Source organism: Delphinapterus leucas, chromosome 8 (assembly GCF_059928025.1).
Source record: "Delphinapterus leucas isolate spDelLeu-1000000601 "Yukka" chromosome 8, BTC_Dleu_Yukka2, whole genome shotgun sequence".
NCBI classification, from domain to species: Eukaryota; Metazoa; Chordata; class Mammalia; order Artiodactyla; family Monodontidae; genus Delphinapterus; species Delphinapterus leucas.
The window spans coordinates 21556837-21615196 of NC_143136.1; the positions used below are offsets into that span (position 1 = coordinate 21556837).

General features: G+C 42.0%; 2 protein-coding genes across 2 annotated transcripts; one reads left to right on the forward strand and one right to left on the reverse strand.

Annotated features, from left to right (window-relative positions):
- Positions 1-490: 490 nt before the first annotated feature.
- TMEM169 (transmembrane protein 169) lies at positions 491-10622 on the reverse strand. The gene is made up of 2 exons (XM_022567628.2): positions 7296-10622; positions 491-3947 (listed from the first exon to the last, which is right to left on the reverse strand). The coding sequence occupies exons 1-2, from the start codon at positions 7561-7563 to the stop codon at positions 3325-3327; spliced, it is 891 nt and encodes a 296-aa protein (XP_022423336.1). The 5' UTR covers positions 7564-10622; the 3' UTR covers positions 491-3324.
- A 3984-nt stretch (positions 10623-14606) lies between these two features.
- PECR (peroxisomal trans-2-enoyl-CoA reductase) lies at positions 14607-58132 on the forward strand. Its single transcript, XM_089915907.1, has 9 exons — positions 14607-14661; positions 18095-18193; positions 25535-25668; positions 27552-27758; positions 30671-30786; positions 34939-35035; positions 37286-37396; positions 44045-44156; positions 46886-58132. The coding sequence occupies exons 1-9, from the start codon at positions 14607-14609 to the stop codon at positions 46969-46971; spliced, it is 1017 nt and encodes a 338-aa protein (XP_089772033.1). The 3' UTR covers positions 46972-58132.
- Positions 58133-58360: the final 228 nt, after the last annotated feature.

Genomic DNA, 58360 nt, shown 5'->3' on the forward strand with positions numbered 1-58360 from the left:
CTCGTTGGTATCCATGTTTGTTCTCTATGTCTGTCTCTATTTCTGCTTTGCAAATATCATCTACACCATTCTTCTAGATTACACATATATGCGTTAATATATTTGTTTTTCTCTTACTTCACTCTGTATGACAGTCTCTAGGTCCATCCACATCTCTGCAAATGACCCAATTTCATTCCTTTTATGGCTGAGTAAGATGCCATTGTATATATGTACCACATCTTCTTTATCCATTCCTCTACTGATGGACATTTAGGTTGCTTCCATGTCCTGGCTATTGTAAATAGTGCTGCAATGAACATTGGGGTGCATGTGTCTTTTTGAATTATGGTTTTCTCTGGATATATGCCCAGTAGTGGGATTGCTGGGTCATATGGTAGTTCTATTTTTCGTTTTTTTATTTTATTTTATTTTATTTTTATTTTTCATTTTTTGAGGAACCTCCATATTGTTCTCCATAGTGGCTGCACCAATCTACATTCAAGGAGGGTAAAATTTCTGATGTTGGCCACTAATCATTTACAACACTGTAAAACTTAAGCCCTAGGTGGCCTGGTATCAATGACACAATGAAACTTTCAAGTCATCTAAAATTAGTTCTTCTTAAGATTTAGAACCTTGTTTTATTAGAAATCCTGGATAACAGGGGTTTTGGTCCCCTTGGACTTGAAATGAAGGGCGCTACCTAATGTCGATGGACAAGATGGCTTGGGAACATTGGCATCATCATACTGGATCAGACATGGTTTACCAAGCTCAGAATATTATGGCTGCAGAGCAATTGGAAAGCATAGTCCTCCTTCCTGATATTCACCATGAAGAGTAGGTAACTATGAGCTAACAGAATGTTCAAGTATGGCATTTCACTCTCTAATTTCTCCTCTAAAATTCTCTAGGTATTTGCTGACAGCAAGGATGAGATTGCTTTAGGTCTGTTTGGTTAAGTTTTCCTTCCTCAGGTCTAGGCTTTTACATACCTCTCTGAGCCCTTTTGAAATGATTTTATTTTATGAGCCTATTTCTTCCACTAGGTGGTGAGCCCAATTAGGGTGAGGGTTACATCAACTTCACCTAGGTATCCCATGCTCCTTACCCTGACCCCACCCTCCTTCGTTCTGCCAGGGACATCTTACCCTTGTCCTTATCATGACTTTTTCGCCTTGGCCATTTGTTTCCTTAACCCCCCCAAAAAATGTGACAAATGTGGCTGCAACTTCCTAATGTAAGCTTAGGTAAATCTGTGATCTGTGGAAAAAATCCAGCTAAACAGAATCCTCATAAATTGGTGGTCTATGGGAAGAGTCAAGACATAAGGACCCATATTGAGATCATTATACATATATAAAATAGTCACCACGCTCAACCTTTTCTGAAAACTGTAGCGTTCAAAGCAATTTTGGAGAAACTCAAAGACAAAGTGAGCAAACGTTAATCTGATTTTATTTTTATTTTCTTTGTCTTCATTTCAATTGTTTATATCTCTGTAAAAGCACCAGAGAGCACCAACATTATCTTCAAACGTGTTGGACACAGTTGTTTTTTATTTCTCAAACTAATAATAGTTATTTTTAAAAAGGAGGGGTTTCCTCTGAAGGTGGAGTACAGCACCATGCATCAGGCAAATGTCCTGGCCTTCTGTGGGACAGCATTGCTTGACCCATCTGGTTTGATTCACAGCAGTTCTTTCAACAGCTTCTTCCTGAGACATGAACCATGAATAGGGCACCAGCTATTCTTATAAGGACTCAAACCTCCAAAATCTGCTTGACCTCTTAGGATTTGATTTTTTTGAAATTGGAAAGAGACCCTCAGGAATATTTTTTTAAAGTTCAGAATCTATTAATCTGGATCCATCTGGTTTACACCCTCAGTGTCCACGAAGACCCAAGCTTTTTAGCACAGCAAAGACTGTGTTTGCTGTGAGAAGAAAGTTCTGAGTGAGTGAGGCTCTGAGTGAGTTTTGACAAACCACACAAAGCTAACTGTCTTCTTGTGCTTAGGGCTGCTGACCCTGCTGGGGGAAAGTCTGACAGATGCAATGCCTCCCTTTGCAGTCTTTCATCTGTACATTAAACTAAACATCACCACCCAGGCCCACCTTCACTACCAGGAAGAAAGCTATGCTACTATGATATAATTGTATTCAACTATTCACTCTTCCTTTCTAAAAAACCTGAAACCACATGGCATTATAGACATTTAAGTGCAACATACATGAGTTGCTAATATCTATGTGTGGTTTATGCATAGTATATGTAGCTAGTATCTATGTATAAATTCTCTGTGTAATATTTAGGCTTAAATAAATAAATACATACATACATAAATAAAACTGTACTCGCAGTTTTGGATCTGAATGTATTTAAATAATTACTGTGAGCCAGAGGTTCTTACTTGCCTACCAAAATAGCCATTATTTCCTTGTCTCTTAAATTAGCAGAACCCAAACATTTAGAATATAGCTGCCCGGCCAAAAGACTACATTTCCCAGGCTTTCTTGCTTGTGAGGTCATGTGACTATGGTCTGGCCAATGAGATACAAGAAGTGTTGAGGGGGCCTTCTGAGAAGCCGCCTTAGCCTAGGAGGGTGTATGTGCTCTTCGTTGCCCTTTCCTCTGTTCTATCCGAAACAGAGATGTGATGACTGGAGATGTAGTCAGCACTGGGTGCTGAGGATAAAGGCAATGAGGGTTGGTGAATAAAAAAAGCCTGGGATTCTGACGACTTCATCAATTTCCCTGATGGTCTGCCTCCAGACTTCTTCTATACAGGAAAGAAACAGACTTCTATCTTGTTTAAACTACTGATATTTGGATTTTAATTATATTTAATATATAAATCAAAATCTAAGTGATACACACATATCTTTACATTCTGCTACACTGTTACAGCCTGCTTCTGAAATATTTCACTCCATCCCTATCTATTATCTTATTGGTGGACTTGGGTCTCCCGTGAGCCTCCTTATTCTCCCTGTCACATTTAGTCACATCTCCCCTGGGTTCCAGGCACCAGGAACACCTCCAAGCTCCTGAAGTGACACACACCTGACCTCCCTTGTCTCAGAAAAATGGTCATCTTAGGGCAAGGAATGAAGAAGAGTTTATCCACTGGATGGACTATCTGGGCACAAATTGCTTTTCTGTTTTCTGCCCTCCTGGAAACCAACAAGATGGTAGGACAGATCAGTGTGGGCTAAAATTTTCTAGAAGAACTGTGTACGGGGGAAGGCGGGGGAGGAATAATTTAAAGAAGGAATATTCTGAAATTGGAAGATGATACACAGGCTACTGAGACCAGAGAATCAAGTAAGTTGTTGGGAGTTTAGACAGTGGATGTTTCTACCTCCTGGGTGGCATCCTTGTTGGACAGATTGCCTGAGATATTGTCAGATTCAAGCAGCTCCACAATGCTGTAGGGAGAACAGTCTTCCAGACCCAGCTTGCTGCACAGCCAGCCACAGAAGCCTTTCTCCATGTCCCGGGCAGCTTGCCACCATGCTCCCCAGGACCATGAGAGCTGGACCACGGCAGCATAGAGGCCCAGGGAAGAGGCCATGGCCATGATGAGCACTGGATAGAAGAGAATGAGGCAGGGGCAACATGAGATCTTGTGCCAGAAGGTCCTCTCCTCGTTGTACACAAGAAAGATATTGTACCAGGTGATGGTGCCGTAGTAGAAAGAGACCACGAAGGAGAGGATGAAAACCACAGGCAGGCAGACCAGTGTCCAGAGGACCACGTGGGGCCCACGGTCTGCTCCCAGCTGGCAGGCCTTTCTGCCTTCAGGTGCCATTTCCCTTGAAGACACTTTAGGCTTGGTGAGTTCCTGCAGCTCCTTCTCTGTCAACGTGACATGGATGTCCACCATCTGCCCCTTTTTCTTCCCTCGGGTGATGGTCCCAGTTAATGTGACATAGCGGCTGTCCACAGGCATGTTCCACATACCTGCAGGGCATAAAGAGGGGAAAGTCAAGATCAGAAGAGTAGACATTTCATCAGAGTGTCATCCTCTGAGACTGGAGCTGAGTACAAGGATGTCCATTATTATAGCCCCTGACACGGTACGCCCTGACATGGTATGAAATCAGTGTTTCCACGATGGACTGAATGGGTTTCCCGCAGGGGAGGGATTAGTACTCCCATGGTAAACTCTCACATCAGGGCCCTGAAGCAGGTTAAATTTGTTTCTCATTCTCTCTCTACTTTTCTGGGCCTCTATCATGTCTGTGATATGGAGGGGAGTGAGGAACTCTACCACAGACACCACTTCATAGTGACCTTATTTCTAGTTTACAAGTGCTGTGAAAATACTGTTTCTGAGTATCAGCTACTGTGTGTAAAGGTGGTGCTGTGTGTGTGTTACACTGATGAGCAGCCCACCCCTCTTCTCTCCTCATTCCTAACCCCATGCTTCTCTGAGAGGGTCCTCCTCATATGCTGGTGTACATCCCAGCCTTCATATCCAAATTCTGTACACATGCAGGCACCACACATACACACGCACAACATACACACATTCCCCAACAAAAATATACCAGCATCATCACTAGCATCACCACATCATCACCACCACCAGCATCACCATCATCACCACCACCAGCATCACCACCACCATCATCACCACCACCAGCATCACCACCACCACCACCACCAGCATCACCACCATCACCACCACCAGCATCACCATCATCACCACTACCATCATCACCAACACCAGCGTCACCACCACCACCACCACCACCAGCATCACCATCAACAGCATCCACCACCACCACCACCACCATCAACAGCATCACCACCAGCATCACCATCATCACCACCACCAGCATCACCATCATCACCACCACCAGCATCACCACCACCAGCGTCACCACCACCACCACCACCACCAGCATCACCATCAACAGCATCACCACCACCACCATCACCACCAGCATCACCATCAACAGCATCACCACCACCACCACCACCAGCATCACCACCACCACCACCACCAGCATCACCACCACCACCACCATCACCACCATCACCACCACCAGCATCACCATCATCACCACCACCAGCATCACCACCACCAGCGTCACCACCACCACCACCACCACCAGCATCACCACCACCAGCATCACCATCATCACCACCACCAGCATCACCACCACCAGCGTCACCACCACCACCACCACCACCAGCATCACCATCAACAGCATCACCACCACCACCACCACCACCAGCATCACCATCAACAGCATCACCACCAGCATCACCATCATCACCACCACCAGCATCACCATCATCACCACCACCAGCATCACCACCACCAGCATCACCACCACCACCACCACCACCAGCATCACCATCAACAGCATCACCACCACCACCACCACCACCAGCATCACCATCAACAGCATCACCACCAGCATCACCATCATCACCACCACCAGCATCACCATCATCACCACCACCAGCATCACCACCACCAGCGTCACCACCACCACCACCACCACCAGCATCACCACCACCAGCATCACCATCAACAGCATCACCACCACCACCACCACCAGCATCACCATCATCACCACCACCAGCATCACCACCACCAGCATCACCATCAACAGCATCACCACCACCACCACCACCAGTCACCATCATCACCACCACCAGCATCACCACCACCATCACCATCAACAGCATCACCACCACCACCACCACCAGCATCACCACCACCAGCATCACCATCATCACCACCACCAGCATCACCACCACCACCACCACCAGCATCACCACCATCACCACCACCAGCATCACCATCATCACCACCACCAGCATCACCACCACCAGCGTCACCACCACCACCACCACCACCAGCATCACCATCATCACCACCACCAGCATCACCACCACCACCACCAGCATCACCACCACCACCACCAGCATCACCATCACCACCACCAGCATCACCATCATCACCACCACCAGCATCACCACCACCAGCATCACCATCAACAGCATCACCACCACCAGCATCACCACCACCACCACCACCACCAGCATCACCACCGCCAGCATCACCACCATCATCACCACCACCAGCATCACCACCACCAGCATCACCACCACCAGCATCACCATCATCACCACCACCATCACCACCACCACCACTACCATCACCACCACCCTCACCAAACAGCCACTCTTTGGCCATCCCAGCAGTGAGATTGCAGGTAGTGAAACAGCAAAGTCCACAGTCCTTAGTATGTGAAGTGTAGTCTAGAAATGGAGGATGGGAGGAGGGTATAGGCTTTCGGTTGGCATGTCCCCCAGGCCCTGTGGACTCCTAGCCCCCTGGCTGGTAGACGGACAGAATGGGGCTGCCTCAAGAGCAAACGTCCCTTCCTCCGAGAGGCATCCCCAACCACACAATCTTTCCCTCCACCCGCCTCCCTCACTTGCTCATCTTCCCATCACTGAGGTTTACTGTCTTTGGAACCTGTACCACTACCTGTAATTGTCTCTTATCTGCTGACTTTTTGCTGTCTGTCTTCCCCTGACTGGAAGGTAAACTGCATGAGGGCAGAGGCATTGCTCGTCTTGTTCACCGTGGGCGTATGTCTTAGGGGTGACCATCGACACAGAGATCTACCTCATCCATCTATTGCTGTGTAGTGACACTTAATATGGACACTCCACAGTTTCCTTAACAGAAACAAACATTCTTATACATGCTTCCTTACGCACATGGGCATGAGGTAGATACTGACAATTTCTTGGACATAGGCTATACATATTTTGAATTTTAAATTTAATAGATATTGACAAATTTCCCTGAAGTGGATTCCTCTTCCACATGAGGTATACGAGAATATATCCATTTCCACACATTGATGTTATCATGTTTTACCCAATTTTTGGCCATCCTACATGTGAAGGATTACTATAATTCGTTGTTATAATTCGCATTTTCCTGATTATTATGAAAGTCAAATATTAGTTTCTTTATCTTACATGTATTAAATAGTTAGCATGGTTGTCTTGTATTACTATTTTTTGTGTATAAATCGGTCTCTTCCATTACACAAGGAGTTCCAAAAGGGCAGAGATCTCTTCTGTATCACCTAGAAGAGAACATAATAAATGCTCAACAAATACTATCGATTTGTTGAATGAAGACTGCAACACTGCGAGAAGAAATGTATCAATAAGAAGTACGTCAGTGAGCAAATGCCTGTCTGTCTTCTGGAGGATCCTCATTTGGTTTCCTTCCTGTGGCTTTAAGTAGGTGGCCCCAGAGAGACTTACCATCATACACAGGATAGTCTAGGAAATCATCTCCCTCCTCCTCTTTAGGCTGATCTCCACCTTCTAATTCCCCAGGCTCCTCATCCAGTTTCTCACTCTCTGACCGGTAGATGATAATAGATTCTGGGCGGGACTCTTTCTTCTTTTTCCTGCGACCCAGTGTGGATTCCCCATCAAGGGCCAGGGCAGCTGCCATGGCTTTCCTCAGAGAGCCCTGGTGGGGGCTTGGGAGCTGGCCCTGGCCTTCCACTGGTGCTGGCTCTTCCATCCTAGTCTTCAAATCTAGCTATTCCTTGTAAAGAGTCCAATTTGCTTGAGCAAACTCACAATCCACACATCACAGAGCTTCTTCCAGGATGGGGCTATGCAAAGACGTTCCAACGATGAGTTGCACTTGAAAGATAAGAAAGCAAAATCATCAACAGGGAATGAATAGGGTGAGATGGAGAGGGGTTTAGGAAGTGGTCCTCAACTTGGCAGAAGCCTTTGCCCCCCTTTATTTCTCATAAAAGTTTATTTTGGGAGTGCTATGGAAATACTTTTACAGGAATGAATCATTGTTAATAAAATATTATTTGTGTTGCCATATTTTGTGTTGCATATATTATGCAAAACTCATCAATCTAGCTGGGGGATGCCAAGTATAAGGAAGTTGGGTGAGGAAGCCTTACAGACAGATTAAGGACCATTCTTCCTCTCACCATAGATGGAGATTGCTATGGCTGGCACCAGCACTCCAGGCTTCTGGCTATTGGGTCAGCCATTACAACTATACTCAAATGGTTGAATGCAACTTTGAACAAGCCATCCAACAATGGCACAACTTCACTAACCATGCCTTCTCTGATATTCTATAAAGACACTTGTCTCCTGGCTTCTTGTTGGCCCAAGATCCCAGAATGGCTGGGATCTGTACTATCACCTTCTGGGAGACCAGTGGAAAGAATGCACACTTTTCACGCAACACTTTTCTCCTCTTTTGCTCTCCAGGTAAAAAGAGGTGGGAGAGAAGAGAGTCTATACAATATCTTTTAAGGAAGAAACTGATCGGTCTGTGTTTTTGGTATATGGAGCCATTAAGAGGAACGGAATGTTTTGAGTGCTATTGCTAAAGAGGTGCCACTTAGCAAATACCCAGCCAGTGGCATTTAAACAGGTAGCTGCGGGACTTCCCTGGTGGTGTAGTGGTTAAGAATCTGCCTGCCAGTGCAGGGGACGTGGGTTTGATTCCTGGTCTGGGAAGATCCCACACGCCACAGAGCAACTAAGCCCGTGCACCACAACTACTGAAGCCTGTGAGCCTAGATCCCTCGAGCCATAACTACTGAGTCTGCTGCCACAACTACTGAAGCCTGTGCACCTAGAGCCTGTGCTCCACAACATGAGAAGCCACCGCAATGAGAAGCCTACGCACTGCAGCAAAGAGTAGCCCCCACTCGCCGCAACTAGTGAAAGCCCACGCATAGCAACGAAGATCCAACACAGCCAAAAAAACAGGTAGCTGCTTGTCTGCTTCTTTTATAAAAATGTTATTATATTATGGAACGTTTCAAACATGTAAAATGAGAACATTTTTATTAGGGAAAGTGGCAAACATTTATAAAAGCAAAGAGAATAATTTGAATGAATCGTTACTGTACCTCTCACCCAATTTCAACAATAATCAAAATATTAGTAGCCAATTTTGTTTTATCTCCTCATATTATTTAAAAGCAAATGTCAGATATCATTTCATTTCATCTGTATCTCTTTCAGCATGTACCTCTTACATATAAGAACTCTCTTTTTAAAAAAAGATTATCACCATACCATTATCGCACCTAATTATTTAAACGATTCTTTAATAACATTAAATATCTGGTCAGTTCAAATTTCCCTGTTTAAAACTTTAAATTCTATTTTCTTGAATTAGGATTCAAATAAGATCTATGCAATGGAAACAGATTGCACACCTCTGTCTATAGCAGCGCTGTCCAATAGAACTTTCTGCCATTGCACCTGAAATGAGTCTAGTGCAACTGAGGAAATGATTTTTATTTTTATTATTATTATTTTTTTGGACACGCTGAGCAGCTTGTGGGATCTCAGTTCCCCGACCAGGGATTGAACCTGGGCCCTCGGCAGTGAAAGTGTGGAGTCCTAACCACTGGACCTCCAGGGAATTCCCCAGGAAATGCATCTTAAATTTTATTGAATTCTAACCAATTTAAATTTAAATAGCCACATGTGGCTACTGGCTACTATATTGGACGGAACAGGTCCATATGTTCCCCAACCAATTTTTTTTTTTCCTTTTCCTTTCTATTTATTTGTTAAAGAAAGGTCATTTACCTTGCAGATTCTCATAGCCTAGATCTTGAGGATTGCAACCCCCATAGTATGTTCCTCCACATATTTCCTATAAATTGATAGCTACATAAAGAGGCTTACTCAGATTTGGGTTAGAATTATTTTGGTTGGTTGGTTGTTTTGGCAAGATGTTATAGATGGTGTTTTGTATTTCCATCAGAAGGTAGCTAATATCTGCTTGACTCCGTGAAACTAGTAGCCATTGACGACTATCAGCCAGACCCATTCGTTCATTAGGTGTTACAAAAATGATGACATTCTATTTCTCTCATTCCTTCTTTATTTATTAGCCAGAATACTCTCATGGGCCTTTTTAAAAAAAAAAATTATTTATTTATGGCTGTGTTGGGTCTTCGTTGACACCCACGGTCTTTCTCTAGTTGCAGAGAGCGGGGGCTACTCTTCACTGCAGTGCGTGGGCTTCTCATTGCAGTGGCTTCTCTTGTTGCGGAGCACGGGCTCTAGGCGCGCACGTTCAGTAGTTGTGGCGCACGGGATTAGTTGCTTCGCGGCATGTGGGATCTTCCCGGACCAGGGATCGAACCCATGTCCCCTGCATTGGCAAGCAGATTCACCACTGCGCTACCAGGGAAGTCCCTCATGTGCTTTTAACAAACCCAGTTTTAAACTTAGTGGAGGAGGCAAGTGGCGCCATTGTTATATAATAGTATTGTCAATTATACTGTTAAATACCTTTCTTTAATGAGAACAGTGGCAGCTTCTATTGATATGAAAAGCTTCTGAATTATTTACCAAACAAATGTCCTAATTTCCAAATAACTGTATTTATAATTGAGAATTGTAGTAGACTGTAAGTAGACTCCACTCACAGTTCTGTTGCCCCAGGCACCCGGAGACTGTTTACTCTCAGTAACTCCAGGGTGCCAGCTTTTTGTTACTTTTGTTCCCAATTCTCAAATCTTCATTTTGTTTCAGTGTGCTCTGAGTACTTCCTTTCTTTCAAGGCCACATGCACACTCTTTCGTGTCTCTTTATCCCAAACAATACAACTTCTCCTCTTATTTGTATTAAATGGCCCCAACGTTTAGTGGACTGGCCCAGTCAGGGCAGGGTGGGGAATGGGGAGGATTATGAAACAGACAAAAATCTAACTAGGCGCTAAATGCCACTCAATTTGAAGCAAATTCCATGTCTTAATATGATGCATCTTCTGTATTACCAGGTACCAAGACTGACTCTATCACATTTCTTTAAAGGCCAAAACTCCCCAAAGTCTGAGCAAACTTCTCAGCAGGTAGCTCTCCTCCATTGTCCAAGTATCACCTAAATACTTCTCCTTTGTCCTTTAATTGTTAATTTTCTTTCTTGTTTCCCCACTGGATGGAAGGTGGGTACTGGGTCTTATCACCTTTGTATCTTGGGCACATAGCTCAGTGACTAAAACAAATGAGGTGCTCAGCGACAGAATTGAAAACGCCCACAGGTGGAATTAAGGTTTCACTAAATCTTCACAGCCTGACTTTGCCTGTTTGAACAAAATAAGTACCATTACCTTCACATTCTTATGCATGGAGCTTGTTGGACTATGAAATTCGTTTGGTGACGTCTCTAAGAGCACATGATGTTCTAAAAATGGGAAGATCCAGAGTACAGGAGCTTTCTGTGATAAAGTAGGTTCTAATATCCTCACTTGACATTATTAAGCTCTTCCATGTTAAATAAAGAAGTGAGAGAACTGGCTTTAAGCCTAACTTGCACAATTCCTAACAGAACAAGCACTATTTTGCAATGAGGACATCTGGACTTAATAATAGTAATAACTAAAACTTACTGGATGTTGACTGTGTGCCAGGTGCTGTTCTAAGTGCTTTTCAATAATCACTATTGTGTAATCCTCACAGCAAACCAAGGAAGGAGGTACTATTATTATCCCCATGCAGAGGAGTAATTTGCTCAAGGTTACATAGTAATGGTGCTGTGACTCACACTCAGCTTTGCTAATTTCAGAGCCCATGTTTTATTTACCATGCTTTGCTGCCTGCCAACATTTACCCCAGATTTTATACTTAAACCTCTAGGGCTGTCTTTGATGAATCCATCTCCTATATTAAGGATCTCTTCCGATGTCCCTATTACTAATCAGTCTCTAAGTCCTGCCACTCATTCCTATGGAATCTCTTTGGTAACGTGTTCATTTCAATTTCTACTACCACCATATGCTCGAATACAGCCCCTGCACTACTTCCTCCACGTAAGTTCCTCTGCCTTCCCTTTCAGAATTCTTCCTCTACCGTTTTTTTTTTTTTCCTCTACCGTTTTAAACGGTGATTAATGACACAAGATATTTTTATTTTGTCCAGTAATCATCACTATCTTGCCATTTCTGACTAAAATATATCTCAAGGGTCTGCCTGGTGTTTGAGGCTCTCCATATTCATGCTCCATCCTAGGGTTCCATAGCAGTTCTTCCCATTCCCCATAACGTGACTAGTTGACACATTTACTTATGTCGGTTCCTTCACCTTTTTCACTCTTCTCCACCTCTTTCAAGCCTGGCTCAAGAGACTCACTCACTCATGTTCCCTTCTGTGACCACCCCAGCCTACATGTCTCTCCCCGACCCCAATCCTGTTGTTGTAGGAGGGAGGTGAGAATGACATGAGTGTTCGAGTGTCCAATGCCTAGTATGAGTTGGTGCTTCATAGATGTTAGTTTCCAATCCCTTTCTTCTGCCTTTTCCTACTCTGTATTCCAGTAGTATTTGTCATTTGTACCATACTCTCTTAGTGCTTAATTATGCAGCATTTCATATCATCTTGAACTGATTATGAATGGCTTCATGATTTTTCATTCATCTCCCCACCGAAGATTATAAAATTTTAGAAGTCAGGAACTGTCTTACACTTCTTTACCTCTAATGGGAAGACCCCAGGGCTGGACATGTAGCAGATACTCAGTACGTACTTGTTGACCCGGTAAGGCAAAGGGCAAGGGAAAATGCCTATTTGTAAATATGATGTGAACAAGGGTTAAGAGAGGAAGGCTTAATTATTTTCCACATTTCTGTACACTTTATTATGTTGTTAGCATTTGAACTGAGAAGCAGGTTTTGAACATTTCTCCTTTCTTTTACATATCATAAGAGAGAGGGTAGGAAGAAAATTTCTCTAGTTTCCAAGGTTTTAGTCAATAGAATTAAGAGAAGACACAGGACTCTGCTCTTTTTCCTGGAAGGTAGGCTTCGCCCATCCTCCACCTCCACCCCCAGTCCAAAGATTATTAACGAATGTGATACTGCAGACTGTTAACCTCAATCCACCATTAGCTCTGACTCCTCAGTCATTCTGGGGGGGAAAAATAGGTTTTAAAGTATATACTCAGACTCTGGAACTTACGCATAAAATAACTGGTTTTAAGCCACCCTTGAAGAAAATTCTCCAGATAATTCTTAAATGCATCCACCACTTTTCCCCATCTTCATTGCTACCACTCTGGTCTAAGAGGCCATCATCTCTTACTAAGGTTCTAAAAATGCTCCATATCTTCTGGCTTCTACTCTTGCTGTCTTCAAATCAATTCTCCACTTAGCAGTTCGAAAGATCTTTTGAAAACATACATAAAATCAGGCCGTTTTCTGCTTAAAATCCTCCAGTGACTTCCCATTGATATAAAATGAAATCCAAACTTTTCATGTGGCCTAAGGACTTGTGATCTGGCCTCTCCCTGTCCTGCCATCCTAGGCTGTACCATCTCCCTCATGTATAACTCCAATGCTTCAATCACAGTAGCTGCCTATGTACTCCTCTAGAGTTTTATTAAAAGAAAACCAACAGCTCTTAAGCAGTCAGTGAACACCCCAAATCTCCACAACACCACAAAATGAACTTACCTACCCAGGTGTAGTGCCTTGGTAGAGCCGAGTCATCAGCAGGAAGTCTGGTCATTACTCCCATCCTGTCACTTGGTCACTAACTCCCACTCCCACCTCCACAGCGGCGGCTCACTGCTGCTTCATGGACCTCTCATCATCAGGCATGATTTCCCTGGAGTCTGTTCATGATTCTCTGTTCCTAGGTGGTCACTGAAGCACACCTGATCCGGGGCCTTCTCCAAACCCACCCAGATACTAAGCAGAACTTGTGGGCTTGGGAGGTGGCGAAGCCAGGGAGTTTTGAAGCCTCTGCTCTTAGATTAATTGCAGGGAAGCAAGTAACATATATGGATGAAGTGTGGCTGGAAAAAGCTAATAAATGGCAATGACACCAAGCCTTAGCAACTGGACACAGGGAATGGTGGGGGCTGTGGTAAACATAAAGCTCACTCAGGTCTCATCTGAAATAGCAAGTTACTGTTCTCCTCTCTTTCCCACCAAGCCCACTGTTCAGCCAACTGCTTTCATAGAGGAATTCAGGTCCATTTGGTATGGGTTGCCTGAAATTTCATGAGAAAGTTCCTGATTTTAATTACTGCAATTAGTCCAAATTTAAATAAATTACCATGTGGACAAACAACCAAAACAAATCACAGATAGGCTGCCATTCTGCTGTCTCTGGCTTATAATGCTTCCAAATTAGGGTGCCCTGCTCCACCGGTTTAACTAAGTACAATTAGGAATTGACTTTTTGCACCTTCACTGCTATTAACACATCTTCCTCTTCCAAGGCAACTGAACTGGGGCTAAGTGGGTAAAGTATCATCATTTTCAAGTTCATTTACGACTACTACAGTGAGCTGTGCCTTGCTCCAGCCCTGCTGTCCTTCCAGTTCTTTTCTGACTTGTGTATCTGTCACTCAGAGGGCTACATATCACCTGTCTGGGGTGGCCAAACTCCCCCATTAGCATCTTGGTTTGCCACCATTAGAGGTGCTAGGCCAACCAGGAGATAAAATATTTGCCATTTTACCACTGAAAATTACTATTAGCCGCTCCCAGAGAGACCATCTCACCAATGTAAAGATGAAAGGAAATTTGGTTCAGACCAGTATCAAGTGATTGGCACGATGATGGAACAGCAGCTTAGAAGTCGCAGCTTCCAGCCCGTTGCTGTGGTTGACTGTGAGCACAGTCAGGCTGCAGCCTTTTTCTCTGTGGTCCTGTGAGCAGCATTTCTCTTGTCTCCTGGTCCTGAAAGGCTCCCACACTGAGGCTGGTTCATCATCTGGGGAGCATCTGACTGTCTACAGAGGAAATACTTCCCAATAGTGAAGGTAGCTGGGTATAAGGAGCTTGAGCAGCTTTAGTGTAAGGGCGGTTAGAGCTGATCTTTATTGTCTGATCTTTTGTTTATTTATTGTCCTACCTCTCATGGCACACATACTCCTTCCACCCCTAACTACCAACATGTATACATCCTAGAACATAAACTCTACCAAGGCAGGGACACCTAACCGTCTTGTCCACTGTACCGTAACCCCCATGTCTAGAATAGACACGTGCTCAATAAATATTGGCTGAATATTGTGAAATGGAATCTTACTTATATAAGTTGGCTCAGGGCTGCTTTTACATCAAGGCAGGCGGGGCTAGATATGCCTCACTGATATTCCTTCAGCACCGAGATTCTGTCTCAATGGTGAGAATCCCACAGGCCCCTGTCAGTCTGAGCCAGCAGCTGCTTCGTGAAGGGGAGAAAATGAAGTTACTAGGCAGATGGGCTGGGGGAGGGGTGGAAGATGGGTGAGAAGCAAGAGCATCTCAGAAGATGAACGGAGGGAGTGCTAAGGGGTATGACAGAGTGGGAATGTGGCAAGATCATAGCCATGGTGATGCCTTTTTCCCCAGGACAAAGGGGGCAGGGATGCAGAGTGCCAGGTAGCATTTGATTTGGCCAAAGGGACAGTCATTGCAGCAGGGCACGGATGCCCTGAGAAGAGAGGGCTCAACCAAGAGTCAGAGCTAAAATCTGGAAACAAAGAGCCTTCAAGAGGCAGAACTACTGATGTGCCTCCAGGCCTTTTGGGGTTAGCAGACATTCAAACCCTGACTGAGGTCAGAGGCAGGGGCAGAGAGGACACGCCTTTTTCTTTTTAACAAAAGATCTCTTGAAGAGACTCCACATCTCCCTTAATCACAGGCTCTCTTTGGACTGTGAAAATGAGCTTTCTGACTGCTCATAGCTTCCCTGAGGCTGAGGAATGGCTCCTTGCCATTCTCAGCAAGCAAAACTGGCTTGAAGCCAGTCCAGTCACCTTTTCACTGGAGGACTGCAGAATCCCTCTCTGAGGCCACTCAGCCACCACACAGAGGCTGCAGTACAGCCAGGCCCATGTTGACCCGCCCTGGCAGAGTTCCATAAATCCCCAAGTCCAGACCAGGTCACAAATCACATTTAATTAGATCTTCAATAAAAGTACCTTTGAAAGAAATTTAAATTGTTCCTTCCTCCCAAGAAAGCCTGGAATTTTTCGGAATAAGAAACCTCTTAGAACTGAGTTAGTAGAAGTGATTCCTTGAAAAACTATCCAGCAAATGAGAAGTGGAAGAGATAGCTTCCCTTCTTTAAGCAGTGTTGATAGGAATCTGTCAGCAACAAAGATAGAGGGGGAGGTGTTTCTCAAAGGAGGTCAGAGGAGGGCAGGGGGATGGAGGAACAGGGAGGAAGTGATGTTTAATTCCACTCTCAACCAGATCCATTTCCAATTCACTCTAACTCAGTGGTGGACCCAACAAAAGAATGATGGCATTTGTTTGTTTTTACATTATTTTAATACCTTGCTAGGGAAAATACAGTACTCTTGTTAGGGGAACCACTGACTGAAACCACCCACCCTGGCCAGGCCCAAGAGTAACCACTTGCATGAGTTACCTTAAACAGGAGGTCCTGGTAAGGAACGCGGAACTAACAAGCTGCCACCAACTGGAAGAATTCAGGAAAGGTCAAAACGAGAGAGGAGACATCAGTCCATATGTCCTACCAACCTCCCAGATTCCTTCTCGCTGGAATCCATCTTGGCTGAGTGATGTGGAAGCCACCAGGAAGGACCCTGAGTCAGAATGATTGGCCAGGGACAACCTAGAAACTAACCCCATCACCATAAAACCCTGAGACTGTGAGCCACGTGGCAGAGCTGTCCTCCTGGATTCCCTTACCCTACTGGTCTCTGCCCGGGCACCCCTTCCCGATAAAATCTCTTGCTTTGTCAGCACATGTGTCTCCTCCAACAATTCTTTTCCGAGTGTTAGACAAGAGCCCACTCTTAGGCCCTGGAAAGGGTCCCCCTTCCTGCAACACTCTGAAAACAGACTTAGAAACATGATCCTGCCTGGATTGTTAAGACCACAGCACCTGACATATTCCCTAGATTTGTCAAGTTCTCAGGCAAAGTCTCCCCAGGCTAGTCCAGGTGTAATCCCACTCTGGTGGGTTGACAGCAGGAAGCAAGATGGAGAATTTGAATAATAAATCACTGTTAATGGGCACCAAAACACGGATGAGAAATTTCCCCCATCCTCAGGAGGCTCGCTCCTCTGCATAAGAAATGAACTAGAGGGTAGGATCTCAAACAACACACCTACAGATGCATTCTTGCAGGAAGCATACACCCTTCGAGGAAAGATCTTTCGGACTCATCAATCTATGCAGCCCAGCAGAAATGTATCAAATCTCAAATCTGGTAAAGTTTCCTTCTTCCCTTCATTCCTCAGTGAGGAGAGGGAGATGAGGTGGAGGTGGGCTTGAGTTTTTTCTAAAAATCATTTATTATCTTGGTTCTCTGGATAACTACGATTGTATTTCCCCCCTCCCCCTCTCATTCCCATCCCTTCCGGAGGATGAAGCCGGATTTCTCCGCCCTCAGCTAAGGTTGCCCCTTTCCTTCCCAGCCAGCTGCACACAGCAGCTGGAGCCAGAGCATCGCTGGACTTCCAATGCGGGCGGGCGCAGCAAGGAAGGAGGCAATGCGGGAGGCTCCCGAGCTGCAGCCTCTCTTTACCCAGATGCACTGGAGATTTAATTTTAATTAACCGTGAGAGCTATAGCACTGAGGATTGAATTTTTCAAAATAGAGCACAATCCCGCTTTTTGTCTTCCTCCCTTTCCCAAAAGCATCGAAATAACACACACACACACACACACACAGACACACACACACACAAGGAACAAAGAATCTCACCTACACGTGCCGGGGAGATAGGCAGGCGGACAGTTTGAACGGTAAGGACGCCGCCTTGGGGGAGCGGTTCTGCGCTGGGAGAATAGAGAGCCCCTGAGGCCGGCCGTGCGGGGTGGGGCGGGGCTATGGAGAGGGGCGGGGCGACGCGAGGCAGCGCGAGTGGACTGGACGGGGCGGGGCGGGGAGGGACGGGGCGGGGCGGGGCGGGGCGGGACGGGACGGGGCGGGGCGGGGCGGGACGGGACGGGGCGGGGCGGGGCGGGGCCCGGGCGGTCACGTCGGCGTGAGCCCTATGTCCGGCATATTTATAAGGCGGCGTGGGCCCATTGACTTAACCTGGCCTACGCTTCATCAGTCAAATGTCCCGTGGCCGTGAGTTTGCCTGGCAGCAGGCTTGATGCAGCACCAAGTGGCCATCGTCACCGGCGGGGGTACGGGCATCGGAAAGGCCATCGCGACCGAGCTCCTGCATCTAGGTGCGTGAGCAGGCCCCTGGGCTAGGTTACTCAGAGCGAGAGAGCCTTAGAAGCTGGCGGAACCTGGGGTCGGGAGCCAGGGGGCCAGAGGCGGGCTTAGGAGAGCGTGAAGTTGCAAAGCAAAGGAAGTGTAGCTGTGGGTGAAATTTAAACCGCGAGGGAGAGTGGAGAGAGGAGAGTTCTAAGAAAAGTTGTGGAGAAGCGGTGGATGATGAACCACTATTTGTAAACTAAAGGGAAAATTTAGAGCCAAAGATACTGTGTCCGAGGTGGGGATTACGGAGACGTGTGGAATCATGCTATGGAACTAATTATGGATGTGAATTTTTTTTTTTTTTTTTGGATGTGAATTTAAAATTAATTCTTTCTAGGGAATTCCCTGGCGATCTAGTGGTTAGGACTCAGGGCTTTCCTGCCGGTGGGCCTGGGCTGGATCCCTGGGCGGGGAACTAAGATCCCACAAGCCGTGCTGCTGGGCCAAATAAATAAATAAATTCTATTTATTGCCTAATGAATGATTAGGAAACATGGGAAGACTTCATTTAACTGGAAAAGGTAAAAGTCTCCCATCATATAATCTTCTCGAATCTCTTGTAATATTTACCTTAACTTGGGTGAAGGGAGGACTTTATAAGCAATAAACAAGGAAAGAAACCACAAAAGGGAAAATAGATAAATATGAAGGTGTATATCCTCATTGAATTAAAAAATATATGTGAATAAAGTTTGAAGGAACATGAGGAAAAACATTTACATGTACAACAAATTTATTATATAAAGAGATCTCATAAATAAATAAGGAAAAGATCTAACAACTGATAGAAAGATAGGCTTCTGATATGGGCCAAGCATTTTAAATCAAGAACTAAAAAAAAAGCAGTAAGTATATGAAAAAATAGTCAACTTTTTTGGCAATGAAATGCAAAATATAGCAATAAAAAGGTGCCATTGGTTTTTTAACAGAATTTTAAAACATTGGGGAAAATGAAAGTGTTGATGAGGAAGTGAGAAGGCAGGCAAGAATGTAAATTATTACAAGCTTTCTAGAGGTCAGTTTGGGAAAAAAAATCCGAAAGTATTAACAGTATTTGTGCTGTATGACCTAGTAATTCCTCTCTCAGGAATTTACTCTTCGGAAATAATCAGGGACAAGCACGGATTTGTGTACAAGAATGTAGTGTTGAATAGTGAAACATGATAAGGGAAAAGACTAAATCAGTAACAATGAAATATGCTGCTATTTAAACATCTTGCTATTGAAGATTTTGTTGTCAAATGCATACCATATAATTGAAAAAAATCAGGATTCTAAACAAAATATAGCATTCCAATTTAATTGTTACTGAAAAATATATATGCAGAAGAAGACTGAAAAGAAGTTTGTAATATTGTTATCAGCAACTACTTTTTCTGGAAATGATTTGAATGATGAGTGGTTAAACTGTACTCATTTTTCAAATTTTTTTAATGAACATGTAAGTTGTCTTTGCTTACCATTGTGTTTCTCATGCCCGGCACAGCATATGAACTTAAAAAAAGTATGTTAAGGAAAAAATACATCTTAATAAGAAAAAAAAAGAAAATTAGCATTTCTTAATCTGACCCTGGTGTAGCTTCATCACCATTACTACCCACTTTACTTCCAACACCAAAACTCTAACCCTGTTCAGGAAAATCCATTAGAAAAGTAGAATCGGTTATCATTTTCTGTGAAGGTCAGATACCAGGCTTCACGGCAGATTGGTCAGATCCTGGTTCAACCTTCCAATGTACTTTAAAAAAAAGTAATGTATTGGAAATGCATTTCCTTCAGTGAAAGAGTATACAAATAATGTTTACTCTGACTTGCTCAGCTTTATTTTTTTATTCCAGGATTAATGGCTGTTTCCTGAAAATTGTTATAGAAACCTAAATTGGGCAAGTAAAATAAAATGTTAGCCAATTCAGTTTCCAGTGAGAAGGCTCCTATTTTTTGGTGTGAATTACAAGTTGGATTTTGAGGCATGCTTTTTAAAAATAAATTTATTTATTTATTTTTGGCTGCGTTGGGTCTTCGTTAATGCGTGCAGGCTTTCTCTAGTGGTGGCGAGCGGGGGCTACTCTTTGTGCTCTGCAGTGCGTGGTCTTCTCACTGCCGTGGCTTCTCTTGTTGCGGAGCATGGGCTCTAGGCATGTGGGCTTAAGTAGTTGTGGCGCGCGGGCTCAGTAGTTGTGGCGCGCGGGCTCTAGAGTGCAGGCTCCGTAGCTGTGATGCACAGGCTTAGTTGCTCTGCGGCATGTGGGATCTTCCCAGACCAGGTCTCGAACCCGTGTCCCCTGCCTTGGCAGGCGGATTCTTAACCACTGCGCCACCAGGGAAGTGCGAGGCATGCTTTTTTTTTTTTGCTGTAAGTGGGCCTCTCACTGTTGTGGCCTCTCCCGTTGCGGAGCACAGGCTCCGGACGCGCAGACTCAGTGGCCGTGGCTCATGGGCCCAGCCGCTCCGCGGCATGTTGGATCTTTCCGGACCGGGGCACGAACCTGTGTCCCCTGCATCGGCAGGCGGACTCTCAACCACTGCGCCACCAGGGAAACCCCCGAGGCATGCTTTTTAAAGTGATTATTGTGTTGTCTTTCACATCCAGATGATTTCGACTGTCCCTTTTCTGAGAGGATGCTGAAAGCCCTAGCTCACAAGGGCAGGATGTAGGGAACAGAATTGAAACCCCCTTCCTCTATTTGACAGATGCTCTTAGACCAGAGGAGTCCTGCTTCCATCAAAGAATATTGAACCTAAGACCATTCACATTGAATTCAAGCTAAATCCTTGTCTCCGTCCTCAAGTTAGTCATTCTCTTTCTGTTGACAGTGGGTGAAATGAAAGTAGGAATTGCAAGTGGAAATTGTGAGGCAAGACAGCACTCTTTCTTGCTCTGGTGACTAGGCTCTTATCAACACCAGGGACCTAGAAGGTGCTTACATGTAGCACTCTGAGTTGAAGATTGAAAGGAATCAGTATCCGCCCAAGCAGAAAAGCGATATATTTGGCTACAAATGCCTCTGATGTGGAAATAACTCATTATTTGCTAGTTACTTCTGTACCTTGTTCTAAGTAAGTTTATCAAGCTTTCTGAATTTCTCTAGCAACTCATATAAACAACAAAAAAAGTCCATCTAAATCATTTAGCGTAAGGGTGAGGAGAAGGATATCGTCTAATAATTTTCTAGTTTATTATAAAATAAGAGCATTGCAATAAATTCAGGTAGTATGGAAGTATATAAAAGAAAAAAATGAGCTTTCCCATTCTGCCCATCTCCTAAATCCCTTTCCTGGTGATTTTCTATGAGTCAGCCACATGCACACATATACACTTGTGTGTATTTTGTTATTTACAAAACTGTGACTGTAGTATTCTTACTGTTCTGTAATTTTTTCTTTCCATGCTAGTGCATATAGTAGTACTTCATTCTTCTCAGAGTTATATAGTATTCTATTGTATGGATATGTAACAATTTATTTAACCATTCCTTTAATGGAAATTTAGGTTTCTAGTTCTACCCAGCACTGCAGCATTCCGCCTTGTAATACTTTTGCCCCCTGGCTCAAGTTTATATGCAGTTACAATAAATAGCCTTTTAAAGTTGTGTCCCAGTATAGTTCTGCTAATATTAGATAACTTTCCTGAAGCCTTCAGGGTTCAGATAGTAATTAGTGATAATTTAGTAAGCTTCTAATTAGATAATTCCTGTGAATAATGCTATTTATATTTTCATTATATCTCTTATTTGAGGCCTTGGACAAAGTCAGGCATTAATCACCTTAGTATTCTTGAGGATTTTTTTTTTTTAATGAGGCTTAACTTCTTAATGTGGATTTAGGAAGAGTTGTAGATGTCAGATTTCCATGCCTTGTCAGCCTGTGCTCTGCTCTAGAGCAGTTAATGCCCATCTTTAAGGCAGAAAGATCAAAGAAAAGAAGGTGATGGGCAGAGGCAGTGGCTAATCCAGGGGAACTTGTTTCTCCTTTCCATTATATTAATCAGATTAGCTATTCCTCCTAATTCAGGGAAACCTGGCTGAGGGTTGGACCTGGGCTAGAAATGTGTATTTCAATTCTTTCCCCTCCTGGGAGTAGAAGCTTCCTCCTGGAAACAGAAGAAGAAAGGAATAACGGTTCTCCTAACAGTATAATATATGCTTTGTTGAAAATTATACATCAATTTTTAAAATTTTATTTATTTATTTATTTATGGCTGCGTTGGGTCTTCGTTGCTACGCGCTTCTCTAGTTGCGGCGAGCAGGGGCTACTCTTTGTTGAGGTGCGTGGGCTCCTCATTGCGGTGGCTTCTCTTGTGCGGAGCACGGGCTCTAGGCACGCGGGCCTCAGCAGTTGTGGCACGCCAGTTCAGTAGTTGTGGCTCACGGGCTCTAGAGCTCAGGCTCAGTAGTTGTGACGCATGGGCTTAGTTGCTCCATGGCATGTGGAATCTTCCCAGACCAGGGCTTGAACCTGTGTCCCCTGCGTTGGCAGGCGGAGTCTTAACCACTGCGCCACCAGGAAAGTCCTATACATCAATTTTGATAAGTTGAATTCTATTTTAAAGTTAGTCTTGTCTTGCAAGGAATTCATGGTGAATCTTTTTAATATTTGCTTTATAAAGCTCTCAGATTGCCTATCAGAATTTCCAAAAGTTGTCTGCATTTGTAACTCACTAAATTATAACCTAATCTTGAAAAATAGTTTTTTAAAGTGCCTTATTTTAATATGCAGAAGCTACCTCATCATGTACAACTAGAAAGGTTGTGGTCAAACAGAGAGCCATTTTACTCTTTACCTTTCTAAGTGTCATTTATTCCATACATGAATATTGAATGTGGACTGTTTTTGAGTGTAATAATTACAATGACAGGGTCCCAGTCTTCCAGGAGATAATAGTGAGTGGGGGGAGACTTAATTATCATACAATACTGGTTTAAATGCTGTATTAGAATGAGGTCAGGGATATGGGAGCATGTAGAAGGAGCTGCCAATCTTGGCTCAGTGAGGGAGAGGAAGGAGGGTCGTCAACATAGTTGTGATTTTCAATATAGTTCGCTTTAAATCTGCCATATACATCTGGGCTTCCCAGAGGTGGTGAGGCTCTTCCCTCTCGCAAGGCTGTCTTGGCACGTATTTCTGCTTTTTATATTTGTACATGAAAAGAAGGAAGCATTCTCTTTAGGATAAACTAACATGTGAGGCAACAATGAGCAATAAGGGTCAGGATTACTTAGTGAGATAAATGAATAGTCCAGTGTCTCATAGCTTAATATTTTTACTTAAGGAAAGCACTGGTGGAGTGTCAGCATTCCCATGGGTAGCTCTTCCTTTTATAACTCCATTTACATACAATTCTAATTTCACTTTCAGTGTTACCAATTTTTATTTCTTTGTTGCACTTTCGTCTTTGTTGGCCAGTCTCTCCTTCAGTCATGGTTTTTGTAAAATGTCACATGGGTTTATCATTGGGAGACAAGGAGGCAACACAACTGCATTCTTTGCCATCTGTACACGAATTGAAGAACAGATGCATAGTGGCCAATCACTTACAGACAGTGAAAGAAGTGAAACAATTAGTCACTGACCGTGATGTGCATCTGTTATTCGCATGTTGATCTGTGGATTTGTACTGGCGGTACAGTTTATATTTTATGCAATTACTCAGTTAATCTGCCATGTTAACTGGAATTTGAACAGTGTTGTTGGGGGTCTGGTGTTATCTAAACTAAGGTAACTGAAATTAGCGTGTATTAGAGCCGAGCAAAACAAGGACTGCGGCTACTTCTACTTCACCCTTCCTGGACATTGTGTAACAATTAAATGCTCATACATTTTATTTCTACATATGTTGTAAAGCCTACAATACACTGATATCATTTTTACTTTAAACAATCACTACCTTTTAGAGAGATTGAATAGAAATAAGAAAAGACTACATATTTACTTTATTTACTCACATAATTACCATTTCCAGTTCTCTTTCTTCTTTTGTAGATTTAGATTTTCATCTGGTAGCATTGTCCTTCTGTTGGAAGGCCTTCCTTTAATCTTTTTGTAGTGCAGGTCTACTTTAATGAATTCTTCTGGATATCATATGTGTGAATAAGTCTTTAATTTGCCATTCCTTTTTTTTTTGCGGTACACAGGCCTCTCACTGTTGTGGCCTCTCCCGCTGTGGAGCACAGGCTCCGGACGCGCAGGCTCAACGGCCATGGCTCACGGGCCCAGCTGCTCCGCGGCATGTGGGATCTTCCCGGACTGGGGCACGAACCCGTGTCCCCTGCATCGGCAGGCAGACTCCCAACCACTGCTCCACCAGGGAAGCCCTGCCATTACTTTTGAAAGCTATTTTCACTGGGTAAGAGTTCTAGGTTCCAAAACTCCCACTGCCACCCGCATCCCCAGTACTTTCAAGATATTCCACTATCTTCTGGCTTGCATTGTTTCTGAAAAGAAGTGTTCTGTCTTCCTTGTCTTTTTTGTGTTCTTTTTCTCTGGCTGCTTTTAATATTTTTCTCTTTATCATTGGTTTATGTAATTATGTCATCAGTGCCATTCCTGGGCCTGTTTTTATTAATTTGCTTTTCTCCTCATTCTGGGTTGTATTTCCCTGCTCCTTTGTATGCCTTGTGGCTTTTTGTTGGATGCCAGACATTTGAATTTTACCTTGTTGCAGGCTAGTTATTTTTGTATTCTTATAAATATTGCTGAACTTTGTTCTGTGATGCAATTAAGTTACTTGGAAACAGTTTGAAACTTTGTAGAGCTTGGGAACAATCTTTCCCCAGCCTCAGATTGTTTCCTTACTCGTATGTACTGATCAGTGCTCAGCTGAAGATCTGAGGGAACTCTACAAATCTCTGGAGTTCCCCCCCTGTGTACCTCCTTTCTCTCTGTGCCATGTGTAATCTAGCTGTCTTGGCCTCCCTGGACTCCCAACTTCATCTCTTCTACCCAGGAGACTGCTGGGCTCTCAATGGGTTCTTCCTCCCTATGTTGCATCCTGAAGACTGTCTCTAGGCAGCAATCTGGAATAATAATAGGGCTCACATTGTTTGTGTTCACTCTCTGGGATCACTAGCCTGTGCTACTTGATATCCAGTGCCTGGAAATCATTGTTGCGTATATTTTGTTCAGTTTTTTAGTTGTTTTGGGCTGGAGGGTAAGTTCAGTTCCTATTACTCCATCTTGACCATATGCAGAAGTCCTAATTCATCTGTTTTTACAAGAACATATGAAACATTTTCTAAACATTATTACTTTCAGAACTTGGACAACCAGTGAAAACATATTTAGTTGTTCTTTGGCTGTTGTCTCCTCAGGGTGTAATGTGGTCATTGCATCCCGTGAGTCTGATAGATTAAAATCTGCCGCAGATGAACTGAAGGCCAGTCTGCCTCCTACCAGCCAGGCTCAAGTCACTCCCATAAAATGCAACATCTGTAATGACGAGGAGGTAAAGCAAATCTATCTTTGTTTTTTTAAATTTTATTGTAGTATAGTTGATTTACGATGTTGTGTTTAATTTCTGCTGTCAGCAAAGTGACAGTTATACATATATATATTCTTTTTCATATTCTTTTCCATTATGGTTTATTACAGGATATTGAATATAGTTCCCTGTGCTATACAGTAGGACCTTGTTGTTTATCCATTCTATATGTAATAGCTTGCATCTGCTAATCCCAAACTCCCAATCCTTCCCTCCCCCTTGGCAACTACAAATTTGTTCTCTATATCTGTGAGTCTGTTTTTGTTTCATAGATATATTGATTTGTGTTTTATTTTAGATTCCACATATATGTGATATCATATGGTATTTGTCTTTCTCTTTCTGACTTAGTTCACTTAGTATGATAATCTCTAGATCCATCCATGTTGCTGCAAATGGCATTATTTCATTCTTTTTTATTTTTGCGATATGCAGGCCTCTCACTGTTGTGGCCTCTCCCGTTGTGGAGCACAGGCTCCGGACGTGCAGGCTCAGCGACCATGGCTCACGGGCCCAGCCGCTCTGCGGCATGTGAGATCTTCCTGGACTGGGGCATGAACCCATGTCCCCTGCATTGGCAGGCGGACTCAACCACTGCGCCACCAGGGAAGCCATCATTCTTTTTGATGGCTGAGTATTATTCCATTTTGTGTGTGTGTGTGTGTGTGTGTGTGTGTGTGTGTATGTGTTTCACATCTTTATCCATTCATCTGTTGATGGACATTCAGGTTGTTTCAGTGTCTTGCTATTGTAATACTGTTGCTATGAACATTGGGGTGCATGTATCTTTTCAAATTATAGTTTTGTCTGGGTATATGGTCAGCAGTGCAGGAGTGGGGTTTCTGGATCATATGGCAACTGTAGTTTTAGTTTTTTGAGGAATGCAAATCTATCTTACTTATTCATTCATTTTAATTTATAGTAGTTGTCCCTAAACCTGACTGTGCTTTAAGTTTTCCCATAGTAGCTATCTTAGATGAGGTTCACTAGAAGCAGAGCCTGTGAAGGAGATTCTTGAGCTAATGATCTATTGAGTGAGTGGCCTCTGGAGAAAGAGAGGAAGGGAAGAAATGTAGGGAAGCTAAGCAAGGACAGTTTCATCTAGTGACTACCTTTTGTGCCTTTTGCCCTTTAACTCATTTCATAATGTCTGTTTCATCACTATCCATTATTCTGTGTTGGTAGTTTACAAATTAAAACAATGGAGGGGTGATCCAGGTCCTTGGATAAATCTTGTCATTAAAATTCCAAATTTAGCTTTATGATCTATGGGTATCGGATACTGGTAAATTATTCACTGATATAGGATTTTCAGTTTTATTCATTGTGACTACCTCTCCATTTACTGTGGTTCTCAGAGTTACTATTCACTGTGAGACACTGCAAGCTCTGCTACTCTACTAAAGCAGGTAATAAAGTCCAAGTAGCAAGTTAGGTTATTAACCAGTTCACTTTTAACATTTTATTTATTTATTTATTGAAGTGCAGTTGATGTACAATTTATATGTTACAGGTGTATAATATAGTGATTCACAATTTTTAAAGGTTATACTCCATTTATAGTTATCATAAAATATTTGCCATATTCCCCATGTTGTATAATATATTCTTGTAGCTTATTTTATACCTAATAGTTTGTACTTCTTAATCTCCTACCCTTCACTGCCTCTCCCTGCTTCCCTCTCCATATTGGTAACCACTAGTTTGGGCTCTATGTCTGTGAATCTGCTTAGTTTTTGTTATATTCACTAATTCATTGTATTTTTTAGATTCCACATATAAGTGCTATCATACAGTATTTGTATTTCTCTCTCTGTAACCAGTTCACTTTTAATGTTTTTCTTTAGGCGAATAATTTGGTCAAAGCCACCTTAGACTTTTATGGTCAGATCAGTTTCTTGGTAAACAATGGAGGAGGCCAGTTCTTCTCTCCTTCTGAACACATCAGTTCAAAGGGGTGGAATGCTGTGATTGAAACCAAACTGATGGGTGCCTTCTACATGTGCAAAGCAGGCAAGTGTGATCAATCATCCAAGAAGTCCAAGTGTCTTTATGTAAAGATCATAGAGAATCCTGAAAGAGAAATTGTTATGGGCTCAGAAGCTCCATGTCATCAACACTTACTGCCCTGATTTAACTTACATACAACATAGCAATGCAAATTGCTGCATTTCTGGATGGTAATTTGGCAACATTTATAAAATACAAATATTGTTTGATCTGTTACTTTTATTTCTAGGAAGTTATCATGTAAACATTATTCAGAATTTGTACAAAGATATTGCTACAGAGTGCTTCATAACATAAAGGAAGACTCCACACTTATTTTGTTTTTAAGAAATGAATCTGTTAAATCTATTACAAGGACCTATTAATTAATTCAGTGAAATCTTCAGGGAGAATACCAGAGTCCACATTTTTTATGACTAATAAGTAATTAGCACACATGCATAGTCTTTAGATTAAAGCTTATGTTTCATAGGTGGTAATACTCAACCCTGAAGTTGGGTAACTGAAGAGTTCCCTTACAAACTATCCAAGACATTTTTATGCTGAAAAATGTGGAACGAGTATAATTCTGAACCACAGGGTCTTCACCCCAACATGGGTTAGGCTTTATATTCTTTTATTTATTTTATTTAAAAAATTTTTTTTGTGGTACGCGGGCCTCTCACTGTTGTGGCCTCTCCCGCTGCGGAGCACAGCCTCTGGACGCGCAGGCTCATTGGCCATGGCTCACGGGCCCAGCTGCTCCACGGCATGTGGGATCTTCCCGGACCGGGGCACGAACCTGTGTCCCCTGCATCGGCAGGAGGACTCTGAACCACTGCGCCACCAGGGAAGCCCCCTGGCTTTATATTCTTAGTATCTCTAAATCAAAGGTCTTGCAGACACTTCCAGCCTCATCTTTATCTAACTGGTAGTATACAGTTCCGTATTAATTGTGATACAGGATGAGCTGCTGAAGTGTAGAGATCCATAAAAAAGAGGAGCTTGAATAAGATAGTTGACTTCTCCCTCACATAAAAACTCAAGGTATATAGTCCAGGGATAGTATGGTAGTTCCATAATCATTAGGGAATAAGGATCCTACTTCTTGCTTTACTATCTTTGACATGTGGTTTCCATCCCATGGTCCAAAATGGCTGCTCCAGTTCCTGTCATTGTAACTGCATTCCAGACAGCAGGAATGAGGAAGAATGTAATACTCACTCATTCTTTTTAACAGCACCATCTGGAAGTGGCGCCGTTACATTCACTGACGTTCGTCATCAGCTAGAACTCAGTTAAACGATCATACCTACCTATAAGGGATACTGGGAAATAGAATCTTTAGGTGAGTAGCTATGTGCCTAAGTACAAATTCAATTTCTATGTAAGAAGAGGAGAATGAGCATGAGGAGGTAGCTTGTAGTCTCTAACCCACCCTTCATAGCTCAGCACTTCAACACCTTCCAGCACTCAAGTCAACAGTCTCTTACCAACCTGAGGTTCCTTGCCAACAGCCATTAATTAGAAGTCTGCAGAGTCTAGATTCAGTTATGATTTTTATTAGCCAGAATTGAATTAAAGAATACAGGGCGTCTAGTTTTTGTTTTGTTTTGTTTTTACTTTAAACAATGGGACTTAGCTTTTGGTTTTGAAAACAAGGAATATGAAACATACATTTTTTCTGTACCATAATAATAACAGTGAAAAACTGAAAACCATTTAAATATTCTAGAGTAAAATATTAGTTGAGTGAAGTTTTATACATCTACAGGATAGAGTACTATGCAGCCACTAAAAATGTAGGTATAAAAATATACTTCTCAATATGAAAAGATATTCCCAGACATCGAGTGAAAAGCAGGTTATAAAACATTCTATCCAGCATGATCACATTTCTGCAAAAAACAGTATATATTTATATATGGCTGTATATGAATAGACATAATTCTGAAGGAGTTTATACCAAAATACTGACATATTATCTCTGGGAGGTAAAATTACATATTATTTTCATCTTTTTGCGTATCTGCTTTTTCTAGTTTTTCTAAAATGAACATGTATTTTTAATGTAATTAAAATGATTTAAGTCATGACTACCCTGAAGTTCCAGGTTTTTCAACTTGTACTCTTTGACACAATATGCTATTGTTAAAGACTTGTGGGAACATCCACATATAAATTACTGGTGAATTTAGACTTTCCTATAGCCTTTAATTATTCATTTTACTAATATAGGAATTTCTTTCTCCCAGTTTATTTTTGGAAACCTCTTGAATGTGTGAAAAAGTTAAAGAAATAATACAATGAACTCCTATTAGACATACCTCGTTTTATTATGTTTTGCTTTATTGCACATCGGGCAAGTCTGCCAGCACTGTTTTTCTAACAGCATTTGCTTACTTTGTGTCTCTGGGTCATATTTAGGTAATTATCGCAATATTTCAAATTTTTATTATATTTGTTATGATGATTTGTGGTCAGTGATCTTTGATGTTACTATTGCAAAAAGATTACAACTTGCTGAAGCTCAAATGATGGTTAGCACTTTTTAGCAATAAAATATTTTAAAATTAAGGTTGTACATTATTTTTTTATACATAATGCTATCACACATTTCATAGACTATAGTTTAGTGTAAACATAATTTTTATATGCACTGGGAAACAAAAAAATTTTCTTAATTCACTGTATTGCAATATTGTGGTGGTCTGGAACTGAACCTGCCGAAATCTCCAAGCTGTGTCTGTATACCTTTCATTTAGATTCACCAAGTGCTAACATTTTGCTGCATTTGCATTCTCTCTCTGTGTCTTTCCCCCCTCTCTTCCTCCCTCCCATCTCTGGAGCTCGTTTAGGCGGTGCTCTGAATCCCCTCTCCTCACGCACCCCAAAACAATTGTCTTCTTGCCTCTTCGGCAGGTGCAGATTTTTCCAGACTCCCTCCCGGCCAGCTGTGGCGCACTAGCCCCTTCAGGCTGTGTTCACGCCGCCAACCCGAGTCCTCTCCCTGTGCTCCGACCTCCGAAGCCCGAGCCTCAGCTCCCAGCCCCCGCCCGTCCCGGCGGGTGAGCAGACAAGCCTCTCGGGCTGGTGAGTGCTGGTAGGCACAGGTCCTCTGTGCGGGAATCTCTCTGCTTTTCCCTCCGCACCCCTGTGGCTGCGCTCTCCCCCGCGGCTCCGAAGCTTTCCCCCTCCGCCACCCGCAGTCTCCGCCCGCGAAGAGGCTCCTAGTGTGTGGAAACCTTTCCTTCTTCACAGCTCCCTCCCACTGGTGCGGGTCCTGTCCCTATTCTTTTGTGTCTGTTTTTTCTTTTTTCTTTCGCCCTACCCAGGTACGTGGGGAGTTTCTTGCCTTTTGGGAAGTCTGAGGTCTTCTGCCAGCATTCAGTAGGTGTTCTGTAGTTGTTGTTCCACATGTAGATGTATTTCTGGTGTATTTGTGGGGAGGAAGGTGATCTCCACGTCTTACTTCTCCGCCATCTTGAAGGTCCCCCCCTCCCCGCAGGTCCCGCTTCTATGTTTTTTAGCTGATGCTCTTCCATAAAAAGACTTTTAGTTACACCACATCCATCACTTCTCCCTATATATGTTATTATTATTATTAACTTTTTTAGTATACCACTATGGAATCAAGGATTTCTTTTCAAATTCATTGTTTCAAATGTACACATTGTCTCAACTTTAATAGAAATTTGTGTTTCAATGTTTCGCTATTACAAATAATTCTGTGATGAATAACATTGTAAATATTTGTTTCATATTTGTGGAGGTATATATTTAGGGTATATCCGGGAAGTTGGACTGCTGGGTGAAGAGTAAATGCATCCTGTTAGGCATTTGCAAGTTTCTTTGTTCTTTGGCTGCGCTGTGTGGCATGCGGGATCTTAGTTCCCCAACCAGGGATGGAACCCATGCCCCCTGCACTGGGAGTGTGGATTCTTAACCACTGGACTGCTGGGGAGGTCCCTGCAAGTTTCTTTGCATTTTGCACTCCATCATCAATGAATGAGAATGCCTGTTCCTCACAGCCTCACCAAAAATGTGTCTTGTCAATTTCTGGACAACTCTGATGGGCAAGAAATGATATCCCAGTGCAGCATCTTTTCATTTGTTGAAAGGCTACCTGGATATCTCTTCTGTGTGTGTGTTTGAATTGTATTGCTGTCTTTGCACGTGTTTCTCTGGGGTTCTGATCATTTTCTGACATTGTCAGTGTCGTCTAAGAATAGTCCAATTTCCATTACAATCTGTGCAGAGGAGCTTAGACTGACCTGCTGATCTTTTGGGTCATTGTCAATAATTACAAGGGCAAGAGATGGGCCAAAAAGCAACTCATATCTCCCATGGAGAGAGAATTCATGGCCCAAATGCCTGTCAGTGAGTGAATGAATAAACAGATCATGGTATATATGTATAATGTGCTACTCAGAAATGAAAAGGAGTGAACTATTGATTCATGCAGCAATGTGGATAAATCTGAAAATAATTATTCTGAGTGAAAGAAGCCAGATAGAAAAGAGCATGTATGTATGATTTCATTTATATGTTTAAGTCCTAGAAGCGTTGAAAAAAAATTTTTAATGCTAGATTCACTGAGAGTTAGATATTATTCTGCCTCCTATTCATAAATTACAGGAAGAAAATGAAGCAGTGCGACAGCCTTTGGGGTGGTTTATCGCTCATAATCTCTTCCTTTACACAGTGCAAGACATTTCAAATCATATCTGATACACAAATAAGGCCTTAGTATTTCAGAAGATTTTCTCAGTGAAAGAATGGCTGTGAGACGTTATTCAGATGGCAAAATTAAATCTCATGGAACTCCTAGTCTAGATAAATGCCCTTGCTTCTCTTCTGGGCTTTTGCTTCAGAAAAGTGGCTGGAACAATGCCTCATGCGACATAGTCACCATCCTGCCGCTGAATCGTCCACCATCTGTTCTGTTTCGATGGGGGTCACTTTTTTCTCCTGGAAGGGGAGTTTTTACAAACCTCGTGGTCCATTCAGGCATCGCATCCACCTGGACCTCCCAGTAATGCTAGCCGGAATCAAATCCTTCAGAACCCAGGACTACTGGATAAGCCGTAAATCTCTCTGGATAAACTCTCTGCTTTTTCTTCACAAATGTCCCCAATTTTTTTTTAATCCTCAGAGACAGAGAGATTAGGATGTGCTGTTTCAAGATCCAGAGTCACTTTCAGTTTCTGTGTAATTTTCTGCAGTGCCAAATACTGCAGAGGAAGGCCGTCTCCCTCCTTCCTTATGGAACGATCAGAGAGCTGGGCGCTTCAGGCTTTCACACCTGTCATGGGTGGTCTCGACATCCAGCAGCACTTTCCCTTCTGACATCACACTCTTCTCTGCCAACTTCTTTAGTAGATCTTTGAGTGTTGAGATGTAGTCTGAAAATGCTATTGTGTCTGCATTGAGTTTGTATTAAATGTCCTTCTCGGCTAACCTTGAGAACTATGTAGGGGAGGATAAATAATTTTCCCTCTGCCCTTCAGAGCTCTTAGCTGAGACTCCTGTAATAAAAGACAGATGAACAGGAGAAAAACAAATGGAAGTTTATTCACACGTATACCTCATGTATACATGGGAGGTACCCAGGGAAAAATGAGCAACTGCCTGTCGTGGCTTCCAATTCAGGATTAAGTACCATCTTAGTAGGAAAAGGGGAGAGGGGATATAGGCCTCTTGGGGTGGGGAGTATATGATTTTTAGGAAAGATGAATGGGTCCTTTGAAGAATGGATGGGAGGTATGAGAGTTGGTGACAAAGTTTGTCCGCATGTGGTGTCGACATCTAGTCTCCCGTCATGTGACAACAGTCAGCCTTCCCTGGTTGATGAGACTCCCAGGGAGGGGATTTATGTCACTGCGTTCCTTTTAGCCGATGAGGGGGGTTCAGAGAAAGGCTCTCTCTGCATTTTCTGTGTTTCAAGTGCCCGCAGCTGAAAATAATCAATATACCATCGCAGCAGCACATTCGGGTGGCATCCCACTCCCTTCAACGGCCTCTCGCTCACATGCAACAAACTGGTCCAGGTGCTCAAATTCAGAGAGTAATTTCTGTCTCTGATTTTCCAACTCCCTCTCTCTCCCCCTCCCTCCATCCCCCCCCACCCCAATCCTAGTAGTTTTCTTTCTTGGGTGGCTGTTTCTGAACACTTGCCACTTTCTTCTTCAGGGGCTCTAGGTCACTGCTGAGCCTTTTCCTATGATGAGAGGCAGGACCTCATATGGTGGCCCTGGTGGTCAGGGGATGAGTGCAAGGGGACAAACACCTCTAGGTTCTCCTCACAGAAAATTGCACGAACTCGACTATGTTTCCTGCATATGCTCATCTGTTCTGCCCCCGCCTCTTGCTCCTGGTGATGTGAAGCTGTGTGTTCACCGTCGTGTCATCCTGTCCAGCTGGGCATTACTCCAGAAGGGCCCCTCCTAGCATTGGTGGCAAGCAAAGAAACCTGTCCTATAAATCCACCCGGGACTGTTGGATGCAGAGTGGCACAAATGGTGGCCACGTTTGATGGTGATGAGGTTGCCCAGGTAATTCTGGCAGATGGAGCGGTTGGTTTCTGCCTGGAGTCCTGCCAGGGCTTTTGCAGCCAACATGGGGACTGAGGGGGACTTTCTTCAGGAAAATGGGGCTATGGAGGTACTCTCTAGTGAGGAGTGGGTACACCCCCAGATCTCACGTACTTGGTTCTGAGGACCTTTTAATTAGAAATTCTAAGCCATAGTATGTCTATACCTTTTTGCACCATATGGATACAGACCTAAGTATTTGAACCTCTTCTCTGGAAACATATTAAAATTTATTTAAATTTTTTTATGTCTAGAAATTCTGTTGATACTATTGCTAGCCTGAAGTATGAATTTCATATCCCTTATTATATAAAATTGATGAAAAAAATAACCACACGTGTAACCCTCAAAATTACCGGTTTGTTTGTTTTCTTCCATAATTAGAAGTTCTTCAAAATATTCCTCTTATGCACATGATGATTTGGGGGAGCTTATGTGGGCCTTGACTTACGTGAGATTTGTTTGACTATAAGATAGTTGTGGTTTTGCTTTAATTTTGAAGGACCTGGTTCTTTCTTATGGTTCAGACAGGGACTCATAACAAGAACATTGTTGTGGGACTCTGACAGGTCATTGGTACACCTATCAGTTTAATTAAGGGAGACATACTCAACAGAAGCTGATTGTAATGTTTGTATTTTGTCTTTTAAAGGCATAGTGGAGCTGCCAGAGAAGGTGTTTACAACCTCACCAAATCCTTAGCGGTGGAATGGGCCAGCAGTGGAATAAGGATCAATTGTGTTGCCCCTGTAGGTAAATGTTCAATATGAAAGCTGTTGACAAATTGTGTTCTTCTGGTTCCATTTGTGTTGTTAGTAGAGGTATTTGTTAATATGCATGTATACTAGAAAAGATTGGCTTTTAAAAATAGATAAAACCAGAAAGAAGTATTCTTTGATTTACAACCAGATTGTCAAGAAGGTTAAGTTAAGCCAATGATTCTCACTCCTGGCTGTGTATTAGAATCATCTGTGAAATAAAAAAAAATAGTGGTATATAAGCTTGACTCCAAACTATGGAATCCAGGTGTTGGTATTTTTTTAAGCTGATTGAATTGCACAGAGAAGGAAATTCAAGTTCACCGTGAAGGTTGAGAATCACTGCCTTAAAGAATGAATTTTTCTAGATTATCTTGTTATTTCTTGGTATATCATTAATCCTTTATTAGGAGAGAGAGAAACTTAAAATCAAAGTTCTAGGAAGGAATTTCCAGTTGAAGATCAACTATAAGTCAAGGGGAAATTTCTCTGAAACATAATGTAAATGATAGGGAAAAAAATAACAATTTGTTCAGCTTTAAACACTGTCATATTATGTGAAGTAAGACATAGCTTAAGCTTCCTTGGGGATTACATATTGGCCATGTACTCCAAGAGAGATAATAAATGAAACATCTCACATCCTGCAAAACTCAGCTCAAATTCATTTCTCTGTGATGATTCCTGGTCATTGCTAAGATAGTAATCATCCCTCAGTCTGAAACTCTGTAATATCTGGCGGGTATTACCTATGATCTATCTATATAGTATCCATAGATATTGTTATCTATGCTACTCAGTGGGAACTAAGCATGAACTGACTTGTAGATATTAGAGAAATCTCATCTCTAACAAATGCAGGTTCCTAGCCAGAAACTTCACATACCTTCAGTGTTTTGGGGCTGACATTACCTTATCTACCTTACTCTCAAATATTTATAGAGTAAATTAGATATAGTTCCATTCTGAATGTTGATACTTCGGAGTACTGGCCTCCAAACATGTATTTCTTGATAACCTTTAATGATGTGTTTGTGTTATAAGCACAATACTAAAGTCAGATTTGTCCTCCACAGATGTTTTTAGGTTTAATGTCTAAACCTTAATACTACTGGAAGATTCCATCCTCTTTATTTATTTATTTTTAAAATTTATTTATTTATTTTTGGCTTCGTTGTGTCTTTGTTGCTGCGTGCGGGCTTTCTCTAGTGGTGGCGAGCAGTGGTTACTCTTCATTGCAGTGCGCGGGCTTCTCATTGTGGTGGCTTCTCTTGTTGCAGAACACCAGCTCTAGGTGCGCGGGCTTCATTGGTTGTGGCTCGCAGGCTCAGTAGTTGTGGCTCGCGGGCTCTAGAGCTCAGGCTCAGTAGTTGTGGTGCACGGGCTTAGTTGCTCTGCGGCATGTGGGATCTTCCCAGACCAGGGATCAAACCTGTTTCCCCTGCATTGGCAGGCGGATTCTTAACCATTGCGCCACTAGGGAAGTCCCGATTCCATCCTCTTTAAATAAAAGGTTACAAATTGTTTAATTGGAAACCGGTATATTACCCCAGTATTGTTTGGAGTAATTAATACTGCCAAGTTTCTACATCTTACTCTCATCCCTCCTGTTTCCTCCCCTTCTAATAACCTCTGCTGTATATAATTATAAGCCAGCAATAAATAGCTTTATCCTGTGTTAAACAGTTTTTGAGTAATTTTTTTGGCTTTATAAACCATTGAAAGCTACTGAAAGCTGAATAAAAGAATTCTTAAACAATTAAAATTTAAATTTATTTGTATTGCATTTAAATTTTTTATTTGTGATTTTTCTCTAGGTAAGAAGCCATGAAAATATTGCATTTTCTAAGTCCTACTTAACCATAGGCCAGTTTTCCATTGTAAAACATAGAAGCCTTAGTGGAAGGTAAAATAGACTCCCCTGACCCATTGTTCCCAGTTAAGGGCTTCTCTGATCTACTCGTATGATTATGCTTTCAGAAACCAAGTCTTTTATGAAAAACTCTCGAGCTTGGCTGGTTATAATGCGAGGTGAGGTCACAAAGTGAGCATTCAGATAATCCTTTTGAGTAGTGGTTGACTGTACTTCTTTGACCATTTTGAGAAAAATTAATATTAGAAATGTTAACTTTTCTATTAAACTTAAACAACTTGGTATTGGATGACAGACTGCCTTGTTGTCTTTACAATTAAAATTTAATTTTATGTACTTTATTTTTTCCTGTTTTATTTTAAACATAGGGAATCATTTATTCCCAGACTACTTTTAACAACCATGGTCATTTGGCAATAGACTTATTTGAAGGGTACTTTCAGAAAATCCCAGCTAAAAGACTTGGAGGTCTTGAGGAGGTGATGTATGTATCTAACATTGGTTGGAGTTACTTTGTTTTATACTTTGGAGACTGGTAATATTTTGGTGCCCTTTTTAAATAGTCTGGTTGGCTAATAGAGAAGATTGCTCCCATGCCATGAAGCCATTTCCACTGTTCCTTCTGGCTCCCAGGAATCCTATCCTGATGGTGCTTTGAATACTCACAGTAGCATTTATTCAGGAGTGAATGCAGTGTGGATTAAGAGCAGCATGTTTTTATTGTTTCATTGTATTTTTCAGCTACTTTGTTTTATCACGTGGCATTTATGATACACAGAAACGTAAGCAAGTCAGACAATTATGACAAAATGAAGTTCCATACACGATTTCTGTAAGGTGGCCAGCTTTAAGTATGTAAAAATCAATAGCTTTCTTAAATGCCAGCAAGATCAGTCCTAAATTGTAATTTTTTTTAAAAAAGAAGATCTTTTCCACAATAATAATAAAAACGAAAATACCCGGAGTAAACTTAACTCTAAATGAAAAAACGTTTATTACTGAAGAACAGAAAAAAAAGACCAGAATAAACACAGACATGTCACATTCCTCAATGGAGAGGCTCAATTTGACTAAAAACAAGTTTCCTTAAATCAGTGTATACATTTAATATATTTTTGGAATTAATATACTGATTCTAAAGTTTGTCTTGAAAAAGATTTATGCCAAAACTGCCAAAAATGTTTTGAAAAAGAATAATGAGGGGATTTGACCCTCCTGCTACCAAAACGTACTATAAAACTATACTTATTTACCACATCGGGGGCTGGTACTAGAAGAGGTTAAAATTAGTGGAACAGAATGGACTCTCGTATCAGTACCATATATATAAGGGGAGTTTATAGGAAAAGTAGCATTTCAAATCTGCAAGGAAAGCATAGACCATTCAGCAAAAGTCTTGCAGCAATTGGCTGTTCCTTTAGAAATAGAGCTCCTTGTCTCATATCACACGCAAAATGATTTTCAGATATATTTAAGTGCTAAATATAAAAGCAAAGCCATAAAACTCTTAGAGGAAAATGTGTTCTAATTCCTAGAGCTAGCTTTCATTATCAGTTTGATGTATATCTTTCCAAAATTTTACTGTGCATGCTCAAAAATATTTTTATTTACAGACTTTTTTACGAAAGTGGGATTCTATTGTATGTTTTCTGCCACTCGCTATGGATGTGGCATAGTATATTTAATTAGACCCTATTGTTGCACATTGCGATTCTATTTATATTTTTTATACTTCAGTAATTCTGCAGTGAACATCCTTCAATGTAGTCATGCACTCTTGGGTGAGGAGGTAACTTTCTAGAAGCAGAATTCCTGAACTAAAATTGACTTGTATATTAAATTTTAGAAGATACTGTTAAATCCAACATTTGATGAGCGATTTTGAGCAAGGTGCTTGGATTTTTATCCTGAAAACTGAGAGTGATTTTTAAAGACTTTAAATCAAGGGAATGATCTAACTAAATTTTGTTTTGGAGAGAACGCTCTTTCTATTTTATGAACTATATTGCCTATATTTACTGTATTAAAAATTGAAATTGAGAAACTTAAGAAATATTTATGAATTCATTTAAAATCATCTTAATAAAGGCATTACATGCTATGAATAATATTTTTACTGAAAAATAGCTACATTTTAAAATACAAAAGCAAACTTTTTTGCATTTGTTTTACACTTTTTACAAATGGCTTAATAGAAAACAGCTGGACTCACATCTGCTTCTGCATTCAGTCTGTTGCAATATGTTGTTTTGGTTAAAGCATGTGAAGCGAACCTGGCTTTGTGCCAGTTGGAGAAGGGAGGAGTATTTCAACAGCCTTTTTGGGTAATTGTGGATATTCTTCCTTGATACTCAACAAGTGGCAGTTTCTTTTTCTTTTTTTTTTTTTTTTTGCGGTACGCGGGCCTCTCACTGTTGTGGCCTCTCCCATTGCGGAGCACAGGCTCCGGACGCGCAGGCTCAGCAGCCATGGCTCACAGGCCCGGCCGCTCCGCGGCATGTGGGATCCTCCTGGACCGGGGCACGAACCCGTGTCCCCTGCATCGGCAGGCAGACTCTCAACCACTGTGCCACCAGGGAAGCCCCAAGTGGCAGTTTCTTAAAGATTAATTGCAATGTGGAATCTGAAACCATGTCAGTGAACTTTTTTACTCTGTCACATTAAAATTCCTTGGTATTCCTTGCACTTTTACTGGGTCTTTCACCCATAGATGATTTTGTAACATCAGACATTGGTCTTTTGGAAAATATGGGTTCACTGAATTACAGATATCTTCTAAATGTTGACACACAATTCATGATACAGTATCAAAAGTTCACATTTGTTAATATCACCACCAATCTCTTCTGAAAAATCTTTAAGTATTAGAAAACTGTCAAACTCACAGTGACATGTACAACTTTTCCAAAATTCTAGTTTTCACTTGAAAGCTCAAATCTTGTCATTGACAAACACTGTCAGTTGTTTTCAGCTGCTTGAAGTGGCAGTCTCGGTTCATTTTTGAAAAAAATGTCTGCCAAATACCCAAGTGTGAATAACTGTAGCTTGTTAGTCATTCTTTCAAGTAAAGAATGATGTTTTGTGAAAAAAGTGACTAGTTCGGTTCGTAGCTCAAGCACACGTTCTTTTCCCTGAGACAACCTTTATCCTTCCATGTGCAGCACAAGAGCTGAAAGTGTGATTCTCACCTCGTCACACAGGATATTAAAAAGATGTGTACTCAGTAGTTGAGATTAATATGATTAATAATTTTCAGTGCTCATCGAGGGCATCTGAAAGTGAAAGAGACTTCCTCCCGCCGGGAGTGCTTGCTGGTGACGTATATCATGACTGCTAGTGTAATGATCACCACTTCACATTCGTGCTGAGGCTGCAGCCATTTTTCCCATCACGGCTTTGGCACCATTAGGACAAATGTCAACACAGTGAAAAAGATAGATAAGGACTCAGTATGGTTATGAAAACAGTTTTGACCTCGCAAATCCCCTGAAAAGGTCTTAGGTATGCCCAGGGTTTTGCCAACCGTGCTGTGACTAACGTAGGTAATACCTTCAAAAAGTTTGCTTGTAAGGGGAAGAAGAGGTGATGAATTGCCATGAGTTGCAGAATAAGGAGAGCGTTTCAGCCTCTGCTTGATAGGGTCCTAGCATCCCTAGGTCGTGTTTCCAAGCTACTCTGATTGCCCCAGCTAATCACTAATGCCCTTTCTGGGGGCAGAACTTTCACAACAGGCTATTGGTGAACTGCTTATCAGTGAGTTGTCTTTTTTTAAGTGACAGTTCCTGGGACTGAGTCAGGAGGGTCAGTGTAGCTGTAGTTTTAAAAGGAACTGCCAGGGCTTCTGCGGTGCCCTCAACGTCTCTTAGAAGGGAGTGCAGCACTTGGCAGGCCCTTCAGACGGCTTATACTTACCCTGTACACTCATTTTACAAATTAAGAAATCAAGAGCCAGTGAGGTTCAGTAATTTGCCTAAGGCCATACTCAGGTCATGGTACTAGGACTCAAACCCAAGTCTACTTATTATTGCAGCCCTATTTACAATAGCCAGGACATGGAAACAACTTAAATGTCCAATGACAGATGAATGGATAAAGAAGATGTGGTACATATAAACAATAGAATATCACTCAGACATAAAAAGGAACGAAATTGGGTCATTTGTAGAGATGTGGATGGACCTAGAGTCTGTCACACTGAGTGAAGTAAGTCAGAAAGAGAAAAACAAATATTGTATGTTAACGCATATATGTGGAATCTAGAAAAACGGTACAGATGAACCCTATTTGCAGGGCAGGAATAGAGACATAGATGTAGAGAACGGACATGTGGACACGGGGATGGGGGGAAGAGGAGGGTGGGACGAATTGGGAGATTAGAATTGATGTATGTACACTACCAAGCATGAAATAGCTAGCTAGCGGGAACATGCCATAAAGCACAGGAAGCTCAGCTTGGTGCTCTGTGACGACCTAGATGGGTGAGATTGGGGTGGGGGGGGTGGGAGGGAGGTCCAAGAGGGAGGGGATATAGGTATACATACAGCTGATTCACTTCATTGTACAGCAAAAATGAACAGCAATTGTAAAGCAATTATACTCCAATAAAAATAAATAAATAATAAAATAAAATCCCTGTGATCTTTAATAAACACAGCTGAAAGTAAACAGATAACTGAGCTAAAAGAGGTGTTACCCACATAGATGACGTGGATACAAGTTGCTAGGCTCCTGTAGTGTTTATTGATTGACAACATGCCTGATTTAGTACTTCAAGTTCATCTGTCAAATGGATTCCATTAAAATGAAAGTTAGGAAGAATCTATCTGAAGGTATTATAATAGTGCTCAATTTGGAAATTATAAAAATTTTTTTAGTTCATTTTACCTGCATGTTGAGTTCCAAGAGTAAATCAGGTGTCATGAATATTTATGTCTTTTATTAATACCTCACAGGTAGTTTCAATCCAATTCAGTATTATTTAGTGGTGCCTAGTCTGTTGGCAAAACACTGTATTGAGAGCTAGGCAATGAAAAATCCCTTTATTTGAGGGGGAGAGGTGCAAAAAGATTCTTTCCCTCTGTCAGCATTTATTAAGTAGTTATTTTATGCTAAACACTGTCAAAGGATGGAGCCACTGCTCAATATTTGAAACAAAACTCAGCACAAAACCACATTCATTGCTGGTCAGCCACAGTCTCTTGGAGTAGACTATTGAGGCTTTTTATTCTCCCCCCTTGGGGGGAAGTATGGTTTTAGAGATTTGCAGACTTCTAGAAGCCATGGTTACTTGGGTGAGAGGGTTGTTGTTTGGCTGACACTCAGAAAGGAGCTTATTGGACTGAGTCTTCTGGATTGGCTAACTTGCAGAGTCAAAGAGCTCTCACTGATTGGTTGACTAACAAAACGTGTTCTCAGGGCGAGTTGTCATTGGTTGATTACACAGGGTAAAACTAGTTCTGATGGCCACCTGTTACTAGGCCCCATCAGCCCTTCCCCAGGAATATGGGAACTTATAAATTATTAATTCTATACTAACTCTGTCCAATAGAAATGTGATAATAGTCACATATGTAATGTTAAACTTCATAATAGCCACATTAGGAAAAGTTTTAAAAAGAAGTAAAATTAGTTTTAGAAATATATTTTATTTAACCCAATATATCTAAAACATTATCATTTTAACATGTAATCAGTATAAAAATTATTTATGAGATTATTTTACATTCTTCTTTCCATACCAAGTCTTCAAAATCTGATGTGTGGTTTTACACTTACAGCACATCTCAATTCAGACTAGCAGTATGGAAATGCTTTGGTTGTGTCATATGGCTAGTGGCCTCCATTTTCGACAGTGCTGTCCTAAAATAGCTGCTGGGGATACAAGGATGGAGAGAAGGCTATGCTTCCCTCCAGGGTCTCAGAGTCTCAAAGAGGCACGACCATGTAAACAAACATGCTATAGTGCTCTGTGCAGGCCCAGGACTGGTGTGAGTCAAGCAAGGTACAAACACAATATTTAAGGACCCACTTGCTCTCAGGGTTGCATAGGTGCAGGGTCTGCCCCTAGGGTGAGCACCTCCTTAACTGCTGTACCCTTGACCCCAAACACCTTGTTAGCCTCACCCCAGTCCCAGGGCAACCTGATCAAATGGCAGATTCTGGGGCCCTAACTCTAGAGCTTCCAATTCAGGCAATCTCAAGTAGGGTCTTGGAATCTGGAGTTTCAGTAAGCACCCCTAGGGATTCTAATGCAGGGGTTTAAGATCACCCTTTGAGAAACTCTGCCTGTGCCAGCAGCCTCATGTGAGACTTCCTTTACATCCAGTGAAATAATTTCTGTCTTTCTCTTTGGTTTTGGAAGTAGATGTTGCTAAACTCATCAATTACCTATCTGCACTTTTCGGGGCTGCAGTGGGATTCTCAGGTCCCTCTGGTAGAAAGCTCTGAGTTGCTGGGCTTTGGGCCTAAAAGGACCATGGACTAAACAAACTAGAAAGCCAGTTTATGGTTATACAGACACAATGACTATTTCAGCGAGAAAACTATAAAAGGCATGTGGTGGTGTTGAAAACAATGAGGATTGTGGGGGCTTCCCTGGTGGCGCAGTGGTTGAGAGTCCGCCTGCCGATGCAGGGGACATGGGTTCGTGCCCCGGTCCGGGAAGATCCCACGTGCCGCGGAGCGGCTGGGCCCGTGAGCCATGGCCGCTGAGCCTGCGCGTCTGGAGCCTGTGCTCCGCAATGGGAGAGGCCACAACAGTGAGAGGCCCCCGTACCGCAAAAACAAAAACAATGAGGAATGTGGAAAGAACTGAATTATTTGAGATGGGAGAGAGCAGACACTGAGCGCTGCGTTCACTTTTGGCTACTTCACATTGTGTAGTTCGTTTGACTCTGTCCGAGGCTCTTTTTATCTTGCCTTCACCCTAGTCACGTACCTAATTTTAATGATGCTCAGATAGAAAAAGGCGTCTGTCTATGCACCTTCAGGTTATAGCACACACAGACTGGCATTCTAGGCTGTAGGATTCAAGATACAGACCTGTAACTTCAGATGCGTTTACTCGGGAATGTGAAACAGCCCAAAATGAGGAGTATCTGATTTTTCGTATGCATGTGTGTGCTTCCATCTCCACCTTGGTGTGCTTCCTGCTATCTCCTGCAGCTTCCTTTATCACCGGACACTTGGTGGATGTGGATGGGGGCCAATCTCTGTACACACACTCATTTGAGATACCAGGTGAGCAGTCGAGAAATGAGTAGTCACTCACTTTACACCTTCGTCTGTTCAGGTTTTCAAAAGTTCTTTAGGTACTTAAGAGATAAGCGTTTTTTTTTCTTGTAGAACATCAAAAATGTACAAAATATTTATAGTCATCATATGATTTTTTTTTTTTTTTTTTGCGGTACGCGGGCCTCTCACTGCTGCGGCCTCTCCCGCTGCGGAGCACAGGCTCCGGACGCGCAGGCTCAGCGGCCATGGCTCACGGGCCCAGCCGCTCCGCGGCATGTGGGATCTTCCTGGACCGGGGCACGAACCCGTGTCCTCTGCATCGGCAGGCGGACCCTCAACCACTGCGCCACCAGGGAAGCCCATCATATGATTTTTAAAGGCAGTGTTCCTAGTCCAGAAAATATCTGAATATATTATAGCACACAGCTTTACATATTAAAAAAGTTGTTTGTGTGTGCATAGGCTGGTAAATTTTAACCTTGAAAAATACTCTCAATATGAGTATATATGTACAAGGAAGAGATAGAACAGAGGCAAGAAGGTGCCATACTTTTGAGAGTGAACTTCTCTTTGTTTCTCCAGTAAGTGGCTTGTGTATCTGAGCGGAAGAATCAGACCTGTTAGGTGGGGAGGGATGATATGGTGCTATTTTATACTATCTTTGCGTTATAGATGGAATGAAACCATATGAATTTGCCGTGTTCATTCATTTTTGATGTACAAAACAGCAGTTTTATAAGACTCATCCAAATGTAGATACTACACACAAATATCTGTGTGTGTGTGTTTATCTTATGGCTGGACCATAGAACTTGGGGGTTGGAAGGGTCCTAAAAAATCTGTCCAGGGCTTCCCTGGTGGTGCAGTACTGCAAAAAAAAAAAAAAAAAAAATCTGTCCAGCATCCTGATTTTACAAATGACAAGACACATCCATGGATTCAAGGCATGTCCAAGTTAATCACTCCCAAAATGTAGAAAAGAATATGAAATTCAAATGTGTTTGAACTGTTGCTAAAGATAGTTGATTAAATGGCTGCTAGTGAATTAAAATGTGGTTGATGTAACATATGTGTACTTGAATTTAACATCAGGGACCTACTCTTTGCAACCTACTCTTTTATGTGCTAATAGTCTTATCAAGGGTTCAGACCTTCTTTGCATTAATCACTGATTAGTTTGGATCTGTAATATTACTTATTATTCCCCCCCCCCGTATATTTCTTTACTAATAGCACCAGTGTGGTGACGTGCATAAGATACTGTGGCTTTAAGGATCTCATTTGGAAACACAGAAATGCCTACATGGTTATACAGTATTGTTTTCTGATAGTATTTAATGTAGCAAGGGTGGGGGAAAAATCTTTCCACTTCCCTCACCAGTGGAGTTGAGTCAGTATTTGTTAAAGTGAGGTACATCGTTTTTCCTTTTTAAAGAAGAAAAAAAAACTCGAGGTGAGTGCTTCTCCAGGCCTCCAGTGAAATGGTTTTCTTTTGTAATTCTAACACAGTTTTTTCATCAGTACAAAAAACATGTTTTAAGTTTTCGAAGAAAGCAGCCACATCCATCTTTTAAGAATATACTCCCCCCAAATAATGAGCAGGCATAGTCAGCCTTTCCTTCTAAAGTTTTCTTTAAGATTGCCAGCCCTGCAGTGAGAATGCCTGGGATGGAAGCTTGGCTATACCCTTATTAGCTGATGTTCTTGGGAAAATTCATTTCTGGAAGCCTTCATTTTCTTTTCTATAAAGTGAGGTGCCTTATATTATTCATTTCATCAGCTGTTGGGAGGATTAGATTAGTTAATGCATGTTTAAAGTCCTGTGTCAGATAGGATGCTTTTAGCTACAACTCAAACTGGCTTAAGCAATGAAGGAATTTGTTGTCTCAAATAACAGGTGAGACTTGACTCTGCAGCTCAGTGATCTCATCAAGGGCATTTTTTTCCTTTTCCCTCTGTTTTTGCTGCTATGATGTTGGCCATATTGTAAGATGGACTCTCCTGGTAGCAGGATGGCTGCCTGCTGCACCTGCAGCTACAGGCTTCTTTGTTCACATCCACCTGGACAGAGACAGAGGGGAGGGAATGACTTTGTTTCAGCATTTCTAACCAAATTCTGAGACTCCCTCTGCTTGGGACCAGCTTATGCAAGTGTCTATCCTCAACCAGTAACCCCAGCCAGGGGAACAGGGTGCACTTATGACTTAGATCAGTCAGTGATCTGAGTAGGGTCACTTCCCCAGAACCTCATGGTTTTCTAAATGGAAACTGAGGCTGTTGGAGAGAGGAGATGGGAGACTGGCTGCTGGGGGTGTGGGCAACTCTAAGTGTCTGGTACAAAGTAAGCATGTTTTAGAAGGTGTTATTATTAAGCACGTAAGATTGATTGAATATCTACATTATGTCCAGCACTGTACATAGGAATCACATTAACTCTCTCAACTTTAACAGACAGATGTTGTTATCCCCTTTAATAGATGAGGAAACTGAGGCACAGGAAGAGTAACTTCTCCAAGTCTGTAGAAGTAACTTCTACAAAAGATACTAAGTGGCTGAGATGGGATTCAAATTGAGGTTTTTTTCAAAACCTTTGCCATTCGTCCCAGTAATTTCTTTTTTCTTGCTGAGAAAAGGGGTGAACCAGGGAAAATGACAAAATGGTTTGGTGGAAACTAAGAGGACTAATGAGGTTAATAGATTTGCATCTGACCTGAGGTTTTCCACTTACTTAACAGATCATGACAGCTGGCCCAAGGGAGTAGGGGACCTTTCTTCTGTCAAAAGGATTAAACAGTCTTCTAAGCAAAGAGGCAAGCTCTAGGCTAAGGAAACATGGAAGTGTCCTTTGTCCCCAAATGCCTTAACATCTCAACCATGCACTTCTATACTTTACAGGAACATATAATCTGTATGGAAAACTTACATTCTGATTTTTTAATGTTATCAATTACATCTATGCAAAAACTATTCCCGAAATAAATGCATTTTTAAGTCCCAACCAATGCCCTTTAGCTTGTGATCAAAAAAATTTTAGGAATGGAAGTTAACATACTTTATGATTATACTTTTTATTTCTAAGAATGGTATTTGAAAAGTGAAATATTTCAAGTTAATGATAGGGGTATCATGACCTCCCAAAAGGATATAATATTTAATTGTAAAGGTAGGCAGTAAATCTACATTGTGGCATCATTATGATTTTTACCACAGAAATATACAAAGAATCATTTTTGGTGGCAGATATAATACTTTTGGATCAGTAAAGCTTTATGTAATTATTGCTGTGTGGTTTGTTCATGAAGCCAAATTTGTGTAAACCCTCTTAATTAAAAAGAAAAATAAAGTCATAAGTAGTATTTTTTGCAGTGCTTGATATGTGTCTTGATTTCTTAGCCAAGGATTCCTCTTTCTCCATGTTTCTCCTTTTGTACGCAAAAAAATTTTTTATTTAGAATTTATGCAGTTGTATTAGGGTTCTGTTTTCTTCCTTCAATTTATCCTTTCTGGCAATCAGTCCCGATTTATGCAGTGCCATCTACAAATTATGTATGTTCATTTCTTCTCTTAATCAATTAAACCTCTTTAAAGTGACTTATGCCCTCTTGAAGTGAAGTAGTTTCTTCATCAGTAACAGTCAGTTCAAAGTATATGATTGACCAAGCTCTGGGGTGCGGGGCCCAGAATCTGTAATTTTTGCAGCATCCCAAGCAGGTCTGGGACCAGGATGAGGCCAATGAGCTGCCTTGGGCCCCATGTAAGGAGGTGCTCACTCTCAGAAGTGAACAAGTGCAAGGCCACCCTTGAGAGTGAGCCAATGTTCACTTAAACGCTGTCCTCATTCTGTGAATGTGGAAGGATCAGAAATCTGCCTTTCCTCCTAGACTACATTTTAACAGTAGCCTTCTGGAGATGATAACATCACAGCTTCTAAGAATTACAAGCCACTTTAGAGGGCAGGGTGGCCCCGGCCCAGGTTGGTGCGGAAGACGGAAGAAGCAGGGCTTGCTTTTCAAATTGCTTCGTGTTGGTGACTGCTGACAACCCCTTATATCTCCATAGGTTGACATTTGCTTATTTCTGTTTAAGACATGGAGGCTGCCCTACGTAGCACTAAACTCAGCTCCAACTCCTTATTAGATCTTCTTGTTCGACTGTCACTGTACAGCTGATCATTATCTGTGCTCTAGAAATATAAGTCTGCTCTCCAGGATTTCTGTGTGTGTCATAATAGTGTCTTGTCAATAATGTTCTTCTGCTACTACACTTGGTAAATTTTGCTGTAGATTGGATGTTCCTGAATAGCCTTACTCATTCATTCAGCTAATAATTTGGAGCCCCTACTATGTGCTCAGCATTATGGTAGGAGTTGGGTGTTCAGTAGTGAAAAAAAATACACACAGAAATTTAAAATTCCCAAATAATCTTTTTTTGTTTTATTTATTTATTTTTATTGAAGTATAGTTGATTTACAATGTTGTGTTAGTTTCAGGTATACAGCAAAGCAATTCAGTTTCATATATATATATATATATATACACACACACACATACACACACACACACACATATCCTTTTTCAGATTCTTTTTCCACTATAGGTTATTATAAGATATTGAATATATACTAGTATGTATCTGTTAATTCCAGACTCCTAATTTATCCCCACCTTTCCCCTTTGGTAACCATAAATTTGTTTTCTGTGTCTCTTTCTGTTTTGTAAATAGGTTCATTTGTATCATTTTTTAAGATTCTACATGTAAGTGATATCATATATTTGTCTTTCTCTGTCTGACTTATTTCATTTAGTATGGTAATCTCTAGGTCCATCCATGTTGCTGCAAATGGCATTATTTCATTCTTTTTTATGGCTGAGGAGTATTCTGTTGTATACATGTACCACATCTTCTTTATCCATTCATCTATTGATGGACATTTAGGTTGCTTCCATGTCTTGGCTATTGTAAATAGTGCTGCTATAAACATTGGGGTATATGTATCTTTTCGAATTAGAGTCTTCATCTTTTCCAGATATATGTCCAGGTGTGGGATTGCTGAATCATATGGCAGCTCTCTTTTTAGTTTTTTTAAAGAACCTCCATACTATTTTCCATAGTGGCTACACCAATTTACATTTCCACTAGCAGGATAGGAGGATTCCCTTTCTCCTCTCCAGCATAAAATTCTCCATTATTTTAGGTGCTACAGAGGAAAAGGTCATGGTACTAAAGGCATATAACAGGAAGAAAAAGACATCTCGAGAAAAACAAAAGCAATTCTATAATCATGTTAAAAGAGGTTGTTGATAAGGTGACCTTTGTCACCCCCTTCCACACACACTGGTCTTTTGGTTCGTGGCTTGTGTTAGTTCAGGTCCTCAGAGAAGAAGATGCCAGGGAAGAGTAAGATGTGCTTGAGACTTCTGGGGAATGTGCCCATGGAGGGTAAAGGGCAGGGAGCCTGAGAAGGCATCCACAGCCTTCAGACTGTGATGGAGTCTGACACTTGTAAAAGAAGGAGGAAGAGGGCTTCCCTGGTGGCGCAGTGGTTGAGAGTCCGCCTGCCGATGCAGGGGACACGGGTTCGTGCCCCGGTCCGGGAAGATCCCATATGCCGCGGAGCGGCTGGGCCCGTGAGCCATGGCCGCTGAGCCTGCGCGTCTGGAGCCTGTGCTCCGCAACGGGAGAGGCCACAACAGTGAGAGGCCCACGTACCGCAAAAAAAAAAAAAAGGAGGAAGAGAGGAATGGGCAGGAAACACCTTGGACTGTAGCCACGGTTGCCACACGTGCGTGAACACAGTCACAGTGGGGCAAAAGGGTATCAGGAGGCATTCAGTGGGTCACCTGGTCCCCTGTCCCTCCCTGTCCCCACTGTAGAAGAGCAGCTCTGACTCCTTCTGCTGGTGATGGCAACTCCTTTTCTCACCAGCTGGTACCTGGTCACAGGGAGTCCAAAGTGCCCTAGAATCAGACACAGTTTAGTTTAATGGAACCTTGCTGTGTCCCTTGACAAGAGTTGCCCCTTTGGGACAAGAACCTCCAACGCCGCAGAGCCCAGAATTGCAGGGATGGGGAGGACAGAGTCCCACGGTGGATCTTAGGGAGCGATGGCAAGTAGAGCCACTCCCTCTTCCACTCCTCGGTTCCCAGCGTGTTCACAAAGCCAATGGGGACACGCGTCCTGAAAAACAGTACTCCATCCTTTCAGATGGTCGATGGCACTTCAGCTGTGCCTTGGCTGTTGTAGTCCTCTGTGAGGCTGGCTGCTTCTGGAAATGTGGGGTGTGACACAATCAATGGTTCCATGATCAGGGACCCACTCTGATCACCTGGTTGGATACTGGGGCACAGGATTCCACACCTGTGGATCCCATCTTGTATAAGCTCCTAGATAGCAGTGATGTCTGAGTTCCTGTGAACAGGAAAGGCAAACTCTTACCTGGAATGGTATCTATCACTTCTCTCACTGTTAAGGTGTGACACAGATACTATGCAATCATTTGAACAGGGAAAGTTTAATATAAAGAATTATTAACTCTAACAGGGGATTGGCTAGTAGGAAGTAAAGAGAACTTTAAAGGATACAGGAATAGTAGACAGAAGGAGTAGCTATACAGGGCTGATAGAAAGAGAATTGCCCATCCACGCACCCCTCTGCCCAAGGGCTGAGGGAGGGCATGGCTGTGGTTCACTGGATGGCAGAGAAGTCACTCGTCATCTGTGGTGCTCTGCTGGTGGAATTTGCTAGAAATCTGCCCTCTAGGGTGCCGGGGGCAGCTGCTGCAGCTGCTGGCCAAGGTGCACTGCCGCCTGGGGGTTGCCAGGTGGCGGGCAGTACGGGAGTCAAGAAGCAAAACCCTTTTCCTCCCGCGTCTCTCCATCGCCCTCTACTGACAAAGCTTTGGTGCTAGCTGGCAAAGGAGGAGCTATGTAAAGGGCCTGGATCCATTTTCAAGGAGCAGGGAAGCAATACATCCATAACTGGCTCACGTGTCAACTTGCCGTCCAGCAGCACTTGTTCACCACGAGGAATGTGCCATCTCGGTGCTCAGCGTTGGTCTCTGTGTGGACAGATTGGACATTCAGAGGCAGCACTAACTATATGGGCCTTGGGTAATTGGGGTTACATGCTGGATTTCTGCTTTCCTCCATCCCTGAGCCCATGGTGCCAGTTCTGCGGTGGCCGACGAGGAAGCCCGAGCAACACTGACGGGCTGAGTCTTCTTTTCTGCTTGGTTGTTCTGTGCCTCTTCCATGGTGGATGCCTTCTGGGGAGCATTACTGTGTGAGACATAAATAAACACGTTGTGCCCACTCCTCTGTGTTTATCCATATGTCTCTACCCCAGACCCCCTGGTTTCCAATCTTTCAGTCCTTTTCCTTCCAGGTTCTTGGCCAAAGAACCAGACCTTGGGCCACTGTGCAGGAATCTGTACATTCTCACCTTGGGCTTCCTTTTTTCCAGTGTGGATACCAGCTGCACTGCCTGCAGACCGCCTCTGAGAAAGATTTTTCCCACTCCACTGTCTTACAGGGCCACCCCTGAATGTGGCTATAATGAAGTTCTGACAACAGTGAAGGAGAGAGGGAAGGAAGGAGGCCTGGGTAGGAAGAGTCTCAGACTGCCACACAGTCGGAGGAAGGGTCCACCAGGCTGACCCATCATCTGCCCAAGTTTTGGGGCCAAAGTCACCCATTGGTCTCTCAGGAATGGGTGTGAATTAACAGCTTAGCTGTGCTCAGTCTAGGTGGGAGCAGCCCAAGGGCAAATGCTGTGGTGGATCCACCGGTGCCGCAGCAAGAGCTGTCAGTCAGCTCTGTTCCCCATGGCAGGAGATGTAAACAGTGCATTTTCATGGCTGCCACGGGGCTAGATGCTGTACCTGTGAAAGTTACCATTGGCCACATTTGTTTTGGGTTTTTTTTGAATTTTTGAATTTTATTTTTATTTTTTTATACAGCAGGTTCTTATTAGTCACCAGTTTTATACACATCAGTGTATACATGTCAATCCCAATCGCCCAGTTCATCACACCACCAACCCCACCCCCCCACGGCTTTCCTCCCTTGGTGTCCATACGTTTGTTCTCTACATCTGTGTCTCTATTTCTGCCCTGCAAACCGGTTCATCTGTACCATTTTTCTAGGTTCCACATATATGCGTTAATATGCGATATTTGTTTTTCTCTTTCTGACTTACTTTACTCTGTATGACAGTCTCTAGATTCATCCATGCCCCAACAAATGACCCAATTTTGTTCCTTTTTATGGCTGAGTAATATTCCATTGTATATATATACCACATCTTCTTTATCCATTCATCTGTCAATGGGCATTTAGGTTGCTTCCATGACCTGGCTATTGTAAATAGTGCTGCAATGAACATTGGGGTGCATGTGTCTTTTTGAATTATGGTTTTCTCTGGGTATATGCCCAGTAGTGGGATTGCTGGATCATATGGTAATTCTATTTTTAGTTTTTTAAGGAACCTCCATACTGTTCTCCACAGTGGCTGTATCAATTTACATTCCCACCAACAGTGCAAGAGGGTTCCCTTTTCTCCACACCATCTCCAGCATTTGTTGTTTGTAGATTTTCTGATGATGCCCATTGTAACTGGTGTGAGGTGATACCTCATTGTAGTTTTGATTTGCATTTCTCTAATAATTAGTGATGTTGCGCAGCTTTTCATGTGCTTCTTGGCTATCTGTATGTCTTCTTTGGAGAAACGTCTATTTAGGTCTTCTGCCCATTTTTGGATTGGGTTGTTTGTTTCTTTAATATTGAGCTGCATGAGCTGTTTATATATTTTGGAGATGAATCCTTTGTCTGTTGATTCGTTTGCAAATATTTTCTCCCATTCTGAGGATTGTCTTTTCGTCTTGTTTATGCAGAGCTCTTGGTGAGCTCTCTCTTTCCATGAGTTATAGATTTTAGGGTCTGCTGGAGTCCCAACTGCCTGGGTTCAAATCCCAGCTTCTACCACTTACTTGCTCTTGTGACAGCTTTGAGACAATTGAGGAATTTGAATATGGATTGGGTATTAGTAGGTAATGTCAGAGAATTACTGGTCATTTTGTTAGATGTGCTAATGGCATGGCAGTTACATTTTTCTAAAATACCTTTACCCATTAGGGAAGAAATGTTGGTATTGGGATTTGCCTTAAAATACTCCAGTTTAGAAAAAAATGGTGGTGGTGGGGGGGAAGCAGGTGAAACCACATTGGAAGCGTGGTAATAATTGTTTAAGCAAGGTGGCAGATACATTATATGTTATATGGCTAATCCTACTGTGCTCTCTACCTTTGGATAAGTTTAGAAATTCCCAAAATAAAAAATTATAAAATAAAAATGGCCTAATTAATTACTTGGGTAGAGGGTAACATGGACAAGAGTTAGTTAGTTATAAATAAAGGTTATTTGGGAGAAACAGGAGGGAATTTGCACTGGACAGCCAATGGTTATGGTAGTACACAGGTGTGGCAGAGGGCGTGGAAGCTCAGATTCAATATGGAATATGTATTTAGTGGTACAAAGCCATTGCTTCTTAAACTGAATTCTGCCCTGCAGACCCTGGACATAACCCATATGCTCCTGGCCAGCCTCCCACACTGGCTTAGTCAATATTACCAATTAGTCAGCTCCAGCACAAGTCAGTTGAGTAAACATGGAGGCTTGCCAGAGATGGACTCTAGTCCACTTATTCTGGTAGCATTGATGTACTTGAGTTCATGTATTAAATGGGAAGATGATATCCAATTGGTAAATGTGGAACAACTCAAACAAATCAGCAAAGTAAAAACAATATTCCTGGTTTCATGTGCGTATTTTGGATCATTCAGTTTCTTCTTTCATCTGTCCTGACTGAAGCACAAATTTATTTAGAGTTCTAAGTGTGACTCAACAGAGTCACCTTCTTTCAAATGCTAATAATTATCATGGACTTAAATAGCAAAGATTTTTAAAAAGTCATTTCTATGGGTGATTCAGAGTAGATGTAATTCAGAATTCCTTACCCTGTAATTTTAATGTTCTGAAGTCAGAGCTGTATATCAAAGCTTGTTTTCTTAGATTTCTTCAGCTTCTTGTTTTCAGATGAACCAAGAGGAATAGTCAGTTTCTTCCTGGAGGAAGATTCACCTGTAAGGCATTGAGTCTGGATTTGGTGTTAGTGGGATTGACTGTGGAGGGGAGGGAGGAAAGATGGAGCAACGTTCTCCTGTATTGTTGGGATGGAGATTAGGGGACCTGGGAGGGTGGGTGCCTTTATCTGATTCTTTTTAATTAGTTCTTACTATTTTACTTGGAGGAATGAAACTACAGAGATTTCAGTGGAACACAGAAGAGCAGATTTTGATGAGCTAGCAAAGTGTTTGAGTGTGTCTGTGAGTGTGTGTGTGTGTGTGTGTGTGTGTGTGTGAATGGGCCTTGTAGTTGGCTTATGAGCTCATATTGGAGAGTAGAAATACAATGCCCACAAAGTTAAACTATAGAATCAGTACGTGATAGATAATAATAGGTAGCATTTATTGAGCTAGTACTATATGCCAGACACAGTCAAGCACCTTCCATGCATGATCTTATTTTTAACCTTACGAAAACCACATGAGGTAGATTTCATCAGTACCAGTGTTTTACAATGAGGAAACTGGTACAAACAGATCAAGTAACTTGTTTAAGATCTCAGTTAGCAAATGGCAGAAGTGGGATTTGAACTAAAGGAGTTTAGTTTTAGAGCCTGTGCCCAATGCAGTATACTGAGAAAGACCAGAACCAAGACATCAAGAAATAATTAATAAAAAAAACTTTAATGGAACTATTCGAACACACGTTAAAGTAAAGAGAATAATATAATAATATCCACTGCCCAGCTTTAACGATGATCTATATTTTTCCAAATCTGTCTTTCTCCCCTACTTGATTTTTAAGTATTTTAGGGTAGATTCCAAATGTCCTGCCATTTCACAGAAAGTTAATTTTAATCTGACTGAAAATATTAATGCGAACAGAAAAACATACACCACTGTCAAAAGTGGGAGAGTGATCCACCGTGGTAGCGTAAGAAAAACCCATGTGGCCACCAACAGTAGTGCCCACCTACCACTAGCCATAAGGCACCTGCCCCATCCAAGGGCTACAAATGTTCACTTTGCTTGGCATATACATCCCTCTTTTGCAGAAGGATGCATCAGACTCTCAGTGCTAAATTCATTAAACCATCTATCTCCCTTTCCTCCAAAACCATGTCCAAAAATAAATTCAAAAATTTGATTTTCTGGGCAGCTTTGCTAAAGGGAGCTAATGGGCTGCTCTGGCCCATAGGAATTTTCAGCCAGCTTGGGAGTTTAATTAATTAATTAATTTTATTTTTGGCTGCGTTGGGTCTTCGTTGCTGTACGTGGGCTTTCTCTAGTTGCGGCAAGCAGGGGCTACTCTTCGTTGCGGTGCGCGGGCTTCTCATTGTGGTGGCTTCTCTTGTTGTGGAACATGGGCTCTAGGCGTGCAGGCTTCAGTAGTTGCAGCACGCGGGCTCAGTAGTTGTGGCTCGCAGGCCCTAGAGTGCACAGGTTTCAGTAGTTGTGGCGCACGGGCTTAGTTGCTCCACAGAATGTGGGATCTTCCTGGACCATGGATTGAACCCATGTCCCCTGCACTGGCAGGCAGATTCCCAACCACTATACCACCAGGGAAGTCCCGTGCTTGAGAGTTTTATGTAAGTCTAGACAACATCCTTCAATTTCTGGTGAGTTTGTGAACATAATTCGGCATCCTTGAATTCTGAGACCTCTGGACAGCTGGATAACAAGTTTGAGTTTCTACACCTGCAAACAGGTTTGAGTTACTAGACCTGGAGCGCCAGCCTCCTGGCAGTGGGAATTGTTTATTACACTTCCTGCCTGGCTTTAATCATTTGCCTTGGCTGCCCTAACCTAGCAGCCTCAGTCCTTCTTTATATCACCTTCCATGATGCTATACAAATTCAAATTTTCAAAATTCAAGTATGTTTGAGAAAATATCCAGAATATATCAAGATCAAGTAGAATTAAATTAATACACTATAACTGGGAAAACATCAAGATATGACACATTTAAATCCTGCCTGGAAAGATCAAGTGGAAACTTTGCTGTTGATTTGTATATATTTTTGGATTGTCTAAGTTTTTTGGAGTCAATTTCTAAAAGACAGCTTTGGTTTACAAACATAACACACTTCAAATGTAGTTTATTTCAATTTAAAGCACATGTTTTATATCATATTTACATGAAACTTTAGCTTGTTAGTTTTAGTGCAGAAATACAAATTCTTGTATGGAATTCAAAATGCCATGTCTCAAATTAAAATTTTTAGTCTGGAGTAACTGTACTGAAGAGAAAAAAAGAAAACTGCATTCTTGAAAATTCAGATAAACATTAAAATTTTAAATTTCATTATATAATAGGTTTTAAATATGTTTTGAAATTCAGAAAGTATTTTATACAGAAACTTCAAATTTGGAATGGTTTAGAAAAGCAATGAAATTTATAAATGGTTCTTTTATCAGAGAGGATAGGGGAGAGGATAATTGATTTGACTCTCACTTGCCTAGAACATGGACTTTTGCTGTTAGGCGTATTTCTTAAATTTATGTATGTATGTATGTATGTATGTATGTCTGCGTTGGATCTTCACTGCTGCGCATGGGCTTCTCTAGTTGTGGTGAGCGGGGGCTACTCTTCGTTGTGGTGTGTGGGCTTCTCATCACAGTGGCTTCTCTTGTTGGGAGCATGGGCTCTAGGCGTGCGGGCTTCAGTATTTGTGGCACTCGGGCTTCAGTAGTTGTGGCTCATAGGCTCTAGAGCGCAGGCTTCATTGCTCCACGGCATGTAGGATCTTCCCAGACCAGGGCTCAAACTCGTGTCCCCTGCATTGGCAGGCGGATTCTTAACCACTGCGCCACCAGGGAAGTCCCTGTTAGGCATATTTTAAATCGACACTTGAAGGTCCTGGTATCTTAACTGTTTCATGGGTTTTGGACTGTTCCTTTTACTTCAAAGTTAAATTTCTCTTATGGAATTTCAGACTATGCTGGGTAATAGTGGTGGAGTGGTCGTAGGGGTAAAGGGAGTTATTTGTTTAAATATAGCTTAATTCACATAACGTTTAGCTTCAAACAAATATATTTACACTGTTACTCTGTCTTTCTTGTCACCAAACACCAGACACCTTAAAGCAAAGTATTCAGATGCAGTTCTTCATGTTTTTACCAGTAAAAGATGAATGTTTTTCATCAAGTATTTTAAAAAATTGTTTGTTTGTAGTGTGCCTTTCCAAATCAGTTTGGAGATCCTGAAATATCTGAACATTATTTTTATCTCAAAAAATTTTTAAGGCTGTATTAATCACAATAATCCATACTCCTTTTGTAGGAAAATATCCTTTAGTTGTAAACAGAAATTACTTGCCCCGTTTAAATCAGTTGCTTATAGTTATACAAAATTTTGTATCTATTCAGTATCTACTTGACTAGGATGCTTGACTTTAAATACAGAGTTTTACCTGACTTGCCTTATGTAATCTAAATTTACTCTGAGGACAGAGTTACAATGTTTCAATAATATCCAGTTACTCAAAAGCCGGAGACTCCTACAGTAGAGGGTTAATTATTTTTCTTTCTTTCTTTTTTTTTTTCAATCCCAACCAGGGATTGAACCCGGGCCCTGGGCAGTGAAAGCACAGAGTCCTAACCACTGGACTGCCAGGGAATTTCCAGTAGAGGGTTAATTTTAATATAACAGACTGCCTCCAAAGAAGATGATTTTTTTAAAAACTCATTTTAAAAAACTGAGGTGAAATTGACGTAACGTAAAATTAACCACTTTTAAATGAACGATTCAGTGGCATTTAGTATATCAGAGTGCTCTGCAACCACCATCTCTCTCCAGTTCCAAAATATTCCCAAAGGGAAACTCTGTATTTATTAATCAGTTGCTCCCCATTTCTCCTCCCTGCAGCCCTGCAACAACCAGGTGGAGTTCTATCCCTGTGGATTTACCCACTCGGGATATGTCATGTAAACGGAATCATACAACATGTGACCTTTTGTGTCTGGCCTTCTTCACCTACCGTAAGTTTTTGAGGTTCATCCAAATTGCAGCATGTATTTTTAATCAATTTAATATAGGTGGGATTGCCTCCACTGTTGGACAGAATTCTCTGAGCCTTGATTTCTAGAA

Excerpts from the sequence above, each read along its gene's own strand:
- TMEM169 (XM_022567628.2), bottom strand. The coding sequence starts at position 7,563 with ATGGAAGAGCCAGCACCAGTGGAAGGCCAGGGCCAGCTCCCAAGCCCC. Across the intron at positions 3,948-7,295 it reads AGACTATCCTGTGTATGATG|GTATGTGGAACATGCCTGTG; the intron begins GTAAGTCTCTCT and ends TATGCCCTGCAG.
- PECR (XM_089915907.1), top strand. The coding sequence starts at position 14,607 with ATGATGGAACAGCAGCTTAGAAGTCGCAGCTTCCAGCCCGTTGCTGTG. Across the intron at positions 18,194-25,534 it reads GACCGAGCTCCTGCATCTAG|GGTGTAATGTGGTCATTGCA; the intron begins GTGCGTGAGCAG and ends TTGTCTCCTCAG. Across the intron at positions 44,157-46,885 it reads ACACTCATTTGAGATACCAG|ATCATGACAGCTGGCCCAAG; the intron begins GTGAGCAGTCGA and ends CTTACTTAACAG.